The 72,089-nt window shown below is 43.1% G+C and overlaps 3 protein-coding genes and 1 long non-coding RNA gene across 4 annotated transcripts in view; 1 reads left to right on the forward strand and 3 right to left on the reverse strand.

Moving 5' to 3' along the window:
• On the forward strand, window positions 4,959-6,440 carry LOC8084735. The gene is made up of 2 exons (XM_002441905.2): window positions 4,959-5,598; window positions 5,669-6,440. Exons 1-2 carry the CDS (start codon window positions 5,067-5,069, stop codon window positions 5,851-5,853), a joined length of 717 nt encoding a protein of 238 aa, XP_002441950.1. The 5' UTR covers window positions 4,959-5,066; the 3' UTR covers window positions 5,854-6,440.
• On the reverse strand, window positions 27,072-31,635 carry LOC8082784 (probable LRR receptor-like serine/threonine-protein kinase At3g47570). The gene is made up of 2 exons (XM_002442908.2): window positions 27,806-31,635; window positions 27,072-27,701 (listed from the first exon to the last, which is right to left on the reverse strand). Exons 1-2 carry the CDS (start codon window positions 30,789-30,791, stop codon window positions 27,334-27,336), a joined length of 3,354 nt encoding a protein of 1,117 aa, XP_002442953.2. The 5' UTR covers window positions 30,792-31,635; the 3' UTR covers window positions 27,072-27,333.
• On the reverse strand, window positions 38,602-42,206 carry LOC8084736 (GDP-L-galactose phosphorylase 2). The gene is made up of 6 exons (XM_002442909.2): window positions 41,571-42,206; window positions 40,806-40,906; window positions 39,977-40,282; window positions 39,705-39,890; window positions 39,289-39,549; window positions 38,602-39,186 (listed from the first exon to the last, which is right to left on the reverse strand). The coding sequence occupies exons 1-6, from the start codon at window positions 41,686-41,688 to the stop codon at window positions 38,851-38,853; spliced, it is 1,308 nt and encodes a 435-aa protein (XP_002442954.1). The 5' UTR covers window positions 41,689-42,206; the 3' UTR covers window positions 38,602-38,850.
• Window positions 70,534-72,089, reverse strand: part of LOC110429904 — a 2,245-nt gene continuing 689 nt past the window's right edge. Inside the window, exon 3 of the long non-coding RNA XR_002447099.1 lies at window positions 70,534-71,252. This is a non-coding gene — a long non-coding RNA (uncharacterized LOC110429904). The remainder of the gene's footprint in view (window positions 71,253-72,089) is intronic.

Genomic DNA, 72,089 nt, shown 5'->3' on the forward strand with positions numbered 1-72,089 from the left:
AAAATAAAAACTAATTACGTAGTTTGCCTGTAAATCGTGAGACGAATCATTTAACTCTAATTAATTTATGATTAGATAATATTTATCACAAATAAATAAAATGTAAAATAGCAAAATCTAAAAAATTTTCACATCTAAACGAGACCTTGCAGATGCAGGTCTGGGCTCGCACGTCGACAGGTCCTGCCGGCCTGCTGTCGCTAGCACACGCCACGCTGCCCACACTACTGCTGCCAAAATAGCAGCACATCTTTGTGAATGAGGGGTATAAACGTCTTTTTACATTGGAGATAACTGTTGTTTCAGTACCTATAGACGGCAGTGCTACTCATGAAAAGTAAAAATAAATTTGATGGCACTCATATCTAAACTATTTATTCGTCGGTGGCTTTACCGGTATTGCTGAAACATTTAATGGCACACACAGAATTTTCTCATTGATATAAGCAACGTCCTTGGAAATAGCATTTTTACAGGCAATTCTCTTCACGAAATCACCTCTAAAAATGGAGATTTTTTTAGAGATGTAGTATTTCTTAATAGAATCGTCTCTAAAAATAGATCTTCAGCGACGATCACAGAGCTACAATGCTCCTCAGTGATGTTAGAGATGGCGTGCTAGTTGGTTGATCATTGCACTTGGTTGATCATGTAGTGTCGCGATCCATCATTGCACTTGGTTGATCATTAGCATCATGTGCATAATCATAATCCAAAATAGATATTACAAAACTACTCGAGTTATAGATGTATATTCTGGCTATGTGTATGGATGGACAATACATACAGACCTACAAGGCACTCTGGTAGCTAGGTCAGTTCAAGTCACTCAGATTGAAAGATCCTATCAGGACAGGTTGTCTATCAGAATAATGTGAAAATGCAAGAAGATTTGTTGTAATGTACGTCCATAGGAAGCAACAATAGAAACACGTGACATATTTGCAGAAATAAAAATTTTAGACGTGATAAAAAGGAATGTTGTCACCAGGGTGGGTGAACCCTCATAGATATCAGGTGACAACATATATAGAATCAAAAGAGAGATTGAGTTCGAGGGAGAGGGGGATTTTCTTGGGGCTCTAGAGATTGAATAAATAGGGCCCCATAAGTTGGTTAACTCGCCACTGGAGAGTTCACACAAAAGGGACTTATTCTCAACAGATAAAAGCGTTGTGCGTGAACCCTTCTTCACTGCCCATGTGACAGGCAAATGTAGCACATTCTATGTGACTTGGAACCTGAGATGCCTACTTGACTCACCCTTGCTCTACACTCTTAACCTTATCATAACAATCATGAGCATCATGTATAGGAGTTGAGGAACCCAAGGAGGTGACTCTCAAAACTAGGGATGAAAACGGATCGGATACGGACGGATATCATCGATACCACATTTGTTTTCATATTTCTAGTCAAATTTGGATTCGAATACGGATAATATCAACCCTATCAGATAAGATATGATTGGATGTCGACATCATAAATATACAATTTAAGTATTCGGATACGGATACGGTATCGGATGTTGAATATTCGGACTCGAATACGGACAGAACTAAACCCCTCTAAATGAATTCGGTCTCGAATACGGTCGGAAAATATCTTTACCATTTTCATCCCTACTCAAGACCAATGTTGACTTGTTCCTAAAAAACACCAAGCTCAAGACAAGCCCCTAAGCATATCACTAGTACAGAAAAGATTTTTAGAGATGTCTCCCTTTTCTATCATAGACGTTAAACAAGCATGCCGTGTCTAATGTTGTTGGGAAGCACTGTAGCTCATGATTGTCGCTAAAGATCCATTTTCAGGGGCAGTTCCATTAAGAAATTCACCTCTAAAAATGTATCGATTTTTAGGGGTGATTCCTTTAATAGAACCGTCTCTAAAAATGCTATTTTCAAGGACAATTGCTTATGTAAACTATCTTTGAAAATAAGTGATTTTTAGAGATGGTTTTATTAAGTCAACCACCTATGAAAATTAATTGTTAAGGGTGGTTGACTAAGTCAACCATCCTTAAAAACAGTGGCAGCACAAATAAATTCATAAATATTTTAGTAAAGTTGGATGAAGAAAAAATTATATCAAAATATAGAGCACGATGAGATCTAAAACTTTGTAGTTGATAAATTTTTTGTTCGGGATCATTTAAGGTTACAAATGTATAAATTAAGTCTTAGTTTTAAAATTTTGAATTTTTTAAATGACCTTGGATGGAAAAAATGTCCTATATGAAAGTTCTTGTTCTCGACGAGATCTAAAACTTTACAGTTAAAAGTTTTCTCATTTATGATTGTTTTTTAGTTAAAATATTAGTTAGATGATTCACACATATTAATACAAATAGACATCATCGTAGAACTAAACACAAGTAATTGTATGGTGTGGTGGCAAGGGATGAGTTGCACAAGGAAGAGATTGTGGGTTCAAATAGTGGTGTCTGCACTTAATCAAAACAAGCAAAAAATATATCTTGTGAGCTATGGCCAGTCTTTAGCCTGTTGGGCTACATTTAAAAGCTTTTTTCTTATTTTTATTAGACTCTAAATGATTTTTTAAAAAATCTGAAAATTATTTTTAGGGAAGATTAACTTAAGTCAACCTAATGAAAATCTCTTATTTTTAGAATTGGTGGCATTCTAACAATTTTTCAAACCACCTCTGAAAACTGATTTTAACTACCTCTAAGAATCTTTTCTGTACTAGTGTATATTTCTCTTTTATAATGGAATAACTTGATATGTGCTAGCTATTGCATCCTATGTATATACTATCACTAGAATCAAATAAGAACATAGTTGAGCTTTTACCTTGATGATTAAGATCATATACCTTGCAAGATTGCTCGTTTGCCTTCCTAGTATGTGTTCAATGCTTGCTTACTTAGATGTGATTGAAGTCAGACTCATGATGCGTTTCTCATGGTTCACACAACATATGAGCAAGCCCACACGGGTGTTGATGCGACTACCGAAGTGAGGGTGGGCCCCTATATGAGCACTGCTAGAGAAGTGTGCTACTAGGGAGAAGTGTTTTTTCTAAGAGAAAGAGAGAAGTGAGTGATGAGGAGGTGTTGTCAATATATATGATAATTATGGGTAGGGCTTGGCTCAACATATTTTTTTGGATACAGGCCTCTATGAAGCCCACCTCAGCAAATGCCTCTCATTTTTAGAGGTGGGCCTCTTTCCATCTCTGTTAATTGATTTTAGGAGACATTATCTTTTTTCGAGAATGTAGGCGTATTTTTTGGGTGTCTCCATAAGTTAGACATCGGCCTGCAAGAATTGTTATCTATTTTTTTGAGACACTCACATTTTTTGTTTGCGTCCATTAATTCAAATGGTTGTTTCTTTAGAATCATTTTTTGGTACGGTAGGATTTGAGAATCTCATTTATGCTTCTAGAATATTCCTTATCAACTATAGTAAATTTTAACGTTGTGTACAAGTGCTTGGTTTGGCAATTGATGACTGTATTTCTATCTAGTCTAGTAAATAAAAGGAAGAGACTCTCTATATTCTTCCTAAATGCTAGGAAAAGAGATTTTGATGAAAAATTACCCTCCAACAGCTTTTTCTAAATGGTCATCCAAATATAGCCATTATCTATTCCGGATTTTTTGTTAGCTAAATATAGAAGACAAGAATAATTCTCTAGAGTGCGCATGAGATTTAGCAAAACTGTTGGAGAGTAAAAAGATATAGAAAGCGATTTTTATGCAAATGATTCTCCAAATGATGATTTAGAGAATGAGATTTAGAAAGGCTCTTGGAGATACACTTATATATAGGAAAAATAAAGTTCAAAGCTAAAGTTATCTCTATTGCTACGACACTAACTAAACCTGGACAGAAATGGTGAAGGAGCAAGTAGGAGGAACAGGGTGAGATTTGGGTCTAGCGCCATGACGCTATGCCTGGCCTAAAAAAAAAAATCCAAATATCACTTTAATAATTTTGGCCGAATTCTATCTTGTCCTAGACATGGCCCAAATGCATTCTTCTCCGAGCCCAACAAACTTCTGCGTGCCAGCGAGGCCGAATGGAGCAGCAGTGCCCATGGCCGGAGGAGAGAACAAAAGACCAGCATGAATCTTGCAGCAGCCTCTTTGTAGGCTTGCAACAAGCTCAATCCCCTCCTTTCTCTATTTCAATCCTGAACTCCCTGATCTTACAAGAAGATAATGGACTCTATTTGAGCTACAGTCTCATTCACCGCCCCTAAATCGGTCACTGAACTAAATTAAATAAAAAAAAACCCTCAAACTTATAGCGGAAAACATACACATCACCTCAATTTTTAAAACTAGACAAAATATTCCTCTTAACCATTCCAAAGTGAATTCTCACGTGGTTTTGCTGTCGTGGCAGTTGGACCAATTCTCGTCTCTCTGTCTCTATGTAAAAAAAAAAGGTATACATTTTTCATATGAAGTCATATGAATACAAACTTTATATTAAAGTTGTAGAGCTTGATACAGTCTACAACTTTGTTGTTGATATTTTTTATCTAATATATTTTAGAGGCTCAAATATTCATTTTAAGTCACAATAGTTTGTAATTCAGTTTTCCTTCATATGAACTCCGATACATGTTGATAGTTTAGATAAGTTGTAATTCGCAGTAAAACTATACCTTTATAGTTGACATTCTTTTTATTTGACATCATTTAGAGACCTCAATATTCATTTTATGTTCTCTGACGTTGACGGGATGCTGACCTTGGAATTTTTTTTCTTTTCTGAAATTCAGCTACTAGATCGGTTTGTGCCGCTTAATTTGTTGGCTCATCTTGTGCCTCGAGCATTTGTCTGTCATGCTCAGCGCAACAGCAAACCCTGAACCGTCCATATTTCACCATCATTCGTGACCATTCCTTTCAACGACGACAAGCAGAGCAGACGAACAACCATTTATTTCAATTCTTCTCAACAAATATACATATATACATGTCCTCACTTTGAGCAGCCTCTCAAACCTTATCTCTCTCTCGCCTGCCACGAGACGAGGAAAACGTTGGCATGTGAGCGCCACGCACGTACACCTCCGCCGTACCCATGCAGCCTCCCGTCACGCCGCCGGCAGCCACCGGAGCAGCAGCAGCAGCAGCACCTTCTCCGCCACCAGCCATCGTCTCCTCCCAGTCGTCACCATCGCCATTATCAATCCCATCGGCAAAGACAGGGAGGCGGCAGCTGCTGCTGGTGTCATCGGGCCTGCTCCTCGCCGCCGGCGCGCGTGCTGCGGTTGCTGGTGCAGGAGAGGAGGGAGGAGCTTTGGCAGTGTACAATAATGGCCCGCCGCCGCCGCCGCCGGTGGTGACGGAGGCGGAGCGCGCGGCGAGCGCGGCAGTGTCGCGGCGCGTGGGCGAGGCCGTGGGGCTGCTGGAGCTGGGGCGGGAGCTGCAGGCGCGCGGGGAGTTCCCGCAGGCGCTGGCGTCGTTCACGCGCGTGGTGCGGGAGTACGCGGACCTGGCGCTGTCGGAGTACGCGCGGGTGGGGCGGGCGCTGGTGCTGTACGAGATCGGCGACCGCGACCAGTCCATCGCCGAGATGGAGGACGTCTCCATCGCGCTCAAGGGATACCCAGGTCGAGCGTCTATTTGCATGTTGTCAGCTCGTCGATCAGGTAACTGACGGAGATTAGGTTTATTTTGCAGAGATCCACGCGGCGCTGGCGGCGGCGCTGTACGCGGACAAGCACGCGGCGCTGCTGGCGGAGAACCAGTTCGCCATCGCGACGCTGCTGGACCCGCACTACACGGACCTCGCCTACGTCAGGGACACCAAGCACTGGCCGCCCAGCCTCGTTGCATCACTCCACCACTTCATCACACTCTCCTAGTAGCTATTACTTGTATTGTATATATACTTAGACTATCTCCAACAATCATCACCCAAAATACAAGACCCATTTATCCTTTGGGTAGCGCTACAGGTAAAAGATTCCATACCTATTTTTAGTCTTCTCCAGCAACGAGACCTAAAAGAAAACACTCTCTGCAAATGGGTCTCGAGGAGAGAGAATACCCAAATTTGGGTTATGCCTCTCCTGATACCTAAAATGGGTTTTCTGTATGGGTACTCTGTTGGAGGCTATAGGTATTGTGTTGGAGACCCATTTTGGGTTTGAGTTCCCAAATGGGTCTCCTATTGGAGACAGCCTATTGTATAATTTAGCTATTAACCACGTATAAGGTTCTCATCAATTAATATCTCTGAAGAAAAGTTAGAGCTCCTAGCAAGAACTTTCAGGTGTTCAAAGGGCTTCACCTATTTGGGTCTGCCTCTTAGAATCACCAGGCCAAGAGTTCAGCAGAATTTTTTACCCTTGGTAAACAAATGTGAGAGAAGGGTGGTGAGTGTTTTCTCATTTCTGTCCAAGGCCGAGAGATTGGAGATCACAAATGCAGCTTTTTCGTCTTTGTCAAACTTTTACTCGAGCCAAGTGCCCCAGGGGCGTCGAGTGACCCACAAAGGGGTCGGCGGACCCTAGCCTTGCCACCAAGGCGTCCCCACTTTGATCCAAGGTCCCTGGCTCCATGCAGACGTCTCACCAAACCAGCGTCTCAGGCGACAATGCCTAACATGGCCCACAATGGGCCAATTGGGGCTCAAGGCGAAGGGCACAGAGGTGCGCGTCTATAACAGGGTGGAGATCCCTGACTTCTTGCCCCTCAACAAGGATCAGGGCGAGTTACAACACGCCCCCATCACCAAGTCAGGCAATGTGTCAAGTGCAGAGTAAAAAACAACTCCTACACGCTGTCGATGACGACTTCGATGAAGAACCGCGCGCAAGATCGCAGGTGGTGGTCCGGGGCATGGCAAGGTGTTCATACACCCAATCACATCCGATGAGCGGAAGGCACTACGAGAGTCACTGGAGTCCGTGAGCTCCCCCAAGACGGTCAGCGGTCGTGTAATCCACCATCGATCAACAGACCATAAGGGCACTTTGAAGACTAAGATCGTCGCACCAAGAAGAATGATGTAGAGAGGCTCCTTCGTGTAGTTGCTACACTTTGGAACAACAATAGGGTGCTAGAGGAGCGGGTAGTGGAGTTGAGGATGGCTCACTTCTATATAGATGACAACTTCCACACCCTTCGCATTAGCAATTTAGAACCCCATGTGAGGATGAAGCACCTCGCAAAGGTCATAGGGATAGAGGACCTCCCCTCTCCACCCCCTTCATAGGCACGTCATGGCCTTTCAAAATAACTTAGACATTTAGGCTTATTTTGTTTTATTTATTTCTTCATCATCTATGTAACTTGTGCCTATGTTAAAAAATGAATGAAATGTTATGTGTTATTGGTGTTTTCCCACAAATAGAGCTCTACACTTGATGTCTCTTAGTTTCCAGAACACTATAGAAGCCAAGTGTGGGGGTCGGTCAACTCCCAACTTGACCTGCTGAATTTTCTGAACCTACTATAGCAAAAGGTTGGACGTGAAATTTGGGCCTCAACGGCTATATTTGGGTGTCATGCGATGGCCCAAAGAGCACATAAATGAAATAGTGTCAGTGCAGGAATATGTTTTGGAGGTAAGAACACATATGACAGGCACCGAAGTGACTAGAGGCTCCAAGGTGGGGTCGTCCAACCCCACGATAGACCCCTAGGCCCACCAATCAGCATCCACCTTGACTGGTTTGCCACGTCTCCTCTCTCTTTTAATTCCCTTCTAAAATAAAATAAAAATAAAACAAGAAGAGCCACATCTAAAAATAAAATTTGAAAAAAGTGACATGATTTATGATAATTTGAAAGATAGAAGCGTCATAAAGTTATTTCGTGCATCTGCTTATGCTTGTGGGAATAAAAGTCTTATCACCAAAGTGCAAGATCTAGAGAAAACCAAAACTTTTGCACTAGAAAATGGTACAACCAACAATAAATCAATGTTGTGAAGCACTAACTATGTGAGAATACCCAAATGGCCGAATCCATAGCACACAGATGATGCCCATCCGAGAGATTGCTCTTATTTGACAACTCACTGCTTGCATAGATATTGCAAGAACAGCCTTGTCCCATGTCTTACAAGCCAAACATACCAAGATTCAACGAACAAGCTTGTAACACCCTTGGTGTGTTAAGAATATGTATTTCATGACCATTATCCATTACTATGCATCACTTTGTGATCTTGCATTGGAAGCAATATTAAGAGATACAATAAATCGGCCACATCAGCAGCAATATTACTAATCATATGACTATGTGATGTGATCTTTCATTTAAAAGAATATTATGAGATAGAACGAATGGGCCACATCAAAACCAGCTCCCCTCGCCACCACTAGGTCACACCTTTCAGACCTAGTTGACGATAAAGCATATACCATTAACCAGGCCTACATGATACTACCACCATCCACTGGTTCCACTCTACCCCTGCCACGTGTCGCACCTAGGTCCTCTATTTCTATTTTCCAAAAGAGTTAAACGCGTCGGTTGCTCTCGAAATTTATAAGGATATGTCATTTAGGTTCACAAACTTTAAAATTTTCTTTCTAGGTCCCAAAACTTGTTAAAGTGTCACGCCACAAGTCCATACTAGCCACGTGAGCATCTTTTTTTACTAATGTGGCATTACCAACGTGGCATGTATTTTTACATTTAACACCTCATCATACCTCCTCGAAGAACTCTGAGAGGTCATGCGCACCAGCGCACCATGACACGCATGACCCTGCATCAAGCGAGCACCAGTGGCGATCGCACGTCCATGGGCACAAGATCACGGTGTGCCTCCGCAGCCTGTGCAACCCCAAGATCATGGTGCTCTATATGCACCTGGGTCTCCTACATCAGGTCACCGCTAATGTCACTTAGAACTCAAGGAAGAAAGAGGAGAGGAGGGAAGATGAGGAGTTAATTATAAAAATATGGCCCTGTTTGGATACTCTAACTAAGTTAGATGTTAGAGTTATTCTCTAGCTCATGACTCGCCCTCAACTAACTCTAACCAAAGAGGTGTTTGGATGCAAGGGTTAGATTGACAATAAATGTACTTTCCCATTCATTTGGCTCCTTCCTAGCTAGATTTGGTGTGGTCGGCTGTTGTGTGGCCTCCTCCCGCTCACAAATGACATTGCTCCACATAGTAACTTGCATGTCGTTTTGCCATTGCTAGCGGCGGGCCATTTTGCCATTGCTCCATATGGTACATTGCGGGCTGTTTTGCCATTGTTGGGAGGCGGCGACACGGTTGGGAGGCGGCGACGCAGCTTGGAGGTGGCGGCGCGGTTGAGAGGCGACGGCGAGGCGAGCTGGGAGGAGGCAGTGCTAGTAACCGGGCGGGGTCGTGGCTGGGAGGCATCGCGAGTAGGAATCCCGTGTGACACAGCCGATCCCTTTTCCTGTGGGCCCCGCCTCAAATAGCCCCAAATAACCCAAATAAGCACCTCTTTGGGGGATAGTTTTTTGGTGGGTTAGATGCAAATAACCTCAATCTAACCCTCATGTTTGGATATTTTAGGGCTATTTGAGTTTCAAATAACTAAATCTAACTCTAACCCATGATCCAAACAGGGCATAGTCCATGTTGACAAGCCATATGAGCAACAAAAACATCCGCATGACTAGCATTGATATGCGGTACACCACTTGTCCACTTAACATGTTTAGAGGGACCCGAAAATATATTTTCAAAGTTGGTAGACCAAAGTGACACATCTTACAAGTTTGAGGGCTGCTGAACATTTAGCTCTTTCCAAAAAATCTTCAAACCATCTTTAATCTTTGAAAGGTAATTAGGTGTACTTATAAAACAGTATGAAACTTGCAGTACCAATATTTTTCTAGATGTTGAAATATTTTTTGGTGCAATTTTTGGTTTTATTTGGATCTATTTTTTTTAGGTTTCTATTGAATTTTATTCTCAGCTATTCTCGAAATTCATTTCCGTAAACTTTATGTTGTGTCCGAGTAGACTCCGCGATACTCGACCCTGCTAATCGACTACACCTATGTAGAGAGCCTTACTTGCCTTTGAAAGTTTTTTTTTTACTCTGATCACCCCTAGCCCACTTGCTTGTACTCCCTCCGTCCCACAAATAATTGTATTTTTGGACTTCTATGATTTATGTTTGACCGTTCGTCTTATTAAAAAAAATTTAACAAATATTATTTATTTATTCATGACTTATTTTATTGTTAGATATATTTTTATAATGATTTATTTATTTTATTATTTGTACAAAATTTTAAATAAGACGAATGGTAAAATATGAATCGTAGCAGTCAAAGAAATATATTTATTTATAGGACCGAGGGAGTATATTACTATAACCATATACTTTATAGATGTGCCCCGAGGTGAACCCGCTTTAGGCCTTGTTTAGTTCAAAAAAAATTTAGGAAATCGACACTGTAGCACTTTCGTTTGTATTTGACAAATATTGTCTAATCATAGACTAACTAAGCTCAAAAGATTCGTCTCGTCAATTTCGACCAAATTGTGCAATTAGTTTTTATTTTCGTCTATATTTAATACGTCATGTATATGTCTATATTTAATACGTCATGTATATGTCTGAAAAATTTTGCAAAAATTGTTGGAAACTAAACAAGGCCTTAGGCCATATAGGCCCAGGAGGCCAGAACTATAACTTGGATTTTGGACCAAATTATTAGTAACGTTAGATTTGAATGTCTCAACTAAAAAAAGTTCAATATTTTTAAGCACTTGTCTCCGGAACATCCCTCATCCGCTTGCCTGATGCTCACTGCTTGCACTCTATCCTCGCTGGATTCAAATTACGTTTTGGATTATACCATACTAAATACTCTCTGCATTCTAAATTATAATTCATTTGACTTTTCTGACTTCAAATTTGACCACTCAGTTTATTAAAAAAATATGCAAATATAGTCAAATTTAAGTCATTCTCAGAGAAATTTATTAATAAAACAAGCCACAACAAAAGAAGTGATATTTTGTACAATTTTCTAAATAAGACGAGTGGTCAAACTTGGGAGATAGTACAAAATATTTTGCTAGGCACATCCTAAATTCCAGTCTACCACTCTTTGTGTGCCATCGATATGTACAGGGGCGGAGCTAGGATTTGAACATAGGAGGGCCGTGCAAACCAAGAACAATCATGTGTATCAAAATATTACATGATAAAGTTGTACATAGCACCAAAATAAACGTTTGCATTGCAATGAAAAAAAGCAGAAAAACTAAAAAAAATAAAAGAGAAATTTAACTAGTCTCAGGCCTCTAACCTTTACCTGATCATTCTATTTCTTTGCCTAGGAAAAGAATCACAATAAAAACAAGTAGTTAAACAGGGGCAAAATTAATTAGTACTAGATCCTAACATCAAATGACAAACAATCAGTTACATATCATTTAGTCTTAGACAAAACGATCACTTAAACAAGTAAAATGGTCATTTAAATAGAAGGTTAAACAGAAACACCATACTGAAAGAGCATCTAGGCCTCTAGTGATTTCGGTGATTAATGACATTGATGATTACTATGACTAACGTGTGTTTTGCAGAGGCAAAGTCATAGGTAAGGTCATGGTAAATAGGTACTCGATGGACAGGGACGTACATGCCTACTTAATAGTGGAAATCGTTTCGGTTTTCAAAGGATGGATGAACATCGTCAAGACTAGACTAGGTCTAAGTGCTATGGTGAAGAAGGGCACTTAGAGTAGTTTAGGTCTTTGTTTTCCTTTGACCGTACTATTAAGAGGGGCTTTGATCTAGTAGCTTGACTTAGGCAAGGCTTTAGGTTTAGGTGTGGTGCACACTTGGTAAACCTAGCACTAGGCAGCTCAGAGGTAGTCCTTAGATCGAGAGAAACCAACTTCGTTTTGGAGCGATCGCGTTTCGACGAAGTTTGGGTGCCCAAAGGGGCACCGGACGCTCTGTGAGTGCGTCTGGTGAGGTCCATAGCCGTTGGAACAGTGTCGTGCCTAGGGTTAGGCACCGGACGCTAGCACCGGACGCACCGGGTAGCGTCCGGTCCCATACCCAGGGAGGTTGCAAGCCTTCCCCGAGCACCGGACGCAACGGGTAGCGTCCGGTCCCATGCGCAGGGAGCTTGTAAAGTGTCCCCGAGCACCGGACGGTGCACCGGACGCTGTGGAGTTAGCGTCCGGTGCCGTGTCAGAAGCAAGTACAGTTAGCCGTTATGGTGCACCGGACGCTCGGTGCAGTGCGTCCGGTGCAACATAATGTGCGTCCGGTGACCCCATTTTCAGTGGAAAACGGTTGGCCGACCTTTGGACTTCGTGGATACTATTTATACTCCTCCACCTCGTCCATGAGAGGTCTCTTGCCCATTTGAACATCAGAGAAACCTGTTGTGGAGCAAGAGAGTAGCAAGAGCCTAGAGAGGATTGAAGTTTGAGTAATTTCTTGAGAAAATCCTTCTCTAGTGAGTTCCAAGAGTCAAGTGTGCATCCACCACTCTCTAGAGCCTTGTTTGGGTCAAGTGAGAGTTCTTTGCTTGTTACTCTTGGTGATCGCCATCACCTAGACGGTTCGGTGGTGATTGGAGGCACGAAGACCGCCCAGAGTTCCTGTCGGTGGCTCGTGTCAAGCTTGTGAGCGGTTTTGGGCGATTCACCGCGACGGAGTGTCAAAGAATCAGCTCGTAGAGAGCACTTGGTCCTTGCGCGGACCAAGGGGGAGCAAGACCTTTGCGCGGGTGCTCCAACGAGGACTAGTGGAGAGTGGCGACTCTCCGATACCTCGGCAAAACATCGCCGAGCACTTTCTTCCACTACTCCTTTACATTCTAGCATTTACTTTGTGTTTTTACATTCTTAGAATTGCCATGCTAGAATAGGATTGGAACTAGGTTGCAAAACTTTTATCCGGTAGCTCTCTAGGTCACACTAGGCACAAGGGGTTGAATTGGAGCTTATAGGTTGCTTAAATTTTAAGAGAAGCCCAATTCACCCCCCCTCTTGGGCATCTTGATCCTTTCAATTGGTATCGGAGCCTAGTGCTCATTATTTAGGCTTCACCGCCTAGAGAAATATGTCTAACGAGGATGGACCGCCACCCATGTTCGATGGGGATGACTTCCTGTATTGGAAGATACGGATGGAGTCATACCTTGAGGCATGCGATGTAAAGTGCCTAAAAGCCACGACCGAAGGGTTTACCCCTCCGGCAAAAGACGCCGCTCTTACTCCACAAGAGCAAGAAAACGAGAAGTGGAATGCGAAGGCCAAAAACCACATTTTTAGAGGCCTTTGCAAAGAGGTGTTCAACCACGTTCGGAGCCACAAAACCGCCCATGAACTTTGGAAGGAGCTTTGTGCGCTCCATGAGGGATCAAAGAGTGAACGCGAGAAACGCTATCACTTAGTGATGAACAAGCTTAATACATTTGAAATGCTTCCCAAAGAAAATGCTAATGAAATGTATTCTCGCTTGAATGTCATTGTAGAGGAGCTAAATGGACTTGGGCTCACTCAAATGAGTGCGGCGGATGTAGCAAGGAAGATACTATGTGTGCTCCCCATTGAGAAATATGGGCACATAGTAACGGTACTCCATCAAGGGGATCTTTCCACCGCTACACCAACCGCTATATTGGGGAAGATCAATGCTCATGAGATGTACATGCACATGAACCCCCAAGATGGCTCCTCATCGGCCAAGAAGTAGAAGAAGGACTTGGCTCTCAAGGCTTCTCACAAGGGCAAGGCCAAGAAAATTGAAGTTGAGTCATCAACTTCAAGTGATGATGATGCATCTATTGCCCTCTTGGTGAGAACCACCAAGATGTTGAAGAAGCTCAACAAGAATGGAGTCAACTTTGACTCCAAGAAGAAGAAGTTCTTCACAAGTAGCAAGAGAAAGCCCATCTCCGAGATGGATTGCTACAATTGTGGTGAACTTGGCCATCTTGCTCACCAATGTCCAAAGCCCAAGAAGGAAAAATACAAGAAGAAGAACAAAGAGCAAGATGACTCAAGTGATGATGACAAGAATGAGAAGAAGCAATATAAGAAGAAAGGTGGCAATAAGAAGGAGCACTACAAGAAGAAAAATGGCAAGGCTTACATTGTTGGTGATTGGCTCACCGACATTGAGAGCTCAAGTGGTGAATCTTCCGGCAATGAAAGTGATGATGAAAAGGTTGCCGCCATTGCCATCGATGCTCCATCACCATCATCTTCACCACCATCTACATCCTCTACACACCTATGCCTCATGGCTAAGGGTGACCGGAAGGTACAAAGTGAGGATGAGAGTAGTGATAGTGATAGTGAATACGAATCACCTACTTGTAAAATTGGTTAACAAGTACACAAAAGTCATAAGAAAAACTAGAAGTGAAAATGAAAAGCTTGAACTTGAAAATGAAACACTTCTAGCAAAGCTTAAGTCTAGTGATGAGCTTAGAGACCAAAATGAGATCATGACTACTAAGCTCAAGGAGCTCAAACTCTCTCTAAAAGAGCTCAAAGAAAAACATGATAAACTTGAGAGTGTTCATGATGAGCTTATCACTAGATATAGAGCAATGAAAGAAGAGCTAACAACTCTAAAAGCAAACTATGACAACCTTGAAATTGCTTATGAGCTTGCAATTGATGAAACACATGTTGCTACTAACAATGTTGCTAAGCTTGATGTAGCCACATCTTGTGATGACTTACTTGTGGAGAGCACAAGCAAATGTGTTGATTGCAAGGGCAAGAAAGTGGTAGTGGCCGAGAATTATGAGGACACTATCAAGCTCAAGGAAGAAATTGCCATGCTCAAGAAAGAGTTGCAAGAACAAGCCAAGCACAAGACCATTGTGATTGAGTCACTTGATCAAGACAAGAAGCTTGCATATGAGAACAAGTTGCTCAAGGAAGAAAATCAATATCTCAAGCTTGGTTTAATGTATGACAAGCAAGAAGAAGATGAGACATTCATCTTGGATGAGTTAGCTAGCAACAATGACCCAATCATCAAGAAGCTAACTCAAGAGAATAACAAGCTCAAGAAAGAGAAGGAACATCTAACCATGGGGTTAGCCAAGTTCACTAAAGGGAAAGACCTTCAAAGTGAGCTTTTCATGAACACCGTCATGAAGATGGACAAGAGTGGGATTGGCTACAAGGCTCATCAAACAAAGCTCATCAAGTCTCTAGCCACTCATGATCAACCAAGTAAGCCAAAGCCAAAGAAATGCTTTGAATGTGGTCAAGAAGGACACTTTGCTCATGAGTGTAAGGCACCACTACCACCACCCTTGCCCAAGCATGCAAGACCATTTGCTTTCAATGCTCACTACATTGTAAGGAAAGACAAGAGTGGCAAGGTCAAGGTTAGCTTCATGGGGCCGCCCAACAAGCAAAGGCCAAAGAAGATTTGGGTGCCAAAGCAACTAGTAGAGAAGGTCAAGGGCCCTAAGCAAATGTGGGTCCCTAAATCTCAAGCTTGATCTCTTGTGTGTAGGTGAACTACAAGACCGGTGGATCACATTGGGTAATTGATAGTGGTTGCACTCAACATATGACCGGAGATCCCCGGATGTTCACCTCTTTTGATGAAGATGTTGACAACCAAGAGAAGATCACATTTGGTGACAATTCAAAAGGAAAGGTCAAAGGATTAGGAAAGGTTGCTATATCAAATGACGACCCCATCACCAATGTGCTCTACGTGCAATCATTGAGTTTCAACTTGCTCTCGGTTGGACAACTTTGTGATCTTGGATTTGAATGCCTATTCAAGAAGAAGGAAGTAATTGTGACCAAGGAAGATGACAATGAAGTGATATTCAAAGGCTTCCGGCACAACAACTTATATGTAGTTGATTTCTCATCCGATGAAGTTGATGTCAAGACTTGCTTATTCACCAAGACTTCACTTGGGTGGTTGTGGCATAGAAGGTTAGCACATGTTGGAATGGGCACACTCAAGAAGTTGATGAAGAAAGAATTGATTAGAGGCTTGAAGGATGTGACATTCGAAAAGGACAAGCTTTGTAGTGCATGTCAAGCGGGCAAACAAGTTGCAAACACTCATCCAACCAAAGCCTATCTCTCTACTTCAAGAGTGCTTGAGCTACTTCACATGGACTTGTTTGGACCAACCACATATGCTAGTCTTGGAGGCAACAAATATTGCTTGGTCATAGTTGATGATTTCTCCCGGTACACTTGGACATTCTTCTTGCAAGACAAAGCCGAAGTTGCATCAATATTCAAGAAGTTTGCAAAGAATGCCCAAAATCAATTTGATGTGAAGATCAAGAAAATTAGAAGTGACAATGGCAAAGAGTTTGACAACACCAACATTGAAGAGTATTGTGATGAAGTGGGAATCAAGCATGAGTTCTCAACATACACACCACAACAAAATGGGGTTGTAGAAAGAAAGAACCGGACATTGATCACCTTGGCACGAACAATGCTAGATGAGTACAACACTTCGGAGAAGATGTGGGCCGAGGCAATCATCACCGCATGCTATGCATCAAACCGGCTCTTTCCTCAAAAGTTCCTAAAGAAGACACCATATGAGTTGCTCAATGGGAAGAAGCCCGATGTCTCATTCTTTAGAGTGTTTGGATGCAAATGCTACATCTACAAGAAGCGCCAACACTTGGGAAAGTTCCAAAGAAGATGTGACATTGGTTACTTGGTTGGCTATTCATCAAAGACTAAGGCATATAGAGTCTTTAACCATGCCACAAATATGGTTGAAGAAACATTTGATGTTGAATTTGATGAAACTAATGGCTCCCAAGGAGCAAATGATAATCTTGATGATGTAGGTGGTGAACCATTGAGGGATGCCATGAAGAACATGCCCGTGGGAGACATCAAGCCTAAAGAAGATGATGATGATGTGCAAGTCATTGAGCCACCATCCACCTCACAAGGTCCACAAGATGAAGACAAGGATGTGAGATATGCTCATGAAGACACTCAAGTCACTCATGAGCAAGTGGTGGCACAAGCACAAGATGTTGATGCTCCCCAACCAACCCCTCAAGTGGCACCAAGAAGAACATCACATCTCCTCCAAGATCACTCTCAAGATCTCATCATCGGGAGTCCATCACGTGGTGTAACTACTCGTTCTAGACATGCTTTATTTATTGAACATCACGCTTTTGTGTCTCTTGAAGATGAACCAAAGACTATAGAGGAAGCTCTTGGTGATGCGGATTGGATCATGGCCATGCAAGAGGAGTTGAACAACTTCTCTCGCAATCAAGTATGGACACTTGAAGAGCGACCCAAAGATGCAAGAGTGATTGGAACAAAGTGGGTCTTCCGGAACAAGAAGGATGATCAAGGCAAAGTGGTGCGCAACAAGGCAAGACTTGTGGCAAAAGGCTTTTCACAAGTGGAAGGTCTTGACTTCGGTGAAACTTTTGCACCGGTGGCAAGACTTGAAGCAATCCGTATCCTACTTGCATATGCATCTAGTCATGATATCAAGTTATTTCAAATGGATGTGAAAAGTGCTTTTTTAAATGGATATATTAATGAGCTTGTCTATGTTGAGCAACCCCCGGTTTTGAAGACCCTAGGTACCCCAAGCATGTCTATCGGTTGTCTAAGGTTCTCTATGGTCTCAAGCAAGCTCCTAGAGCTTGGTATGAGAGGCTTAGGGACTTCCTCATTGAGAAGGGCTTCAAGATTGGGAAAGTTGACACAACACTCTTCACCAAGAAAATGAATGGGGAAATCTTCATTTGCCAAGTTTATGTTGATGATATTATTTTTGGCTCTACTAATGAAGATTTTTGCAAAGAATTTGGTGATTTGATGTCCAAAGAGTTTGAGATGTCCATGATTGGCGAGCTATCCTTCTTCCTAGGATTTCAAGTCAAGCAAATGAAGGAAGGAGTCTTCATCTCTCAAGAGAAGTACACTCAAGATCTTCTCAAGAGGTTCAAGATGATGGATTGCAAGCCAATCAAGACTCCCATGGCATCAAATGGGCATCTCGACTTGGATGAGGGAGGTAACCCAATTGACAAGACTCTCTATCGCTCCATGATAGGAAGTCTACTCTACCTCACCGCATCTAGGCCCGATATCATGTTTAGTGTGTGTATGTGCGCTAGATATCAAGCAATGCCTATGGAATCTCACTTGATTGCGGTCAAGAGAATTCTTAGGTATCTAAAATACACACCTTGCCTAGGCTTGTGGTATCCCAAAGGTGCAAGATTCCAACTTGTAGGCTATTCCGATTCGGATTATGTCGGGTGCCGGATTGATAGAAAAAGCACATCCGGAGGGTGCCACTTCCTAGGTAGATCACTTGTCTCTTGGATGTCAAAGAAACAAAATAGTGTTGCTTTGTCAACGGCCGAGGCGGAATACATTGCCGCCGGTGCTTGTTGTGCACAAATACTCTACATGAAACAAACTTTGCTAGACTATGAAGTAGTACTAGACAAAGTACCTTTGTTGTGTGACAACGAAAGTGCCGTAAAACTTGCAAACAACCCGGTTCAACACACCCGCACAAAACATATTGACATCCGCCACCACTTTCTTAGGGATCATGTTGCTAAAGGTGACATATCTCTAGAGAATGTGGGAACGGAAAATCAATTGGCGGATATCTTCACAAAACCCCTAGATGAAGCTAGGTTTTGCTTGTTAAGAAACGAACTAAATGTGCTTGATCTCTCTAACTTCACTAAAAGATAAAAGTTGTGTGTTGAAACTTGTAAATAACCCCTGCTTTGCATATCATGCATACTAAAACTAAAATACAAAACTTGCATGTAGGACTTGTCTAACATGGTTAAGATAACCCCCTAGTGTGTGTGAAAAAGCTTAACCTTGGATCAAACTTGACAAGCATTAGTTTACCTTCAAGTATTGCATTACAACTCATATCATGTGCATGCTTGTTAATTGACCGTTTCTTTTCGGTTATTCGTTAAGCATCCACTGTGTTCGTCCATAGATAGGGGGAGCATTCAAAGCTCATTGTGATTCAAACCCCTAGCTTTATGGCCATATGATGCTCCTTGGCGATTTCTCGGATTATTTTCATAAAATCTACTAAGCCTATGGCCTAATATCTGTGAAAATCTGAGGGTTTGAGAGAAGTCACTCATACCAGTTCCATTTGGTGTTCTTTTGTGTGCTTTATAAGATGGAACTTGGTTGGGTCAAAGTCGGGCGTCGTGCTTCGTTGAAAAAGTGCTCAGAGGAGCACCGGACGCTGCCTCCGTGCGTCCGGTGCGGTGAGTGTGCCAGACTGCACTCACCGGACGCAGAAACAGTGACCCTGCAGCGTCCAGTGAGGAGCGTCCGGTGCTCACCTGGCGTGACCTGAAGCACCAGACGCTAAAGCCAGCGTCCGGTGGCCATCGTCCGGTGCGATGCCAAAATGCAACCTTCTCTGCGCATGAGTCCGGTGGTCACCGGACGCGTCCGGTGCCACATAAAGAGCGTCCGGTGACCCCGCGGCGGACGCATAAAGCCCGCGCCTAGGGGGTTTCGCGGCTGGTTTTTTCTTTTCCTCTCTCGATCTCGCCCGAGCCGCGCTCTCCTCCTCCGTGCCCTAGCGCCGCCACCACCGTCCGTTCGTCGATCTCCGGCGACCTCGGCTGTCTCCCCGCGCACAGATCCTCTCCCAAGCCTCCTCTCTTCCCTCTCCACAAGCAGAAACTTTTTTTTGCAAAGTGGTTAGGGTTTGGGTAAGATCCTTGAACCTTGCCCTCAAGGTGTTTGATCTTTTGTGCAAAAGGATTCAATTGAGGTTTTGATCTTGATCTCGATCATCTCACCAGTGCAGCACTTTGAGGAGTTGATTCGTGTTCTCCGGAGGTTTCCGATCGCGACATCTCTTCCGGAACGCGTCCCGTCTTTGGATCGTAAGCCGTTCGCGCCCGTCCCTTATCTATTCTTGCGATCTATAGGGTTTTCTCACCTCTAGTTGTTATGGTTTCCTATATAAACCCTATCTTGTCTATTTTCTGCAGCGTGTTGATCCCCATTGTCAGTTAGTTGCTAGCTGGCCGTTCGTTCAAGGCGTCTGTTCTTGCGATGGCTCGTTGCAAGAATGTCAGTGGTCCGGCAGCTGGCACTGGAGGTTCCTCAGGAGGTGATGGTGGAGGTGATCCTCCTCGTCGCCTATCAGCGGCAGAGAAAGGCAAGGGCAAGAAGCTGGCCACCAAGAAGCGCAAGGCCAGTGACAGAGATGCAGAGGTCGCAGAGGCAGTTGCAGCAGCGGCCGAGGCAGCTGAGAGAGGTGGTCGCTCTGGTGCTCTGAGGATTGGGGATGACCTCACGCCACAGCAGCGGCATGCAGTTCTTCAGGCAGAGGCTCTTCATGGATCTCCTCCAGGCACCGTGACGATTGGAGGACAGCGAATTAGACTTGTGGTCAGAGATCCGGCTCAGGAGGACCCGGACACTCAGACAGAGGCCCAGGCAGAGGGCACAGCAGAGAGACAGGAGCAGGAGCAGCCTCTCAGGAGGTCGACTCGCGCTCGTACCAGACCACTCCTCGGACTGGTACGCAGGGTCAGTCCACCTCCACTGCTCGTGCCACACCAGCCAGAGGCACTCCAGCTTCACGACAGAGACCAGTCAGGATCCACAGGGATCTCACTCTCGTGTTAGCCAGAGAGATCCAGCAGCTGCGGTTCGTTCCGTTTCCCACCTGGTTTCCAGCTACCAGGGATCCCAGAGCCGGTGCCAGGTTCTACACAGTCGTCCAGGAGGACATCCACGAGGCGCTGGTTCACTCTCAGTCACAGTTCAGGGAGCACAGAGTGATTGACCTTGAGATACTGGGGAACGTGGTTGGAGCAGACATCCGTCAGTATTTCACCTACCTCCACGATCTCCCAGAGTTGCTAGCACTCCCTGGTACTTATTGCGAGCAGTGGGTCAGAGAGTTCTACGCGTCAGTGTGGGTTTCTCCAGATCACAGTTATATCCACTACGCACTGGCCGGGACAGACTACAGAGTGACAGCACAGAGGGCTAGAGAGGTGCTGGGGTTGAGAGCCTACTCCACCAGGATTCACCAGCTCTGCTACGGAAACGTTGAGCCTCCCCGACGTCCTCACGGTGGTGAGATACCACCAGTTGACTTCGTGGCTCCGTGTTTTCGTCCACCGTTTGGATAGGGCTCCAGCAGGACAGTGGGAGACCTGACACGACCAGCTAGGATCCTTGACTTTGTGTTGAGGAAGACTCTTCTCCCCAGGACAGGCTATAGAGATGGATTCACCCGCATCCAGCAGTGGCTCGTCGCTCACCTCATCTCCCAGACGCAGTTTGACTTGTGGGATCTGATCGTCTCAGAGATAGAGGACACCATCTCAGAGAGCTTAAGGGGACGGCGTCAGTTGCCGTATGCACATTGGATTACCCTTCTTATTCTTCGTGCCAGGCCACTACCCCTGCCAGCTCACTTGCAGAGGGAGTTGACAGAGTCCGACACCGTCTTCCCCCACTATGACCCTAGGCAGATGTTGAGAGCGCATCACGACCTCAGAGCTACACCTCCTCCTCGGGCACCACGTGGACCGGTGCCCCCACCTTCTCCTAGGGGCACTCGCAGTACAGCAGCTGTACCAGAGACAGAGGAGCAGCAGGACATAGCGATTGGAGCTTTCGCTGATGCAGAGGCAGAGGGAGAGTTTGACTTCGCCTCAGACAGCTCGGATGATGATTATCACCCGCCAGTGTCCGACCTCCCTTCTAGAGCACACGACCACGAGGCAGGGGGCTCTTCTAGTGCTTCAGACCCAGCTCTTCTTGCTATACTAGAGGGTATGAGGGCAGATCAGCGCCGTGCAGCTGAGGAGCAAGCGAGGAGAGACAGGGATCAGGCTGCCATCAATGCAGTCATGCAGGCTAGGCAGGATGAGCTCCAGCGTCAGTTTCTCACCTTTTAGAAGCAGCAGCTTGCGTTCCAGGCCCAGCAGACAGCGATGATGGCCGCTCTCATGGCCGCCTTAGGGATTCAGCTACCGCAGATCCAGCTCCCAGGCACTTCGACTGTCAGGCCACCCACTCCTGCGTCTCAGACTCAGAGCCAGTCACAGCAGCCTCTTCAGCTACCAGCTCAGAGTCAGCCGTTCTCGACGCCACAGCACCAGGTCTCCCAGGGTGCTATCTCTTCAGGCTTTGAGCAGGTACCTCAGTTTACTCCTCTCCGCTCCGGCTTCACTCCTCAGTCAGCGTCAGCGTCACAGCTTGTGTGGGACTCGTCGACAGATCCGCACCTCAGCTTCACCTACAGTGCTCTGACTGGTGACCCTACGCCTCCTCCTCTGCAGGCCCCTACAGTCTTTACGGTGCCAGTCACCACTACAGAGCTTCTGTCGTCGTCTGTAGCGTCGTTCGAGCAGCTTGCACCGTCTTCCACCGTGCCAGAGACGATAGCTACAGTGACTGAGAACCCTCCTCGTCAGCCGGACTCGAGCAGCCAGCACAGCCCGTGACAGCTCCAGCACCCACACAGCCGACCCGGACTGCTTCGCCAGCACCTGCAGCTTCAGAGGGTCACTCCACCTCTTCTACCTCGACGGCCGACAGTTCAGACGATGCAGCTCGCTTCGAGGCCGTGCCGAGGGACTCCACTGCTTCGCCTCCTCCACCGGCTTCTTAGGTTTTTGGCGCTTGATGCCAAAGGGGGAGAGAGTGCATTTGAGAGTTAGGAGTTAGGGGGAGCTAGAGAGGGTTTTATTCTTTTGAGATACTTTTTATGTGTGCTACTTTATCATACATCACGTTTACTTTTATGCATTGCACTTATGTGAGATACTATGGTTGTGAGACATGACGTGTGCTTATTGTGATATCTTAATGTCATGTGTTTTGGCTCATATTACCTTTGCTTCCGCGTTTTACTCCAATGTACTTATGAGCCTTATGTTTATATCCTGTCATATACCACTCACATATTTGGATGCAGGGTATTGGACTTGGTTGATATAAGCATGACTAATCCCTTTACTCTTATTGTAACATGCTTATTGAAATCAAGTCACTTTAAAAATCTCAACTCTTTTCATACTCGAGGTTGTCATCAATCACCAAAAAGGGGGAGATTGAAAGAGCATCTAGGCCCCTAGTGATTTCGGTGATTAATGACATTGATGATTACTATGACTAACGTGTGTTTTGCAGAGGCAAAGTCATAGGTAAGGTCATGGTAAATAGGTACTCGATGGATAGGGACGTACATGCCTACTTAATAGTGGAAATCGTTTCGGTTTTCAAAGGATGGATGAACATCGTCAAGACTAGACTAGGTCTAAGTGCTATGGTGAAGAAGGGCACTTAGAGTAGTTTAGGTCTTTGTTTTCCTTTGACCGTACTATTAAGAGGGGCTTTGATCTAGTAGCTTGACTTAGGCAAGGCTTTAGGTTTAGGTGTGGTGCACACTTGGTAAACCTAGCACTAGGCAGCTCAGAGGTAGTCCTTAGATCGAGAGAAACCAACTTCGTTTTGGAGCGATCGCGTTTCGACGAAGTTTGGGTGCCCAAAGGGGCACCGGACACTCTGTGAGTGCGTCCGGTGAGGTCCTTAGCCGTTGGAACAGTGCCGTGCCTAGGGTTAGGCACCGGACGCACCGGGTAGCGTCCGGTCCCATACCCAGGGAGGTTGCAAGCCTTCCCCTAGCACCGGACGCACCGGGTAGCGTCCGGTCCCATGCGCAGGGAGCTTGTAAAGTGTCCCCGAGCACCGGACGGTGCACCGGACGCTGTGGAGTTAGTGTCCGGTGCCGTGTCAGAAGCAAGTACAGTTAGTCGTTATGGTGCACTGGACGCTCGGTCAGTGCGTCCGGTGCAACATAATGTGCGTCCGGTGACCCCGTTTTCAGTGGAAAACGGTTGGCCGACCTTTGGACTTCGTGGATAGTATTTATACTCCACCTCATCCATGAGAGGTCTCTTGCCCATTTGAACATCAGAGAAACCTGTTGTGGAGCAAGAGCCTAGAGAGGATTGAAGTTTGAGTAATTTCTTGAGAGAATCCTTCTCTAGTGAGTTCCAAGAGTCAAGTGTGCATCCACCACTCTCTAGAGCCTTGTTTGGGTCAAGTGAGAGTTCTTTGCTTGTTACTCTTGGTGATCGCCATCACCTAGACGGTTCGGTGGTGATTGGAGGCACGAAGACCGCCCGGAGTTCCTGTGGGTGGCTCGTGTCAAGCTTGTGAGCGGTTTTGGGTGATTCACTGCGACGGAGTGTCAAAGAATCAGCCCGTAGAGAGCACTTGGTCCTTGCGCGGACCAAGGGGGAGCAAGACCCTTGCGCGGGTGCTCCAACGAGGACTAGTGGAGAGTGGCGACTCTCCGATACCTCGGCAAAACATCGCCGAGCACTTTCTTCCACTACTCCTTTACATTTTAGCATTTACTTTGTGTTTTTACATTCTTAGAATTGCCATGGTAGAATAGGATTGGAACTAGGTTGCAAAACTTTTATCCGGTAGCTCTCTAGGTCACACTAGGCACAAGGGGTTGAATTGGAGCTTATAGGTTGCTTAAATTTTAAGAGAAGCCCAATTCACCCCCCCCCTCTTGGGCATCTTGATCCTTTCACATACCACTATTAGTGTTTAAAAGTTGAGTACAACGGGCTAAATGACCGTTTAGAGTTTAGATAAATAATGATAGAAGCATAGAGATAAGAAAGATAATAGAAAGACTAATGCTAAATAATATAGATTCCATTGTTGGAGATCAATTCAGAAGGATTAAACAAGGAAAACGCTGATTTTCAATTAACTAGCTAATTAGAGTGTGTGGTAGGGGACAAACTGATGTTTGATAGGCAATAATAAAAATAAAAGATATGAAGAAAATATTAGAAAGATCTAGATTCTATTTTTATAAGAAACTATTAGAGATTAATATGAAATAAGAATAAAAATCTTAGTACAGATAATATCATTAACTAGCAAATTAGATAATTAAACATCTAATCTATGAGGTGTATTAAGAGAGTTATGGGAAGATTGGGGGTGCCAGGCCCCCCTCGGCCCCCCCTTCCCTCCGCCACTGGATATGTATATGATGACGTTATATGGTTGATTTGAGATGTGATATGACTAACGTGGCCAGCCATGAGGCAAGACATAGGCCTTGTTTAGATGCAAAAAGTTTTGGGATTCTGACACTGTAGCATTTTCGTTTTTATTTGACAAATATTGTCTAATTATGGAGTAACTAGGCTTAAAAGATTCATCTCGTGATTTACAAGTAAACTGTGTAATTAGTTATTCTTTTTATATATATTTAATACTTCATGCATGTGCCGTAAGATTCGATGTGATGGGGAATCTTGTAAAGTTTTGGATTTTTGGGTGTATCTAAACAAGGCCATAGATGGTAGGATGTCCTGAAGTGGTTGGCGCTGATGTTAGAATTTTGGAGATATTTCTTTTCCTCAACATTTTCTTAGGTACTACTTCCTAGAGTGAGAGGATACCGAACGACAGAGTGCCCTTAGGGCACTCACAATGCAGACTCTATCATGGAGTCTAAAGTTATTTATTACCTCAAACAATGTGGACTTGGAGTCTAAATAAGACTTGGAGTCTTATTTTTTTCTACCTCTTTCTTCAATAAATACGGTGCCACATCAGCAAACTACCATAAATAATATGTAATTAATTGTCTTGGACTCTGTGATAGAGTCTTGCATTGGGAGTACCCTTAGACCATCCTCAATGGAAGTTTCATGACACAGTTTCCAATACATCCATATTTTGGAAACAGTGCATAGGAGTTTCATGGGGATGAAACTCTCTCTACTCCCATAAAACTCTTATCATCTCTCTTCATTAATATAGCGCCACATCAGCATATTTAATGTGCATGAAACTCCAATAAAACTCCATTGAGACTGGCCTTAGTGTGGCTTATGTGGGGGAAACGCTTTACCTTCAGGTGCATGAATAGGAGTGCGGAGATAGTTTAGGGCCCACGGTTTATTTCACAGCATGTTTGATAAGGGCACTCACAATGCAAGACTCTATCACAGAGTCCAAGACAATTAACTACATATTATTTATGGTTTTTTGCTGATGTGGCAACATATTTATTGAAGAAAAAGGTAGAAAAAATAAGACTCCAAGTCTTATTTAGACTCTAAGTCCACATTGTTCGAGGTAATAAATAACTTTAGACTCTATGATAGAGTCTGCATTGTGATTGCCCTAACCCAGCTCCTCGGCTCATGTTTGCCTTTGTCATATTGGAATTTATGGTTGGGGGAGTGGGTGGTTTGGATGAGGTTGGAGTGTATTTTATATTATTTTAAAACATGAAAAGTCCAAATTATTCTCTCCACATTTGGCATATGTCCAGTTAACCCTCTAAACTAACATTTAATTTTATTTACTCTCTCCAACTATTTTAGTTTGGTCTAGTTTCTTTCTTTAACATGATTCGTCACTTTTGTTTCTCCACGTCAGTTTTAATATCGAACTTTTTGAGGTCCTAGAGGACATCATAATAAGTTATGTTAGGAAAATATATCTTAATGTTGTGTCACTATTCTTTTGCAAGTATTTTTGTCACTATTTTGATAGCTTAGGGAATATAACACTAAAGATGCAATATTGTGCAAAACATAATGAGGAAAAGTTCATATTGTATTTTCTAATACACAATGCGATGTCCTCTATCACCTCACAAATTTTGAAACTAAAGCATAATTTGTAAATAGAGAAACAAAATAGGAAAAACTTCTTAAGGTGTAAATTGGACCAACTTAAATAGATGGAGGGAGTAAATTGTACCATGTATGATAATTCATGGCTTATATAAACATAGACCTCCCAAGCCTGTTCGCTTCAGCTTATCCGCTAAATCTTTCAGTCATTCAACAGTATTTTCTCTCACAACAAGTCAGTGAATAATACTTTCAGCTATCCCTTTTTAGACAAGCAAAAAGGGGAGTAATTTGGAATCTTTTCTTTAAAATAAAGAGGCCCGAGAGTGCTCCTTGGCTGCACTTTATTAGAGACAACTTGCTAAATTCAGACAGTACTTAAGGGTCTCACGCTCACAAATCCGTCAGGTTATTTGACAGGTACAAAGTAAACAAGCTACACACACTCTAGGATCGACTCTCCATAGGGAGCATCATTGTTAATCGGCGTCTTGCATTTTGTTGCAAGCTAGCTTTTAGGAATTTAGTTCAATATAAGCAAATCGAAGCAGCACATTAATTCACCCTCAGTTTACATTGTCCAGAAGTCGTTTCGCGCACAGGCGAAAACTAGGTGGCAAAGTAGATGTTGCTACAGCTGATGTTTTTCTCAGTTTAGATTATAAGCAGAACAGGAACATAGATATACTATGTTGATCGATCATGCATGATCACTGTGCTGCTGTGTTGAGCGCAGCTGCAACCGATTTGTTGCACTGTGCTAGGATCTTCTTCAGCCTCATTACCACATCACGCATTGCCATCCTTTGGTCAGGTGAGTCACTGGAGCACAGCAAACCTAACTCGAATACCGGCACAAGAAAGGCTTCCAGATTGAAGCTAGACAACCAATGTAGTAGCTGATCATCAACAACACGGACAAGGTCTGCCGGAAACGCCTCAAAAACCCACTGCCTCAGGGTTAGATTTCCAGCAAAAACAGCGTCCGTCGGTCTCTTTCTAGTGAAGACTTCCAAGAGCATAACTCCAAAGCTGTACACGTCACTTTCCCGTGATGCTTTTCCTTGTGCCCCATACTCTGGTTAAGAAAAAAAAAGACAAGAAAAATAAGCCATGATTGATACATTAATCTAAGTTAATCAATGGTCCAATGAGAAGTAGATCTGAGCAAGCAGAAAATACCCGGTGCAATGTATCCAATAGTTCCAGGCATGCTCACAGAGATGGTAGAGCTGTCATCACCTGCTAGCAACCTTGCAATGCCGAAGTCAGCCACATGTGCTGTCATGTCCTGATCGAACAATACATTGCTAGGTTTCAAATCACAGTGCAAGACCACATTGCAGTGCTCATAGTGCAGATACTCCATTGCCAATGCCACATCGAGCATGACGCCTAGTCTCTCAAGGAATCCCAGCTGATGTGTTGTCTCTTGAGAGCAGTGCAGAAGTGTCTCTAAACTTCCATTCGCCATGTAGGGAAGAACTAGTGCCCGAAAGTCCAAGTTGGAGCATGTATTGAGTATCCTGATTAGGTTGCGGTGTCGTGCCATGCGTAGTGCACTGCACTCGGCATCGAAGCTTCTTATGGCCTGCTCTTGTTGCATGTCTAGAACTTTTATGGCAACAATCAAACCACTGCTTAGTTGACCCTTGTAAACTTTTCCAAAGCTCCCAGATCCAAGTAAGTTGCTCTCACTAAAATTATTGGTGGCACGAACAAGCTCATGGTAGGAAACCAACTGATGGCTGATCATGTCAACGGAACCAGCAGAAACTGTCATACCTTGCTGCTTCTGATTTCTCTTTCTGATTACTACATATATGCAGAAAGCTACAACTCCAGTTACTACAACGATGGTAATAGGTACGAGAACTTTCAGCATGTGACCATTGTTTCTTCTAGAGCCTCTTGGACGTAGACATTGTGAAAACCCTAGACGTGGAGCACCACAAAGCCCTGCATTCCCTATCAAGGATTGCAGGGTGATGTTTGAGAATACACCACCTTCAGGTATCTGTCCTTGTAGCTCATTGTAAGACAGGTTCAAGCTAGCGAGGATGGAAAAGTTGGCCAGATAATTTGGTATTGTACCAGAAAGATGATTATATGACAAGTCCAGAAATTGCAAACTGGTTAGATTTATGAAAGACATTGGGATTGAACCGTGGAATGAATTGTGCGATAGGTTCAAGTAGGCCATCATTTGCAGCTGTGCAATCGAATCTGGGAGACTACCGACCAAGAGGTTTGCAGAGAGATCCATGCCATTAATTTGCTTCATATAGCCTATATCAACTGGTAATTCTCCTTCCAAGAGGTTTTCAGAAAGATCTAGGAAGATAAGGCTATCAATATGAAATAAACTTGGTGGTATAGTCCAGGTTATCCTATTATTAGACAGCCTAAGGTCTTCTAACACTGTCAGGTTACCAATGTCCCTTGGAATGGAGCCGGAGAATTCGTTATTATGAAGATATAGTTTTACCATATTCTTCAGCATGGCAAGATTTGATGGGATGGAGGCAAACATGCTATTTCTTTGAAGACCAAGCCACTGGAGGTCCTCCAGCATAGCCATAGACTCTGGAATTGCGCTGCGCAGCTGGGTATCTGAAAGTTCTAGGCTAATGAGACCAGTGAGATTTGAGATTGCAGCTGGAAGTTCACCAACTATCTTGTTTCCATTCGCACGGAATGTCTGCAGTTCATTGGACCAATTCCCTATATGGTTTTCAGTGAGGCTCCCAACGAAACGATTCATCGAGATGTCAAGGTAAGAAAGTTGCCGGCAGTTGGAAAGAGCTGACAGGAAGCTGAAATCCCCCTGTAGCCTGTTTTCTGAAACACTGATCAAAAACAGGGAGTTCATGTCACAGAGTGCTGACGGTATTGTACCAACTAATTGGTTGCCATCCAGTGCCATGTATCCGAATTCAGACAGGTTTCCAAGAGAAGCCGGAATGGATCCACTGAGCTGATTGGCAGAGAGCAGCAGCAACGAGAGCTGGCTCATGTGTCCGAGCCCCACAGGAATGGATCCCGTCAGGTTGCAGACCGAGAGGTCCAGGCTGCTCAGCATAGTCAGGTTGCCAAGCTCAGCAGGAATCGGTCCAACAAAGCTATTGCCACCCAGTGAAAGGAAAGTGAGACGTACTAAACTTCCCAGCCATGTTGGCAGAATGCCCTCAAGCAGATTTTCAGTCATGTCAACACTTTCCAGGAACCTGCACGCCACGAGCCCTGACGGAATCTGTCCAGAAAAACTATTCAACCCGATGGAGAACACCTGCAGCATCGGGAGACTGAAACTTGCGTTTCCAAGAATCGGACCGGTTAATCCGTGGTTGTAGGTGAGTGCTAGAATCTGAAGAGTGGACATGTTGAAGATGGCTGGAGGCACTGCGCCGGCAAGATGATTCACCTGCAGCTTTAGGTACTCGAGCGATGGCAAGGAGCCAATGCAAGATGGTATCGATCCTGACAAGCTGTTGTTACCAAAGTTGAGGTAGGTTAACAAGGGTGTGTTGTTGAATAGATTGTCTGGGATCGATCCGGTTAGGAAATTTCTCTGGAGGTTTATGTGGTTAAGGCTATGCAGGTTGTGCAGCTCTGCCGGAATTGGACCAGATAGGTGGTTGAACTTTAGGGCAAGGACCTCCAGGCTGGTAAGGTTACCTATTGCGGGAGGGATGCTTCCTGATAGGCCATTAAACGTGAAGTCCATGGCTTTGAGGCGATGCAGCCTTCCCAGATCGTCTGGGAGTGCTCCTGTAAGGCTGGTGTTGGTGAGGTTGAGTACGGTAAGGAAAGAGAGGTTACCGAGCTGGGGAGCGACGACGCCATAGAGGGGAAGGTGCTGCAGCTGCACGGCAGTGACGCGGTTCCTGTGCCGGGTGCTGCAGGAGATGCCGACCCAGTGGCAGAAGGACACAGCGGTGGTCCAGTTGCCGGAAAGGATGACGAGAGGGTCGGAGAGCTGGGCTTTGAAAGCCAGCAGCGCGGCAAGGTCAGTGTCGCTGCTGCTGCTGTTGCCATTGCCGACGATCGGGATAGGAGATGAAGCTACGGCAGCCGCTGATAGAGCTAGTAGTAGGGCAATTGAAATGCATGTAGTGGTGGCCATGGAGTGGAGCTGCTCCCCGCCCATCTTCCAATGGAATTTCATAGTAGGAACAAAGCTGTACAAAGTGGGGACGACAAGGAAACTAGCTACGTATTTGCCATTGTCAAGTGGCCACCTTGCAGCTTGTACTGCACCCGCGTGGTCCTGAGGATGCTATCTGATAATTCAAAGTATGGTCGTGACTCTGATTAAATTTATGGGATAGTGACGTATTATCTACCACCATGGTCAACTAGTCAACCGTGATGGCACAACGAATTATAATTCCAGGTCTCTGCGTTTCAAGATTGGATCCAACTGACCATGGTTTGCGTGGCCTCCGGGAAGGCGACGAGAATCGTATATACAAATAAATCAACCAACATGTGCAGGCATTTAAAAAGAAAAAGGCAAGAGAGTTGCTGAATTATTTTTTAAAAAAGGGGAATCGCCGGGGAGCCGAGGGGCACCACCTGCATTTATCATGGATTGTTAACCTGTTGTCCTCCGGAACAGCTAAGAGCAGCTAAGCCTGTTTAGCGGTTTTGCAAAGAAAAAAAATACAGTACCCGTAACCATTACTAACTGATTGATAATAACCAATTCGCAAGAGTACATCACCAGCAGATCAGACTTCAATTTCACCATCAGACCATCGACAAAATCAGAGAAGAAACTTGCCTCGCAGCCGTCGCCATTGCCTCGTAGGCACCTCCTCCTCGCAATCGCCGCCACCACTGCTCGGGAGAGAAGAAGAGGAATGGGGCGCCACGCCGCTGCTTCGGGAAGACGAGGAGCGCCGCCATCTCCAGTCCGCCGCCGCTTTTGGCGCTCCCGGTACCGAGCGCAGCCGCCGCCGCCGCCGCCGCTCGGGGGGAGGAGAGGAATGGGGAGCCGCGCCGATGCTTTGCGGAGAGAAATAAGGCCTTGTTTAGTTCTTATAAATTTTGCAAAATTTTTCAGATTCCCGTCGCATCAAATCTTTAGACATATGCATGAAGTATTAAATATAGATGAAAATAAAAACTAATTATACAGTTTGATCGAAATTGACGAGACGAATCTTTTGAGCCTACTTAGTCTACGATACTGTTCACATTTTGTAAAATTTTTTGGAACTAAACAAGGCAAGGGGGTGTTTAGTTTTTTTTTCTAAAAAAATTGGATTTTGGTCTATTATTTTAGACAATAAAACTAAACATTATGTAAAATTTTTTGCAAAAAAAGTGGTTATTCTCCGTTTTGAATTTTGAGCCTTGTTTGGTCTTGTTTAGTTCCAAAGTTTTGCAAAATAGACACTAGCATTTTTGTTTGTATTTGACAAATATCATCTAATCATAAACTAACTAGGATTAAAAAATTCATTTAGCAAATTACAGTTAAACTGTATAATTAGTTATTTCTTTTATTTATATTTAATACTTTATATATGTGCCGTAAGATTTGATGTGACGGAGAATTTTTGGAAACTAAACAAGGCCTTCACCTAAAAGACCAAAAACTTTTCAAGATTTTCCGTCACATAGAATATTACAACACATGCATAGTTTACAACACATGCATAGAATATTACAACACATACATAGAATATTACAACACTTTTCAAGCTGGTCGGCAGTCTATCTTGGGGTATACCCACGGTAGTAGTTTATCGGTAGACGGTGCGCAAACTACGAACTCGATGGTGACGCAAGACACGGACAAGCTTTTTATCCAGGTTCGGCCGCCGAGTTGGCGTAATACCTACGTCCTGCGTCTGGTTGTATTGATTTGTGTTGAGAGAATATGATGTATGACTTGTCCTCTAGGGGACCCCTGCCCCTCCTTATATATCCTGAAGGGACAGAGTTACAAGCAAAGTATCCTATTTGGTACAAAATCTTATAGCCTTGCGGTGCACGCCGACCAGTCGTGCGCCGCACGTCTTCATCTTGTGGGCCGAGCCACCTCTGATGGTGCGGCCCATATAGGCCCATGAGGGTATAGGGGTTTATACCCCCACAGCTAGTCCCCGAGCACCATGTATTATGATGTAACACGCCGTCTTGAGCTTCTTCGATCAGTGAGGCTTGATGTCTTCAATAAGCAGGAAAGTCGCTCAAACAGTTGCAACAGTATTTTGACCAACTCAAAAGACAGTTGATCAACATTGACATCGAAGAAGCAGGTTGTTCGAAGAATACATGGTGCTCTAAATTAAAAAAGATTTCTTTCCTGATGAAGTGTGCCCACTTTACTTTTCTGAAAAATATAGACCTAAAAAAAGCAAGCATATTCACCGCAAGGTGAAGTGTGCCCACTTAGTCCCCGAGCCTGGTAGTAGGTGACGTAGGCACGTGGTGCCAGGGTCAAAAGAAAAGTCCTCAAAGAAATTCTGAAACTGAGATGCATCGCCAGATGCATCGTACCGATGTAGTCCCCGAGCTTGCTGGAAGGCGAAGTATGAGCCTTGTAGCAAGGTCTAAAAAATTGAATTTATCAGTCCGTCTGCAATTAAATAGACTAATCGACCAGTCCCCGAGCATATAACGCTCGGTGGTCGGTACAGTCACCGAATTCTCAAATTGGTGGGCTGGTCGACCAGTCCCCGAGCGTATAGTGCTCGGTGGTCGGTACAGTCCCAAAACTCTCAAATTGGTGAGCTGGTCGAACAGTCCCCGAGCGTATAGTGCTCCGTGGTCGGCACAGTCCCCGAGCACGGCGTAGGGACCGGTGGACAAGTCCCCGAGCGTGGTTGGAAACGTAAACGTGCTCGGTGGTCGGCACAGTCTTCGAGCACAGCATAGAGAGTAGTCGACAAGTCCCCGAGCGTGGTGGGGAACGTAAACGTGCTCGGTGGTCGGAGCAGTCCCCGGACACAGCGTAGGGAGTAGTTGACGAGTCTCCGAGCGTAGCTTGTCGACTGGACCAAACTTCTGAAAAATAAATATAAAGAATTGGTAGTACATGATGTATAAATAACCTTTAGATAAAAAATCAGTACTAAGATAAGTTTTAGATTTGTTATAAAATTAGCACGAGTAGTTAATTCGTCCTAGAGCTTGTACCAGCTCTGGTCTAGCCAACAATCAGCATGAGGTGCGGAACCTAGGCACGCGTAGGATTGTCAGCCACGTCAGAGAGCTACTGCCGACCACCCGGAACGCAGAGGGCGGATCTCGTGCACGTGTAGGGGGGAGTCGGAGACAGTACCGGCTCTGGAAAGCTCGTGTAGGAGAAAAAACTAGTCGGCTAAAATAGTTGTTTTGAAGAGTAATAATATCAAGGATATTATGCCAAAAATAAATAAAATATTAGAATTGTACTTATCTTTGGACGAAAGTCTGGTCGGGAGAGTTGCTTGACTTGTTGTCATGATGGTGGTCGCGGTTGTCGTAGCGCCGTTCTTCGCGGCGATTATTATTGCGACTAGTGATCAGAGCAAGTAGGCCAAACAATTTGGTCGATGGCCCGAGCAGGTCGGTGTTGTCGATCTGCCTCCCTTTGTAGCAGGGAAGCGGGTGACGCGTTGTCGGCGTGGTCGGAGACGTTGCTGGAGTAGTCGGAGTCGTAGCCAGCGTGGTTGAAGCCGCCGCCGACGTCAATGAAGAAGTGGTTGGCACAGATCGGATCTACACCTCCTCCGTGATCATGGCGGTGAAGTTGTTGAAGCTGACGGTGAACGTGAAGTCGCCCGCCATGGCCGCGAAGTCGAGGATGATGGCCATCTTGTTCGTCGGGAGAGCTGTACGCACACCCCCTACCTGGCGCGCCACTGTCGACAAAAGCTGGTCGGCAGTCTACCTTGGGGTATACCCACGGTAGTAGTTTATCGGTAGACGGTGCGCAAACTACGAACTCGATGGTGACGCAAGACACGGACAAGCTTTTTATCCAGATTCGGCCGCCGAGTTGGCGTAATACCTACGTCCTGCGTCTGGTTGTATTGATTTGTGTTGAGAGAATATGATGTATGACTTGTCCTCTAGGGGACCCCTGCCCCTCCTTATATATCCTGAAGGGACAGAGTTACAAGCAAAGTATCCTATTTGGTACAAAATCTTGTAGCCTTGCGGTGCACGCCGACCAGTCGTGCGCCGCACGTCTTCATCTTGTGGGCCGAGCCACCTCTGATGGTGCGGTCCATATAGGCCCATGAGGGTATAGGGGTTTATACCCCCACAATAGACGAAAACAAAAAACTAATTACATAATTTATCTGTAAATCGCAAAATAAATCTTTTGAGTCTAGTTAATCCACGATTAGATAATAATTGTCAAATAAAAACAAAAGTGTTACAGTACTTATAAAAAAAATTGGAACTAAACAAGGCCTTGGCGTCAAGAGACAAAAAAAAATCCAAAAAAACCTCAAGAGACTTTATAAGAATAATAAATTCTGCATTTTAGATAGAACTAAATATAACTCTAAAAATTTTGGTATTTTACATTTCATGACTCTAAAATAATTAATATTTTGTATTTTATGAGCCGTCGTCTCCCGGGAAGGAGCGCAGTTAAACAGAGAATGCTACTTATCTCATGGGCCCACATTTCCTGTGGTCCAATCTCCATTGACGACGCAAGCAAGGGCAAAAAGTCTACTTTTCTTTCTCTAATTTTCACTAAAATCTGTTTTCATCCTTAACTTCAAAATTAAATAAACTATCTTTTTCAACTTTTTAAATTATGTCAAACTAATTAGAATGCTCCAATGCAAAAATCACCTTAGTTTTATAGATATTAATTATATTATCATCTAAACGTTTTGCTAATGTAACAAGATAATTGTTGAAGCATAGAATCCAAGTTTAAATTAGAAACCATATCTGCACTAGAACCTAGACATGAAGAGATCTAGTTGATAGAGAATGGAGAGAGAATGTATGTGATTAAATAAAAAATTATTCTCTAGAAACTATCTATTAGGACCATGGTTTCTATATGTAGTGTTTATGAAAATTAATGCTTATAGAAACTACGTTCTGTTCATTTAGCTGATAAGTCATGGCAGAAAGTATTGTTCACTGATTTGTTGTCACAGAAAAACACTATTAAATGGTTGACAGAAAGTATTGTTCACTGTGTAATTATTTTAAAAAAACATTTTAAATTATGCATTTTACCTCCTTGGAGTGATTTTGAATGCGGTTTTGCTACAGTGAATTGTGATTTTGCTACAGTGACTGTGTTTTTGTCTTTTTAACAAATTATTTCGATTGAATCTTTAAAAATCATAACAAATCACAGAAAAATTAGAAAATATATAATCTAATTTTATTGGACTCCACATGAGTATATCTACATAGTAAACATATAATATGGTATGCTTTAGTATAAAGTATTTGCTACGAAGGTTTGTCTTTTTCTTTTTCTATTTATTTGGCTGAATCTTTGAAAAATTATGGTAAATCACAGAAAAATTATAAAATAGAAAATCTAATTTTGTTGGACTTCACATGAGTATATATACACAGTAAATATATAATATCGTATGTTTTAGTTCAACAAAATAATAATAGAAGCTGCAGCTATGAATTATTTCAATTAATTACACAAAAGCATAAATCTAAAGCTACAACAAAAAATATACTAAAGCATATTATATTATATGTTCACTCTGTAGATTTGCTTATATGGAGTCTAACAAAATTAGATTTCTCATTTTATAATTTTTTTGTAATTTACTATGATTTTTCAAAGATTTAGCTGAAATAAATAAAAAACAAAAAACAAAATCTTCGTAGCAAAACTTACTAAAGCATACCATAAATATACTCACTGTGTAGATCTACTCATGTCGAGTCCAAAAAATAAATTTTCTATTTTATGATTTTTCTATGATTTATTATAATTTTTCAAAAATTCAGCCGAAACAAAAAAGAAAATGACAAAACCACCGTCATTGTAGCAAAACCACATTCAAAACCACTCCAGAGAAGTAAAATGCATGGTTTGAAAAGTTTAGGAAGGTGATTTGCCCGATTTGGGAATTGAGGGAGAAAAGGCAGACTATCATAAAAGTCACTCTAGAGAGTCATTCTCATCTTCTATATTTGACTGGCGAAAAATCTGGAATAAACAATGGCTATATTTAGATGACTATTTAGAGAAGCTGTTAGAGGATAATTTTTCATCGAAATCTCTATTTCTAGCATTTAGGAAGAATAGCTTAGAGACTTTTTCCCACACAAGCGCACCCAAATCCTAGCAATCCGCCCATTTAAGAGCCTGTTTAGATTATCAACAAGCCACAACTAAAATATTTAGGACCGGGGGTAGGATTAGGGCTGGTGGGCTGGATCACATCAGTTTCCAGGCCTGGCTGCACCTGCAAAAGCCATTTCAGCAAGGCAATGGTTCTGGCCACAGGTCTGCTGCTCCTGATTCCATCCAATTAAGAGGAACCAAAACAACGCAGAAAAACAAGAGTTATGCCACTCACCCTGATCCACACAGATTGTTCATCCCATCCGCATCCATCCCAGCAACATAAGTGAACCACACAAAGGAATCAGAGGCCAACGATACATGATCATGTTGGATTTGGTACACTAATCTAACATCTCGGAAAAAGTTTATCTGAAGAAGCAACATGTTCGCTTGAGCTGCAAACTAAATCGTCCCTAAAATGTATTGAAGTGATTCCAAAATCCGTATAGAAATTTAGGATGGAGATACACTGTTCCTTGAATAAAGGCAATCAGATTCACTGTTCCCTACATCTACATTACAGGCTAGGCCCTGTTTAGTTTCAAATCCAAAATTTTTTCATCCATCCCATCGAATCTTTGGACACATGTATAAAACATTAAATGTACATAAAAAAATAAACTAATTACACAGTTTGGTTAAAAATCACGAGACGAATCTTTAAGCCTAGTTACTCCATGATTAGCCTTAAGTGCTATAGTAACCCACATGTGCTAATGATAGATTAATTATACTTAATAGATTTGTCTTGCAGTTTCCTGACGAGCTATGTAATTTGTTTTTTTATTAGTTTCTAAAAACTCCTCCCGACATCCTTCCGACACATCCGATGTGACATCCAAAAAAATTTTCAGACAGCATGCTTCGCATTTACAACTATGATTAGTCTTATCACCAACCCTTTCATTTGATACGCCTTGCAAGTAGCAAGTTGTATGTCCTTTTACCTCTGCAGCAGGAAGGAAAATCATACAGAGAAGGTATGGTAAGTAACTTTTACCTGAAGTTCTGAATAAAGCAACAAAGAAAATATAAAGTTTATTTCCTGCTACCAATCTCGGTCCTCATCTTGTTTTCGTATTTGTGATAACCCGATTAAATTAAAAGTTCATACTTGCAACTCTGATATGGAGGAACTAGCAATCGGTAATTCTAAGTGTAGGTAGTAAACACATACACATGATACACCCATCCCAAATTTTATGTGCTCTGGTTAAACTGAAGCCTGGAAGTAAGGCAGTTTGGCTCCTGTTAGTTCACCATAGCTTCCTTAAGGCTTCAGCTTACCTACAGTCGGTCCCCATGTTGTAATGCAGCCTGACGAAAACTCAAGACACAAAAAAAATCGAAAAAGCTTAACAAATTTCATTCTTCCTCACTCAACCATTGAATACAGGTGAGTTATGCACAAAGCAGCACAAACTGTTATCAAGTTTGTACCTACATTTGCAAGAGCCAACCAGTAAAGATGGACTGACCAGCTCCACAAAGCCACAACTGATTTTCTAGTAAATTTCAAATCCTCTAGGAAAGTTTCATTGTATCACCGTGCCTGATTTTCTAGTAGGACCATCAAGAATCCGTTTCATGTAATGTTACATCATGAACATGAGTAAGCGATGACAGAGTCGACGCAAATGCAGCACATAACAAAGAGAGCCACAAGGTAGAAACAGAGAGCGGATCTAGTAATGTTTATCACATTTCATTTAGTTCTAGTAATAATTAACAAACGACCCAAACAATACAATAGCCTCTGCTTAATATTGCAGAGCACTGAATTACCGAGTTCACCACGAGAGCAGCAGGACACAAACGAGAGCAAAGTAGCAGCAGAGCACAAGGGCTCGCAAGCATATACCGTGCCAACGGACCTTTATTACGGCACAGCTATAGGAGACCGGGAACACACAACAGCCAGTCCACGGACTCACTGGTGGACGAGGCAGCCTTCAGCGACAGGCATTGGGGAAACTGGGACAGGAGCAAAGGTGGTGGTGCCCTTGCCCTCACTGGCTTCCTCCTCTTCCTCGTCAGACAGAACCAGGCCAGCAGCGCTGAAGATGTACGCCTTCACTTCCTCGAAGCGCTCCTCAGAGAGGGAGACCTCAGCGAGGAGCTTCCACGCAGAGGTTTCAGATGCCTCCTCATAGTCGCTCCTCCGCTTCAGCACGATGTGGCCACTTATCTCCCACACGGCTGGGTTCACCTGAGTGTCCAGCAGCTCCTGGCTCACTTCACCCAGAGCCTGCTTCTCTGCATAACACTGCATTATTGAAGAGATAAAAGTTTGTTAGAACATCACAAAGAGAGTTCCACCAATTCAGTCCAGATTCTACAAAACCCAGAAATTGTGTAATGATTTTACCTGGGGGAACAGGAAGACCCTCTTTCCACAGTCAGAAATGAGCACGTTGTAAGGCACATTGTTGTCCTGCAGCCAAATGCAAGCATTGGAAACCACATTTGCCAGGTCCTCCAGTGTGTTCCCTCCCTCAAATACCAGGCCTCTCACAGGATAATTTATCAGCTTGGACACGGTCACTCCATTCTTCATTGTGTCCTCAGAAAGAGGGATCTTGAGGGTAGCTGCCTTCTCGACAGGGAAAGGCACTGACAAGTAGTATGCCTGTAAAGAAAACAAGATATTATCATTCAGTTAAACAACATTTTCGAAAAAAGAAGTTACCACAATAACACTATCTTCACAATACTGAATATGCTCCTATTTGATTAGGATTTTGTAGTAAGAAGTAAATTTAGATACCATCAGAAGTTTAATACCTGAAAGTGGAGGTGATTGATGGTGGCAAAGGCACCCAAGCTATTGTAACCAAGCCTGAAGTAAGGGCTAGCTGCCTCAGCTGCCATTTGCAGTGCAAGCAAGAAGCTCTCTGGATCAATCTTCTGAGGCAGGCGGTCCAGAACACGAGGAATGAGAAGCACATGTCCATATTCAATTGGGCTCACCTGCAAACCATCACAAACAGTCATTGGAAACAAGAATAGGCGAGATAGAATGGAAGTTGGATTGCAAGTGTGAATGAGAGATGTACATTGATAGCAACAACATTTGGAGCACGATCAACAGCAATGATTGGAGCGTCATTCAGGAAATAGCTGTCATCACCATCACCATTCTCAAATTGGAAGAGAACCTCTTCCTGGCCAACTTTGGTGAAATTGAACTTGGCAGGGTCAAATGGCTGGAGCACACGGTCCACACGAAACTCAGTAGGGCGCTTCTTAAGGTGGCGCCCTTCATTGAGTTGTGCAACAAACCCAAGGTTGCCAGGGATGACCTTGGTCTCACAGGCAGTGACATCATAGCGGAATAAGCCTCGGGCCATCCTGTCTTCCCACTGCCAGAATACAAAGCAAAATACTAAACTCAGAATCTGAATCCCGAAAAGAGAAATATGAGAAGTAGACTTCACTATTCACCTATTTCAGCGAACTTTCACAATAAAGTATTTTCTACTTTTATAGAATGTGTTACAGAACAAAACGTAAAACTGTCCATATATCATTCAAAACCAGAGCAGTGCCAGTTCTAGTGCCATTGTAAGGTATATATTAATCAAAATAAGAATGGTCCATATTTGAAGATCTTAGACACTATTCTGGCAGCAACTATCATCATCTTACAAGTTGTACATGCATGCATTTGCTACTGCTCAAGTGCACTTAAGGACCGTTCGGTTTGTGCCTGGCAGATTTTTCCACTGCTCAACACTGCACTTACAAGAATGGTCCAAATATGTTTACCCAACTTTTTAAGAGATTTGCATATTTCTTACTAGACTAGATGTAGATAAATTGATTCCTAATATCCTAAAACTAGCACAGTTGAAGTCCCAACAAAAATCACAAGCTTTTATTTACCTCGCTAAGGAGGATATCAACAAGCAGCTTGGTTGAAGCAGCACCCTCCTGCGAGCGCTTTGCCGGATTCAACTTGAACGCGTAGAGGGGAAGCTTGGAAGCTGCTCAAAGAAAGATGGAAATGTTAATACAATAAAAGTGCAGCATGATTTGCTACTTTCATGTCAAGTGAAGCAAATAATACTACTACTTTTTTTTTGGTACATGCAGAGCTGATGTCTCAGTGAGTTTCAAACTGAGAGTTGAAAGAAACCATATTTTCCAGTGAGGCATACAATAGGCACATAATAATACAAAAGGCTCTCTGTTTTGCTTGCGTTAGTTATGATATGATGGCCGGGGGTCCCGACTGAGAATTTATGATAAATATCTACAGTTGGCTAAGATGTTTGTTCATTACTATATCCTCATTTAATCCAACCCAATTCGAGGAGGGGTAACAGTCAGTTGTTACCCGAAAACTACTGGCGGTAGCAATTTTTAACCGGAGGGAGGATTAAAAATAGTGCAGATAAAAAAAGCAACACCCTGTTGCGACTGTTGAGGTGCAAAGGCCCCCCAACTTTCTGGAGCACAAACGACACCTTTTGCTGTACAAAGTTTGGGAATTTTGTGAACGAAGCATGCACGAATCTTCCGGGCACGATTTAAAATGGGACAGGATCCAATACAAACCCCTGATTTTTTTTTCAACCGGATTCCGGACGAAAACGACGTCAGATTTGAGAGTAAAAAATAAGGAATTGCGTGGGGTAGGTGGCTCACCAGGCAGGCAGCAGTCGCCGAGGCAGTTCCTCCCGCAGCCGGCGCGCGGCTTGTCGGCGTCGTCCTGGTAGTTGGAGACGACGGTGGGCACCCTCTTGATGGTGAGCTTCATCTCCATGCCGGCGGGTGGGTGGGTGGGTTTACTCTCGGGGTGAGAACTCGTCGGGGGTCGGGGGGGGGTTAGCTAAGAGAGAGGGGCTATTCGCTAGACAAGGAGGAAGGGGTGGGGGTGAGAGAGAGAGAGAGAGAAAGGAGCGGCTGCGGCGGCTCAGAGGGTCCGACCGCCGCCGGCGAGGAAGAGTAGATCGGACGGGCTTCCTCCGGCCGAGGGCAGCGCCCCGCGGCCGCCGTGCGGGGCGGGGCTTGCCGCGACGGCGGAGGCGATGGTCCCCGTTGGCTCCACCTGCGCAGCTGGGGGGCCGCGCCGGGGGGCTGCAACGCTAGCCGTGATTGCCTACAACTCGGCCACGCCCCGAGGGGAGGGAGGAGGAAGGGGGCAGGCTGCTGCGCGGTTGCGGAATCTGTTGCCGAGGCGGCCCTGCGCCCCGGGGTCGGTTCTCCTGTTCTCTCCGGCGAGGCGGGAGGCGGCAGCGGCGGTGCGTTGGGGGTTGCGCTGGGTTTGGTCTGGGAGGGGGAGGAGGAGGCGGGGTGGCATTAAATAGGGGGGAGGAGGTGGGGGAGGCGGATTTGTGGTGCCGCTGGTGCGTGAGCTGCTGTGTGGTGGATCTCAACGGACGGACACGACACGACCCCGATCCTCTCTGCAGCAGCGCCAGATGGCCAGAACCACGGCGCTCTATGCGTGCTGTTATTTTTTCTTTGTCTTCTTTCTGTTATTACTACTGTACTCGTTGTGTTGTGTTCTGTGTTCGGTTTTTTTCCTCCGGTGGTTCACGGTTCGCGTTCTGGGGTTCCTGGACCAGGAGCATCTGCTTTCTCTCAGCAAAAGGGCCCGTTTGTTTTCTTTTCAAAAAAAAAAGAACACGCTATGTACACAGACATTCACATGTACATATATTTATTTGATATATATATATATATATATATATATATATATATATATATATATATATATATATATATACACGGCAGCGCTATTCTACACCGCAAGTCAAATTTGAGCAGAAAAAATACTGAGCAGTACTGAACCACGTTCAGTATCGATACTACACTCAGGACCGCGAAATACTGAACAATACTGAAATGCGAATACTGAACGATACTGAATTCCGTTCAGTATAACACTTTGGTGTAGAAGAATAGCACTTATCTCTTACAACTAAAAAGACTAAAGAGTGGACATTTTTTGGTGCAGCTATTGTCTTCGTCCGTCTGCCATCTACTCCTGCGAACATGACCCTCGCCGCCTCGCGTGCCGCGGATGGGACTGCGTAGATCAAGGAAAGATTAAAGCTTTATCCAAGGAAAGATTGAAGCCGTATGCTGTATACCTCGATCATTAGTTCATTATTAGGAAACACAAATTCCATCCCGCAATCGCGTCGGTCTCCTCCCTGCTTCTCGCTATCCTTGTGACCGCGACATTGCTCCCCACGGTGCTGGCTGTTGCGTGCACAGAGACGGCCCTACTCCGCCGCCCAGAACAAGAGCAGCGGCAGCGCCTCCGTTACCATGCGGCGTGCTTCCAGAACGCCAAGACGGATGCGTGCGTTGACGACATCTGCTAATAGGACTAGCTAATCTATCTGCTGGTTTCCCTTCACCTGCTGATCGGAGAAAGCTCTCGGCGAGATCAACTCGCTGAGTCGCTGTCTGAAATCCTGAATGAGCTTTGTGGCCGGCAGCTCCGAGGCTCATCAACTCTGTTTCTTGATCCCGTCGGAGCAAGCACCAGCTCCCGCGGTACAGCCTCATCATCCGTTCGCCATGAACCGGAGGTCGTCGGCGAGGAGGAGAGGCGATCCTCACCCTCACCGCCGGGGCGCAATGCACGGTGCCGTCGAGCCAGCAGAAGCAGCAACACCGTGGCCGGCCGCAGGGAACGCGGGCAGCGGCAGCGGCGGCGGCGCCGCCCGTGCCGCCGGGCTACTTCACGGCGGAGCTGGTGCTGGCGTTCCTGTTCGTGGCCGTGTCGCTGGCATTCCTCCCGCTGGTCCTGCCGCCGCTGTCGCCGCCGCCGTTCCTGCTGCTGCACGGAGGAATCCGTCGGCTCTAGGTCCATCTCCGGCCTCGACTTCGTGGTCCACCCATTAGACGACAGCTGTTGGCTGGTGTTCTCCGATGACACTGCGTTCGCATTCCCGGCCTCCCGCGGCGCCGCGGTGGTGCAGCTCTGCGACTTCAAGGTTGAGTTTTCCATCTGTCGGTGCAGCTCTGCCACTTCAAGGTTGAGTTTCCATCGATGACATCGCCGAGTTCCTGGTGTTCCCAACTGATAACTTGCTGCTGCTCCGGCTCTCGGCAGCATCACGGCGGCGCAGTTGGTCAACCAGGGTATGCCCACCCCTTCCCTGCTCTCCTTCTGTGCAAAAGCAGACACCTAAGCATCATATGTAATGCGGGCAACATCTTTGACAAAATGTCTCTGTTCTTTTTTTCCTTGCGTGACAGAACATGACAGGTTAAGTAAAACTTTATACTAAAACTGAGAACATGACAAAATGTCTTCCCATGCATAGCATAAGTGAGTCTGTTCCTCTTTGCTGTCTTGATCAATACACCAGCAGTGAAGGAGCCTGAGGAATAAAGATTAATAAACTGAAAATTCCAAGTACAACCCCTACAGTAGGTATGCAATTTGAACAAAGGTAATAGAGTAATATGTGCTTGACTGATAGTTCCATATTTAAGTTTAGTAAGAAGCCTGTTGAAGAATCTCCAAACATCAAAACATGCATTAGGTGGAGTTCACTGCAATAAGAAACAAATCACACTCAGATTAGCAATGCACATAAGAGTTTCACGGATGTACGATTTAGCATTCTATGACAACATGTGCAACAAGCTTGTTATGAGTCATTCAAAACCATACTTGGGTTAAAAAAAGAAGTACGATACTTAGTAATTTATCATGTGTGTGAGTTGAATGAGGTCTCGATCATACTAAAGAGTTATTGTTTTAGCCCTCATCTGATGCTAGCCACAGCATATCTGAGAGAGCCTGCATGTTTAGTATCTTGTGAAACAACAGTTGTAGCTCTTTGACCATCGGCAAGGCTTCTTTGTTCTTTCTCATAGTTCAGAGGTTGCATTATGTCCAGAACATGTCATTTTCAGATATAGCAAGCTACTGCTCCATTTTCAGAAAACTGCTCCATGGTAGTTGTTGGAAGATGAAGGCCTATCATACACGATGTAATACCGTAGTGAAGTCTCGACTATTCTATGGTCAGATCATTTAGATGCCACATCTCCTTCCCAAATATGGACTACCAAGGTACAACTCTCACCAAAGCCAAGAGGCAAAGAAGTGTTTAGGCAGATACATGTGTCGTGTGATAGCTTTTTTTCCTAAACAATGTGTTATCAAAAGTGTATTAATACTAATTTAATGACCAAATTAGGATTTGAACTACTAAGAATGCCCTGGAATTGTACAACACTATTGGTCAAACAATATTTTTTTTATTTATGTGTCTAAAATTCCTTTTCTCGTATCGGTGTATATTTCATAAAATCCAATTGTACTTTTTTTTGGAAATTAGGATACATTTATTTGTTCCAGAGATTAGTTTTGCTTCAAGTTAACTTATAGTTGGATTCTATATATGTCCACTTCTTTTTGTGTTCATATCAGAGTTCTCAATGCATGATTGCTTGCAGGGTAAATCAAAGTTAGAAAGGAGCCATCATATCAGGGTTCTGGAAGGTGTGTCCCTCCTACTTCTTAGGGCTATTGAGGCCTTGTTTAGTTCTCTGAGTGAAAAGTTTTCGGGGGATTGTAGCATTTTCAATTGTATACATTTGATAATTATTGTCTAACCATGGACTAATTAGGTTCAAAAAATTCGTATCACAAATTATAGGATAGGTTCAAAAGATTTGTATCACAAAATATAGGCAAACTATACAATTAGTTATTTTTTATCTATATTTAATGCTCCATGCATGTGCCACAAATTCGATGTGACATAAAATCTTGAATTTTTTTTGAATTTTGGGTCAAATTAAACAAGGCCAGAGCATTCTAAGAAGCTAAACCCTTCGAGAACACTGCTAGATGGAAAGTAGTTTTTCACATGTCATGTTTTATACACAAGCACTTTGTGTCTGTATTAATTTTATGAACTCTGTTTTTTTATTAAATATCACTTTAATGTTGATTTTTAATTTCGTAGTATTATTATCTTATCATGCGATACATATGGATTTAGTACAAAAGTCTAACTGTCCCGTAGCAACGCACGGGTATGCTACCTAGTGTATATATATATATATATATATATATATATATATATATATATATATATGGAGACTCAGAGGTTTTTCTCGACTCGTGTGTAGGGTTGTCTTACGTCGCAAATCAAATTTTATACACACACGTCACAATTATTATTTTAGGTCATATTGGCATAACTCCGCTTCACAAATAGAGTTGTTTTAGCTTCAACTCCACGAGCAGATCTACTGATGAAGGTGAAGTTAGGTAAACTTTTTGAAACCATGCTCTTTCAACTTAGACCTCTGCCTCCATGCAGCAGAGCAAGTTGAAGCACGGAGAAGCAGCCCTTGTTAGTAGCTATCCTACGGTGTTTTACTTTCAAAATGCAGCAAGAGCTGAGTTAAAGTGCAGCCAAATGGGGCCTAACAATTCTCGATTTTATCCCAAACCAATCCCTTGGGGGAGCATGTTTTAAGAAGTTTTTTTACATGTGAAGATGTTTCAAAAATACACGTTTTGCATAAAATAGTTCTAAACAGCTCATAAACCTATTGAAGAAGTTCTTAAACAGTGGTAGAGAAACGAGGAGGCTAAGGCTAAGCGTAGATTGAAAACTTTATTCTCGGAGTTTTCTAGGGACTAGATGACGTTTCTAGTGGAGATTATTGTAAGGCCTTGTTTAGTTCTAAAAAATTTTGGAAAATCGACACTATAACACTTTCGTTTGTATTTGACAAATATCATTTAATCATGGACTAACTAGGCTCAAAAGTTTCGTTTCGTCAATTCCGACCAAATTGTGCAATTAGTTTTTATTTTCGTCTATATTTAATACTCTATGCATGTGTCTAAAGATTCGATGTGACGGGGAATCTGAAAAATTTTGTAAAATTTTTTAGGAACTAAACAAGGCCTAAGAATGCTCCTAATGGTTAGGTTCTGTTTTTTTTTGGCAACTATAAACATCCCATCATAGTGCCCAACAAGCCTTGACGATAGCCTTGATCGCCCGAGGTGGAAGGTCTATGGCCATAGCCAAGTACGTATACCAGCATAGACTTTGCATATATTGACCAATATCCTTCTGCTAGCCCCTTTTAACAAATCCACTTTTTCTAGCTTGAGAGTTGATCGACAATCCTACAAATAATAGGGTGATGAAATTGGGTTTCTACCACTCTAATGTCCCATGACTAAAAATTTGGTGTTTCGCTTATTTCAACAAGTCGTGGATCAATCTAATTAATAACTCAAACAAATAGAACTCAGCTTGCAAGCCTGTTTATTTAGCTGATAAACCATGACTTAAAGTACTGTTCACTGATTTATTATTATTGTTCACTGATTTATTGTGAGAGAAAAATACTGTTGAATAATTGATAGATTCGACGAACAAGAGAACAGGAGATTGCTCGTACAAAATCTATCGAGCCACTGGCGGCAGGTGGTGGGGCTCCTCCTGCTGCCTGCTGCTGACACATTAGATGCTACCGCGCAGGAGCATGAGCATGCAAAAAAGCATGAGCATGAGCTAGCTGCTGGCTGCTGCTGACACATTAACGAACGAGCATGAGCATGTGAAGCGATCTAGCTAGGATAATATGATTTTATTTTAGCACGATCAAGTAGCCCAGACTCTATAAAATTACTTGCTCCGCCACTGTATCGAGCCATGCATCAAACGGCTAAAACCTCCACAAGTTTCACCTGATAAACATTTTTTTCTATATATTTTCGATGGGGTGGGCTTTTGAATGGCTGAGATAACTAGAGGTAGTGTCTAGTTGGATGATGACAACGAAAAAGCAACCCTGTAGCACACAGACAGAAACCTCATATATTATGGTACGTACGGCTAATATGCGGCAACGGAGTAGGTTGGGATGTGGTCGAGAGATCAAACACAACACCGGAGTAATTAAGCAAAATGGTTGGAGGTGGCAATGAAAGCGGTACACATCCAGTACTGATCCAACTGCCAAGAAAGAAAGAACAATATATATACGTACGTGTCGACTGAGGTTTAAGGAAACCATAATCGACTCGCATCTAGTCCTCAAGTACTTCTATATGCTACGTATACTGAATCAGGTCAAGTCCGTTTACTTGTCTGAAAAGTCATATCTAAAAGTATTATTCACTAATTTATTGAGAAATTATAAAACAAGTGAACGGACTCGGCCCATGGAGTTGCTATGCTAGTCAGCTAATGAGGTTGTCGACCTCGCGCTGCTGGTACTACGGACGAAGCGCGCAGCACGCACAAGTGGGTCTCTCGAGGATGAGCCGCGCGCGCTAATTTCAATCGTTCACACGATCGATCTGATCCATCGTACGTTGTCGTCTATACGTAGGGGTACACACGTGTAATTGAACACGGTAACCTTGACGGCGATCGATCGATGCCCACGGGGCCGCGCGCCGCCGCCGGGGACGCCGGCCGGGTGGACGACGGAGAAGCAGCGGTGCATGTGAACCACGTAAAAACGAGAGCTCAGCTCTCGGCGGGTGACCCGACGACGTACGACGTGGTGAGGCCGGCAGCCCCGTGGTTTCGTGTGGCTGGCAGCCTCCCATATATCGTCTTCCCCGGCCCCATCGGTGGTTTTGGGCCGCACAGGCATGGTGCACTGCCACGGGACCACGTTGCCGCCTTTCTTGCACCGCGCAAAGGCTAGCTTTCAGCACCTTGCTGCTGCTGCCGTCGACGTCGCCACGTACTGATAGATAGCTAGTGCTAGTACGACTGGTACGTACTTGGCTGCTTGCCGGTAATTAAGAAATTTGTTGCTTCTCTTTGTCTTTCATATGTACTGATACTACTCTATTATCTAGTGCCACGCTGGCACTAAAAAAGCCGAAACGCATGCATATGTATACGTGCATGAGCTGAGGCCGTACATATCAACAAAAATATATATGGACGATGAGATATATACGCGTCTCCACGGATCACGGATCACTGATTGGCTGCGATGGATTAATGCTTCGTTCCACTAGGGCCTTGTTTAGTTCACTCCGAAATCCAAAAAGTTTCAAGATTCCCTGTCACATCGAATCTTGCGGCACATGCATGAAGCATTAAATATAGACAAAAACAAAAACTAATCACACAGTTTGACTGTAAATCACGAGACGAATCTTCTCATTCTCACTGTTAGGAAGAGCGAAGCAGTGGTTCTACGCTACAAAGGAGAAGAATACTACGTGGGCACTCTGCTCTATGAACTTTCTGGCTAAGTTCTTTCCCATGGGCAAGACCAATGCTCTCCGTGGGAAGATTACAAGTTTTCAGCAACAACATGATGAATCCGTTCCAGAAGCTTGGGAGCGCTTCCAAGACTACATCCTAGAATGTCCCCATCATGGAATGGAGAATTGGCTATTAATGCAGACGTTTTATCATGGGCTCGGCAATAGTGCCCGAGAAACCATGGATGCTGCAGCTGGAGGAGCATTTCTATCACTTACCATATCACAAGCCACAACTCTTGTGGAGAAGATGGTGTCCAACCAAGGCTGGAATGAAGAGAGGACCCAGACACGCAAGAGAGGTGGAGGTATGCATCAGCTCAAGGAGGTAGACATGCTGTCTGCAAAGCTAGACCTGCTCATGAAGAAGCTCGACGATAGAGCTAGAGATAAGAAGGAAGTTATGCACATCTACGACTCTCACATGACTTGTGAGGAGTGTGGAGATACGGAACACTCAGGCAATCACTGCCTTGAGATGCTTGAGGATGTGAACTACATCATCAACAACAACAACAACTACTACTACAACCGTCCTCAACAAAATCAAGGTTGGAATCAACAGAGGCCTAACTACTCAGGTAATTATCAAGGTAACAATTCTTACAACAATAATAATAATTTTTCACCTCTGAGAGAGTTAATGTCTAATCAAGGAAAGCTAATGGATAACCTATCTAAGAAATTGGCATTAAATGATAAAATGCTAGAAAATATAAATAATAGAATGGATAATTTCTCTACTGCCATCAAGAATCAAATTAGCTTTAATAAAACGATTGAATCCCAGTTAAATTAAATAGCTGCTGCTGTTCCTACTACTAACCCCGATATACCATCACAACCGGAAGGATTAGAATCTGCAAATCTTGTAGACATGTTTGATGCAGGGAATTGGAGTAACCCCGTCACTGAAGTTACTACTGATCTTCTGCCGGTCAAGAGAGGTGATCCAGGACGCCCCGTCATCCCGATCGCCATCGGCATGGTGGACATCCCAGAAGCACTCTGCGACTTTGGCTCTAGTGTCAACATTATGCCCAGGGTACTCTATGAAAATTTTTTTACATATCCTTTATTAGAAACAACCATGTGTTTGCAGTTTGCAGATTAGGCATTAAGTTTCGCTAAGGGAATATTGAAGAACCTCTGTGTCCGAGTTGGTACCTTGTATGCCCTAGCAGACTTCGTGGTGATAGAGACCGGTAATGATGAGAGGGCACCCATTATCTTAGGGAGGCTATTCTTAAACACCTCGGGAGCTGTCATCTACGTTAGTGCTGCCAAGATCAGTTTGTACATCAAAGGGAGAAAGGAGACATTTTTCTTCAAGAACAAGACTACACAAATCCCAGATCAATCCAGACATGAACCAAGGAAGAGGACCAACAGGAGGAACAGGAACAAGCAAGTGTGGACCGAGTCAGCTAAGATGGTCACTGCAGTGCATGGAGGCCAAGATCATCAACTTAAGTCACCGTGTCTGACCAAGAAGGATGACCCAGGAATGTCAAGCATCTATTGCTCCATAAATGGATATAACTTCTACAAGACGACTTGCGACACCGGATGAGGCATCAACATAATGGCCGCAGTCACCTATCGACTCTTGTTCGGAGCCATGCCCCTAAAACCAACATACATTCAGCTCCAGATGGCAGATCAGACATTTCGAGAAGTTAAAGGAATAGTAATTGATGTCCCTATCAAAATAGACGATCATTTCGTCTACACAGACTTTCAGGTTATTGACATGGGAGAAGACGAATACAATCCACCCATTATCCTTGGTAGACCGTTCCTCAGCACCGTTAAAGCAATCATCTACATTGGAACTGGAGAAGTCCATATGCACTTCCTCTCAGAGAAGGTACGCCGCTATTTTACTGACCCTAACTATATCGTTGAAGACTCTAAGCAGGTCACGAAACGACGCAACCGCAACCAGAGGAGGGAGATCATCAAGGATGGATGGGCAGACTATGAAGGAGAAGTAGTAAGGTCAGAAGACGTACAGTTTAAACACAATTATCCAGAGGAGACTGTAGCACCGAGTCATGTGTGGAAAGAGAAAATAACTATACATGAAGAAGAGGCGCCGCCAGAAGTACCGACTCCGCCATCCAATGAATCCCAGGACAACTGAAGAAAACGGAGAGTCCCGTTCGGAGGACTTAAAAAACACCGAACGCCTTGCCAAGAGGTAAACTTGGTAGTTATCCTTTCTCTTTCTATTATCTAAAATAGTTCACTTAGTTAATTATGTTCATACTATCCTAAAAAGAAAATAAAAATGTTAAAAAACAGTAAGCCCCATGTGAGTATACGAGTGGCATAAAACCCATAAGTACATTCACTGTGGTGGCATAAAAATAAAATAAATATTTTTTATGCTTTATAAAATGAAAATATAAAAATAGAGAGTAACATTTATTGAGGAGTCTCAACATGATGAAGGCTAGATATTTATGCTAACACTTAATCAGTTCCACAAAGCTTTGTTGTCTATTTGAGCTCCACAGAATTCAAGAATCAAGAAGACTAGCAGACGGAGGACATTTTAATCGCTGTCAGAATGCTGCTGACTTTCAAATACACCTCTGCCACCTGCTAGCTACATCAAGATAAATCACGTCAAAATTCAGCTTGGGGGAGAGCAACCCCATTTATCCCGATAAGTATTTCTATCTATCTTTATATTTATACTATATTAAAATATAAATATACATAACTATGAAAAAAACCAAATAAAGAGTTTTTGCCTATATATATATATATATATCTTTTGCTTAGTGTGTTTAATAAATAAATAAAGTGGCTATGCTAAACTGTATCTAAATAAAACTCTAGCATGGATATGATGAATAGTTGCTCTGCCTAATTTTTAAAATTTGAGTTCTCTCTCAAGTTTAGACATAACTGTTATAATTTAAAGCTTGCTCTAAACCTAAACTTGTGGGAAGAAAACTTGATCTGAAGTCTAAGTTGTTAACGGATATGATATGGGAAGGTTGAGCTCTTGTTTATCTGTTCCTAGAGATGCTAGAATTCTGGAGAATTTTATCTTTGAAAATCTTTAAAATAGCACATGATGAGTTCCTGTATGATGAGAGTTTAAATTCCTACCACAATCATATATACATGCTTGCTAGATTTTGAGCCACACATTTACTTTTTATGAGCATTGAGTGTGGTCAAGCTGTGTAGACCCTTAGGAGCTTGTCATGTGGTTAAATCAAGATTCACTTGCACGTTCATTCACACATGCTGCTTCTACTCCGGAAGTACCATCCACATATATCCACCCATTTCCATCTCCAGAACCACCCAAAAATATTCTACTCCTAATCCGGGAGAGAATGGCCAAAAATATTTATGTTTCCCCTGTGAAATAAATGCTCAAGTTATCTTGTTACTACCACTTGCTACATTATCTCAAGAGATGAGTGCTCTAAAAAAAGAATACGAGAAAATAAAAAGGGGCAAGTGCCCGGAACCTCGAAAGAAAAGAAAAAGTGAGACGAGAGGTAAAAATAGACAAGTGTCCGACAGCAGAATTAGGGGTACAAAATACCCACCTGAGAGAAAAGAAAAAGAAGAGCATCTCATTCTCCTCAAAAAGTTTCAAAAGAGCAAGAAAGGTATGTATCCCCTCAAAGAGCAAAAGTAGAATTAGACTTCCACCATTGTTATCACCATACACCATTCATTCGCCACACATGCACATCTTGATTTGACTTATTGGCTTGTTTCTTTAGATCCATGGTTTGACTATACAATAAATGTCTTGTGAGTATGTATATTTTATCTCCCACCTATGAGCTCCAGATATCAAAGCCTTATTAGAGTAGGGTGAGAGAGAAGGTAATGTCACTATGCCTTATACCATAAATACCACATATCTTGAGAGAAGGCATATACCATCACTGCCTTGGTAAGGATCCAGAAATACCACAAAAGAGAGATATGAGAGAGTCATACAAGGAATCTCTGAGTTTTATTTGAAAATCTGCAAAAACTCCAGAGCTATAGCTGATCAAGAATAAGAGACATGGCACTTGACTAGACTGTTCTATCTTTTAACTACTCAAGACAGAAGTGACGGTTACAAGTCCCATGGTGAAAGGTAAAATGAATAAGTTTTAAGTCTTGGCAGTTTACTCTAACTTAGAGATGAGATCTTATTTAAAAAGCATGTGTACCGTCAACTTTTAAAGGTATTGCAACAACTTCTAATCCATCACAGAGTCTATCCTTGCTCAGGGACGAGCAAGAGGTAAGCTTGGGGGAGTTTGTTGACGGTCCTTAAGTATTAAATTTAATTAACAAATAAACAAAGAAAAGGATCCAAATGAAATCAACATCTAGACTTAGGGTTTTATCTCACAGAATTCCACGAGTTTTGGTGTTTGTCTATTTCTGCAAGGGGTTATCAGGAAATAAGGAAGAAAGGCCCACACGTTGGGATTACATAGAGATATTAACGTATCGCGCAATTATCTTACATCTAGAAGACTCCAGAAGCCACAGAAAGGAAGCGGAGGCCGAACAGGGCCAGACACTAGGCGCCCGCCCAGTTGACCGAGGCGCCCGCCCCCTCCTGGAGTCCAAACAGGACTCTCTTTCGGGAAAGATCTCCACCGACCTAAAGGATCAAGGATAACCGTTCAATCAATGTCGGTTTGATCCAACGGCCCATATTCACTTGAAGGGACTATAAAACCACACCCCCTGGTCCCTGGAGGAGAGAGCCTCTCAACCCTAATTCATTATTCCTCAAGGGAGAAGAAGCCTCTGATCAAGCCTAGAGCCACCACATCAATTAGACATCTAGATTAGCATAGCTACATAGGATTAGAACTAGAAGGAGTCAATCTTCGATTGGTTTCCGGATCTGTCAAGAGGATTCTTGGTAATTCTCTAATTGTTCTTCTAATTGTTCTCTAATCATCTTTGTTCTTCAATATTATGAATATGACTTTGTTCTACTTCAATGTATTGCTTATGACTTTGCTCTACTTGCTTATATTCAAGATTATATTGTTCTTAGTTTATCATAGTTATATACTTGGCTTAGTTAGATTGGATCTATATATATGTTTTGGATCGTATAGCGTTTATCCAACGGATCCATGGGTAAATGATAGATATTGTGTAGGCGTGGTGCTTACACCTTATTTATCTGCAATTGTACCCAATATACCAGATCGTGGGGTGGTTCGTGATAGTGACAGCTTCATTGATTCTTATATAGTCCCCCTCTCGTGTATTGGGCTGACAGAGCAATATTATTATAGGGGAGTGATTGCTATGTTTCTCATTTACCTTGCTAATATCACTATGCATGGGCGTAGTATTGTCTCACAATGATTGCTAAGTATGCTTGCACTAACTATGATAATGCTAGACTATATGTTGAGAATAACTTAGGAAATATTCTTGTATTTCGTTCTAATTCCATGCTAATGACTTTCTAGAATATCTAATTGAGGTGCTTATCATATTTATTATGTGGCTAGTTATGCTGATCAGATTAATTATCTTTGTCACTATTCATTACATCATATATCTTTTATGTGACACTTACCCCTATATGAGAGAGTTAGATAAATGTTCTCAATTATACATGCAATGATAGATACTCAATTCTCTATTCTATTCTATAATCAACATTGATGGTTACTAATCCCTTCCCAGTGGTAAAAATATAAATAACGATACCTGGAATACTTCCGGTTAAAATGCTACATCGGTATTAATCTGTGCGCTTGCAGATCCCATTCATTATTTATTTAGAAGAGCAATTGCATATTTCAATACCGCGTCTCTCATGTCATGCTAGGGATGACAACTTGGCTTAAGTGGTATGAGGGATAGGTTTGGCATTTTTGGCACCGTTATCAGAATTAGAAAACTAAGTCTACTTTTGGTAATGATGTTAAGAATACCCAACAGTCGTTAACGAATATGATATGGAAAGGTTGAGCTGCTGTTTATTTGTTCCTAGAGATGCTAGAATTCTGAAGAATTTTATCTTTGAAAAATCTTTAAAATAAGACATGATGAGTTCCTGTATGATGAGAGTTTAAATTCCTACCACAGCCATACATACATGCTTATTAGACTTTGAGCCATATATTTACTTTTACTGCTTATGAGCATTGAGTGTGGTCAAGCTGTGTAGACTCTTAGGAGCTTGTCATGCGGTTAAAATCAAGATTCACTTGCACGTTCACTCACAAATGCTGCTTCTACTCCGAAAGTACGCATCCACATATATCCACTCATTTCCATCTCCAGAGCCACCTAAAAGTATTCTTCTCCTAATCCGGGAGAGAATAGCCAAAAACATTCTCTTATTTCTATTTTTCCATGTGAAATAAATGCTCGAGTTATCTTGGTTACTACCACTTGCTATATTATTTCAGGAGATGAGTGCTCTCTAAAAAGAAAAAAAGAAAAAAAGAAAAATATACGAGGAAATAAAAAGGGGCAAGTGCTCGAAACATCGAAAGAAAAGAAAAAGTGAGACGAGAGGTAAAAATGTACAAGTGTCCGATAGTAGAATTAGGGGAACAAGATACCCACCTGAGAGAAAAAAAATATATAGAGCATCTCATTCTCCTCAAAAAGCTTTATAGTGCAAGAAAGGTAAGTATCCCATTAAAAGAGCAAAAGTAGAATTAGACTTTCACCATTGTTATCACCATCATCACCATACACCATTCACTCGCCACACATGCACATCTTGATTTGACTTATTGACTTGTTCTTCTGGATCTATGGTTTGACTATGCAATAAATGTCTTGTAAGTATGTATTATCTGTCTCCCACCTATGAGCTCCAGATATCAAAACCTTATTAGAGTAGGGTGAGAGAGAGGGCAATATCACTATGCCTCATACCAAAAATACCGCATACTTTGAGAGAAGGCATATACCATTACTGCCTTAGAAAGGATCCAGAAATACCACAAAAGAGAGATTTGAGAGAGTCATACAAGGAATCTCTGAGTTTTATTTGAAAATCTGCAAAAACTCCAGAGCTATAGCTGATCAAAGAACAAGAGACATGGCGCTTGACTTGACCGTTCAATCTTTTAACTGCTCAAGACACAAGTGACGGTTGCAAGCCCCATGGTGAAAGGTAAAATGAGTAAGTTTTAAGTCTTAACGGTTGCAAGCCCCGGGAGGTTATCCAGAGTATTGTATTTATATTTTTACCACTGGGAGAAAGTGTGCATCTGACTAACTAAATCTATTCCTACTACCCTTTAGGCTACAAAGAATGTTTCTCGATGTGAGCGATGTATAGAGAAGACTGCAGCTGTAGTCTCGTTCTAACCTTGGTAAGGATGATCTACTGTTCTATTGGGGAAGCTTACGGAATCTAGACACCACAAAAGGATGTTCGACCTGCACCTATAAACCCTATCCTTCCTGCTAACGAGATATGGGCTTCAAAGGTAACTCGGAAATGTCACGTTCCTCGCTACTACCACGGTCCAGCTAGTCAGGGGATATCTATGAGTACCCTAGCCCAAACACCACGTTTACGCTAGAAATGATTACTCTAAACTCAACCGGAAGAGATTAAAGTAAACTCATAAACCAAAGAACAATAAGAACAAGAACTTACTAGAATTTAGAAGTCGAAATACTGAAGAATCCTAGGAGCAAGCCTCGGGTTAGGAGACTTGATCCCGCAGGTACAACCTCGGAGTAGACACCGACAGGCTGGGCTTTCTCCGATCTACACCTCCACTCTATCTCTCTCAATCTAGTAGAAACTAAAATATCTAATTCTACTCATATTAGATGCAAAGCCTAAAAGAAATTTTATTTAGAGGAGAGGAATTCCTTCGAGGGCACCTCTCAACTCTATGATGAACTTGTTCTCCTCCAGGGGCCAAGGGGTCTGCTTATATATTCCTCCTCCTTTGTGCCTTTTTGGTTCAGCAGGCAATGTGGTACTAAACTTTCCACCATATCTCATTAAAATGCACATAGGCCTTAATGGACCAAAATCTGATTTGGGCCCAATTAATCCCGTAGCTCTTTTATGTGCAGTTCTTCTTATTAATATCTCTTGATTCCGAACTCCAAATATAGCAAATAATATATGCATTTCGATCAGCTCGCCGAGATCTTTGTAATGGTGTACTCCATTCTGTGATTGGTGCTTGTACCAGGGCGGGCGCCCAAGGGGGGAGGGCGGGCGTTCCGGTGGCTTCTGGAGTCTTCGAGATGATAGAAAATTGCGCGGCACGTTAATATCTCTATGTAAATCTAACGCGTGGGCCTTTCTTCCATATTTCCTGATAACCCCCTGCAGAAATAGACAAACACCAAAACTCATGGAATTCTGTCAGATAAAACCCTAAGTCTGGGTGTTGGTTGCATTTGGATCCTTTTCTTTATTTATTTGATGATTATATTTGGTACTTAAGGACCATCAACAAACTCCCCCAAGCTTACCTCTTGCTCGTCCCTGAGCAAGGATGGACTCAAGAGTTTCTGCAGTGGTTTCATGCCATAAAGGTGCACATGCGTTCAAACAAGATCTCGTCTCTGAGTTAGAGTAAACTGTTAAGACTTAAAACTTACTCATTTTACCTTTCACCATGGGGCTTGTAACCGTCACTTGTGTCTTGAGCAGTTAAAAGATAGAACGGTCAAGTCAAGCGCCATGTCTCTTATTCTTGATCAGCTATAGCTCTGGAGTTTTTACAGATTTTTAAATAAAACTTAGATTCCTTGTATGACTCTCTCAAATCTTTCTTTTGTGGTATTTCTGGATCCTTACCAAGGCAGTGATGGTATATGCCTTCTGTGGGGGTATAAACCCCTATACCCTTACGGCTAGACTTGGGCCAGGAGGCTTGGCCCATCATGAGACACTTCGAGGCTTGATCCAACTGTTCGGAGTCTCGCACAAGGAAACAAAACGTAGAGATCAAGCAGAATTCTAGTCGGTTAGAATAGGAATTGATATCATGCTATCTATGACAATTGTAACCGACTAGGATTAGTTTCCTGATTTGTAACCCTACCCTCTGGACTATATAAGGAGAGGCAAGGGACCCCCTAGACAATTCATCTCATCTCAACACAATCCAATACAATCAGACGCAGGACGTAGGTATTACGCCCACACGGCGGCCGAACCTGGATAAAAACCTTGTTCGTGTCTTGCGTCACCATCAAGTTCGTAGCTTGCGCACCGTCTACCAATAAACTACTACCGTGGGTATACCCCAAGGTAGACTGCCGACTAGCTTTCGTCGACACCTTCTCTCAAAGTATGTGGTATTTGTGGTACGAGGCATAGTGACATTGCTTTCTCTCTCATCCTACTCTAATAAGGTTTTGATATCTGGAGCTCATAGGTGGGAGACAGATAATACATACTTACAAGACATTTATTGCATAGTCAAACCATGGATCTAGAAGAACAAGTCAATAAGTCAAATCAAGATGTGCATGTGTGGCGAGTGAATGGTGTATGGTGATGATGGTGATAACAATGGTGGAAGTCTAATTCTACTTTTGCTCTTTTTAGGGGATACATACCTTTCTTGCACTTTGAAGCTTTTTGAGGAGAATGAGATGCTCTATATTTTTTTCTTTTCTCTCAGGTGGGTATCTTGTACCCCTAATTCTACTGTCGGACACTTGTCCATTTTTACCTCTCGTCTCACTTTTTCTTTTCTTTGAGGTTCCGGGCACTTGCCCCTTTTTATTTCCTCGTATTCACTTTTTTTTCTTCTCTCTCTTTTTTTAGAGTACTCATCTCAAATAATATAGCAAGCAGTAGTAACCAAAATATCTCGAGCATTTATTCCACAGGGAATAACAGGGATAGGATAATGTTTTCGGCTATTCTCTCCCGGATTAGGAGTAGAATACTTTTGGGTGGCTCTAGAGATGGAAATGAGTGGATATATGTGGATGCGTACTTCTGGAGTAGAAGTAGCATGTGTGAGTGAACGTGCATATGAATTTTGATTTTAACCGCATGACAAGCTCCTAAGGGTCTACACAGCTTGACCACACTCAATGCTCATAAGCAGTAAAAAGTAAATGTATGGTTCATAGTCTAATAAGCTTGTATATATGGCTGTGGTAGGATTTTAAACTCTCATCATACAGGAACTCATCATGCAACATTTAAAGATTTTCAAAGATAAAATTCTCCAGAATTCTAGCATCTCTAGAAACAGATAAATAACAGCTCAACCTTCCCATATCATATCTGTTAACGACTTAGACTTTTGATCAGGTACTCTTCCCGCAATTTCATGTTTAGAGCAAGCTTTAAATTATAACAGTTATGCCTAAACTTGAGAGAGAGCTCAAATTTGAAAACTAGGTACTTGGCAGAGCAACTATTCATCATATCCATGTAAGAGTTTATCATTGAAGTTCAGTTTGGCATAGACACTTTATTTATTTATTTAGCAAACTAAGCAAAGATATATATAAGCACAAAAATCTTTATTTGGGTTTTTATGATTATGCATCTTTTTATTATTTGAGTAAAGTATAAACGCGAGTAGAAACACTTAGCTGGATAAATGGGGGTGCTCTCCCCCAAGCTGGATTTTGACATAATTTCTTCTGATATAGCTAGCAGGTGACGGAGGTGTATTTGAATGTTGGCAGCACCCTGACAGCGATTAGGATGTCCTCCGTCTGCTAGTCTTCTTTGATCCTTGAATTCTGTAGAGCTCAAATAGACAACAAAGCTTTGTGGAATTGGTTAAGTGTTAGCATAAAATCTCTTAGCCGTAATCATGTTGAGCTTCCTCTAAGAAATATTACTCTCTTTGGTAGGATCATAAATTTATTTTTATATTTTTATTTTTATAGGACATGAATATATTTATTTTATTTTTATGCCACCACAGTGAATGTACTTATGGGTTTTATGCCATGAGCATACTCATATGGGGCTTACTATTTTTAATATTTTTATTTTCTTTTCAAGATAGCATGAACCTGATTAACTAAGCAAACTATTTTAAATAATTGAAAGGAAAAGGATAACTACCAAGTTTACCGCTTGGCAAGGCGTTCGGTGTTTTTAAGTCCTCTGAACGGCACTCTCCGTTTTCTCAGTCGTCCTGTGATTCGCTAGATGGGGTAGTCGGTGGTTCCGGCGGCACCTCCTCTTCGTGTATAACTATCTTCTCTTTCTGATTCGGTGCTACGGTCTCCTCAGGACAGTTCTGTTCAAGCTGTATGTCTTCAGACCTTACCACTTCTCCTTTGTAGTCTGCCCATCCGTCCTTGATGATTTGCCTTCTCTGGTTGCGGTTGCATCGTCTTCTTCTTGTCCTGACCTGCTTAGAGTCTTCAACTATATAGTTAGGGTCAGTAAAATAGCGGTGTACCTTTTTAGAGGGAAGTGCATGTGGACTTCTCCAGTTCCAATGTAGATGATTGCTTTAACGGTGCCGAGGAACGGTCTCTCAAGGATGATGGGTGGATCATACTTGTCTTCTCCTATGTCAATAACCTTCAACCTTTCGGAATATCTGATCTGCCATCTGGAGCTGGGTCATCCTTTTTGGTCAAAAACGGTGACTTAAGTCGACGATCTTGACCTCTTTGAACTGCAGTGACCATCTTAGCTGACTCGGTCCACATTTGCTTGTTCCTATTCCTCCTGTTGGTCCTCTTCCTTGGTTCATGTCGGGATTACTCTAAGATTTGTGTAGTCTTGTTCTTGAAGGAAAACGTCTCCTTCCTCCCCTTGTTGTAGAGACTAATCTTGGCAGTACTTGGGCGTACAAGTTACCAACTCGGACGCAGAGGTTCTTCAATATTCCCTTTTGGGAAACTTAGTGTCCGATCTGCAACCCTGGGCATAATGTTGATGCTAGAGCCAAAGTCGCAGAGTGCTTCTGGGAAGTCCACCATGCCGATGGAGATCGGGATGACGGAGCGTCCTGGATTGCCTCTCTGAGTAGTTAGGCCTCTGTTGATTCCAACCTTGATTTTGTTGAGGACGGTTGTAGTAGTTGTTTTTGTTGTTGTTGATGTAGTTTACGTCCTCAAGCATCTTAGGGCAGTGATTGCCTGAGTGTCTAGTATCTCCAGTGTGTTTGTGCTCGTAGATCCAAGCCCTTCACTTGGTGGAGTCTGGGAGTTGTAAAACTCCTTCAGATTTTGCTCAAAGTGTACCTGCTCATAGAGACAAGGCAGAGATCAAGTGCATGGGCCCTGTTGGTGAAAAATACCAACAGAACCAAAAGTGTATTTGTTCTTCTCTAACCTTAAACATAGTGAGCAAGACAAAGTTGATGGATAATAAGATCATGAGTGTAGCATTTAAAACATTTGTAGATCAGATTGCTTGACCTAATGGAAAGATAATCTATCTATATTTATGTTTTGCTTATATCTTCCAAAGATTGAATGTGCAACATTTTAGCTTATATGATTAGGAGTGTGGGATCACGAAGGTAGTACTATAAACAAAGATTAAAGGACTAAACATGCTGAATTAATTGGGTTGGTTAATTTGGAGTTAAATCATACATGTTTGTCTCTTTATTTTATGTGAACGCCAGAACCAAGGAGAAGCTTATAAAAGCGATAGTCAAGTACCTTAAGATGTTACGTTACTTGAAGAGTGATGGTACAGTATCACCTTGTGGAAGCTTTCCTTTCTTGGCGGTTGTGCATCATGTTTGTGGCACCCTCCATGGATCATCTCTTGTGAGCTATGCCTTCCTTGTGTAAATTGTTAACCTTCATGTGTCTCTCTTTTTGTCTCCCGTGTGAGTTTATTTCTTAGGACTTCCTAGGTTGATATTGAAAGTTTTCCTGTAGGGGTTAGTCCGACAAAATATAAGAATGTCTACTCAAGCAGTTTTTAGTTTAGTAACCAAACTAGACTCCATGTCTAATTAGATTAAGGAAGGCCGTTTAACCTAAGCCCCATGCTTAATTTAAATGCCAATGGAAGTATGTCGAGTACTTCCAAACCAACACTTACTAGGATAAACAAAGGTAGCGTGATGGCATCTATAGAGATCTACTCAAGTGGAGATGAAGTAGTGTGATTAGTATTTAACGAATTGAGCATGTCTCAAAGGTAGAGACAACCAACATAGCAACTTGGAAAAGGATGTTTTTATGTGAAGTACTCCCCCAAGCTTGAATTTTGCAAAATTCAAGATTGGATGAATTTAATTTAATGTTGCATGATGATTGGTTGGGCATACCTTGCGCTTGTCATTCCTCGGATCTTCTTGCTCCAATCCTAGAAAGGTTAGTGACACGAATACCCGAAGGAATATTTCTATAATTATCTTTATATGCTTAATACACAAGGCAATCTTGCAAATAATTAGAAGTTCATGTTACGATCTGATAAGTGCTTGTTTTTAGGACACTAAGCTTGTCCTTGGGAAACCATCAATTTATGTCGGCGAAGTGGTTTCCCCTCCAACGCTGACCTATATCAAGATCAGCGAGATCTGCAATATTTATTATAGACATATGCATCGACAACCGCCCTTTTAAAGTTTTTATAAATAAAAAGGAAGATGGGGTTGGAGATCTCAAATGTGGTGATGTTGGAGAGACCAATAGATTGGGAAGGTGTTGCATATGAGCATGGAGTAAACGAAGTGGCTATGAAATAAATTCCATGCTCATTAATGTTATCTTCATCTCTAATCTGAATGTTCGGAGTTTCTCCTAGATTGGTCTCGCCTATGTGAAAGGTCCTAATATGGCTAGAGGGGGGTGAATAGCCTATTTAAAAATTCTACAAACTCAGTAGAGCAAGAGGTTAGTAAATAACAAACAAAGCTTTTTGCTCTAGCTCTAAAGGGGTGTTTGCAAGCCACCTATCCAACAATTCTAGTTGAAATAATCACTAGGCACACAAGAGCTAGGTCTCTACTTACACTAGAGAGCTACCTAAAGTTACTATACAAGTATGTAAGCTACTCTAGTTTGCAAGAAAGTAAGAGAGAAGGTTTGAACTTTATACCACCGCGTAGAGGGGATGAACCAATCAATAATATGAAGTCCAAACACCGGGAGAAATCCAAAGTACAATCACAATGGAGACACACGATTTTCTCCCGAGGTTCACGTGCTTGCCGGCACGCTACGTCCCCGTTGTGTTGACCAACACTTGGTGGTTCGGTGGCTAAGAGGTGTAGCACGAACCTCGTCCTCACTAGGACACCACAAGAACCTACCCACAAGTGAGGTAGCTCAATGACACGAGCAATCCACTAATGTTGCCTTTGGCTCTCCGCCGAGGTGGGCACAAACCTCTCACAATCATCGGGAGATGGCCACGAACAATCACCAACTCGTGCCAATCCTCCTCCGCTGCTCCAAGCCATCTAGGTGGCGGCAACCACCAAGAGTAACAAGAAAACCGCAGCCAAATCGATCCCCAAGTGCCACTAGATGCAATCACTCAAGCAAATGCACTTGTAATCACTCCCAATCTCACAAAGATGTATAATCTATGAAGGAGATGAGTGGGAGGTGTTTGCTTAGGCTCACAAGGATGTCAAGTATGTTAGAATGACAAGAGAGTAAGCCCCAAGCCGGCCAAACACGTATTTATAGCCCCTTAAATAAATAGAGTCGTTGGCTCTTTCACTGGGCAAACTGCGGGGTCACCGGACGCTCTTAAAGGGGCACCGGACGCTCAGCCCTTGCGTCCGGTGCTCCAACGTCAGCCACGTGTCGCCTTTTGAACTTCTCGTGTCAGAGTCTAACGGTCACCTGCAGTGCACCGGACGCTGAGCAAGCAAGCACCGGACGCGTCCGGTGCACACCGGACTCATGCGCAGAGAGTTCCGCAAACCTGTGGGTCACCGGACGCTAAGCACCGGTAGCGTCCGGTGCTCACCGGACCCATGCGCAGAGAGGGTCGCAAAAACGCCCGCACACCGGATGCTAACTAGCACCGGACGCATGAACAGGAGCTCCCCAGCGTCCGGTGTTCACCGTCCGGTGCTTAACCCTAGCACCACAGCACACCGGACGCTCAGCCATAGCGTCCGGTGCCTCAAAGGCGAGCGTCCGGTGAGTGTTTCTCTGCAAGGAACACTCCCGCAATTTCTCCAAATTTCCCACCCATCCTCTCTCTACCCTTCAAACTCCACCTCCTTCTCAAAGTGTGCCAACACCACAATGTGTAAACCAACATGTGCACGTGTGTTAGCATTTTCACAAACATTTTCTTTGAAGGAGTTAAGTTAGCTCACTAGGTTCTAAATGCATGCACAAGAACAATGACACCTAGTGGCACTTGATAACTGCTTAGCCAAAGAAATCCCCTCTTTATAGTACGCCTATCTATCCTAAATGTGATCACACCCTCTATGGTGTCTTGATCACCAAAACCAAAACCCTAAGCAATACCTTTTCCTTGATCTCCATAGGGTTTTGTTTTTCTCTTTCTTCTTTTCCAAGTTGAGCGCTTGATCATCTTGTGGTCATCACCATCATCACCATGATCATCACTTGCTCCATCACTTGGCATGTACCAACCTCATTAAGTCTACACACACTTAGTAAAGAGGTTAGTACTAGGGTTTCATCAATTATCCAAAACCAAACTAGGGCTTTCACTATGTCCTCTTCTGTAGTAGGATAAATCTCATCTTCAAAGGGAGTCAAGAACTCACCATTTGAAATTGAGCCAAAGTCAGAATCCATTAAGGCTTCTTCCTTGTCCATCCACTCAATGGTGATAGCACATGGATTTTTAATGCCCTCTAGCCAGTGATGTTGCTCTTCTCGATCCTCCTTATGGTCTTGGTGACTCTTATGCATGGGATGTCTAGATAGATTCATAGGATCATCGGGAGGTTCAAGAGAAAGAGCATAGTAGAAATTATTAGGCTCAAGGATGGGTTTAAAGATAGGTTCGAACGAGTCATCAAAAGTGGGCGTAGAAGGGGAGAAGATGAGATTGTCTTCTAAATGGTTTTGCTCTCCTTCTATTTCATGACTTAAGACGCCATCCTTGAGTCTTTCTAGATGTCCATCAAAGGGATTGGATTTGAGATGCTTTCTAAGAGATCCCTTCTTAGGAAGGTTCAGACTGTATGCACTCAAAGGTCTCTTATGAAGCAGGAAGTTTAAGCTCATCCCAAAATGAATTTCCAAAGGTAGAATTTATTCTTCCCTTAGATGATTTTGGAGCACTACTAGTTTGGGTTGGATAGCCGAATCATGGGATTGAAACGTTTGGAAATCGGCTATTGAAACTTCCTTTCCTCGTCTGGGAGATGATTCCTACTCTATCTATAGGATTTTTCTATGAAGACTAGTGCAAGAAGGATGTCCACGAATGAAGACATACCTTGCTTTACTAACAGATAAAGAAAGAAAAACTCTACCAAAGGTTATATAATTAAGACCAATGTGAAAATATCGAGAAAAAACATGGTCTTGTAGGGCTAGGTTTAAACCAGAATTTATAGAAAGATTAAAAGATTCCCTAGGTGTAGCTAAAAGTTCATTATCTTCTTGATTAAAAGATAGGACCTCAGCTATAGAAAAGGGTTGGTTTTGACCTATTGCAATCAACTCCGGACACAGATCATAATTAGGGGCAAAGAAAGGACTTGTTGACTCCCATGGTCTATGGCTGGTCTCCGAAGGTGCAAAGAATTCAATAATAGCTGTGGAATTTGAGTTATCCATAAATATGGAAAAAATAAAAAGATAAAAGAATAAAAGTATAAAAGTATAATACAAGATAATAGCAAGACTCAAAGTTATCTCAGCAAACCGTCTTTCTCCCCGGCAACGGCGCCAGAAATGCTTGTTGATATTTGGAAACGCCATCAGGAAATGATCCGCAAGCGCACGGATATCGGTGAGCACTTCACCCGGGAGGTTATCTAGAGTATCGTATTTATATTTTTACCACTGGGAGAAAGCGTGCATCTGACTAACCAAATCTATTGCTACTACCCTTTAGGCTACAAAGAATGTGACTCGATGTGAGCGATGTATAGAGAAGACTACGACCGTAGTCTCGTTCTAACCTTGGTAAGGATGATCTACTGTTTTATTGAGGAGGCTCACAGAATCTAGACACCACAGAGGATGTTCGACCCGCACCTATAAACCCTACCCGTCCTGCTAACGAGATGTGGGATGCAAAGGTAACTCGGAAATGTCATGTTCCTCGCTACTACCACGGTCCAGCTAGTCAGGGGATATCTATGAGTACCCTAGCCCAAACACCACGTTTACGCTAGCAATGATTACTCTAAACTCAACCGGAAGAGATTAAAGTAAACTCATAAACCAAAGAACAAATAAAACAAGAACTTACTAGAATTTAGAATTCGAATTACTGAAGAATCCTAAGAGCAAGCCTCGGGTTAGGAGAACTTGATCCCGTAGGTACAACCTCGGAGTAGACACCGACAGGCCGGGCTTCCTTCGATCTACACCTCCACTTTATCTCTCTCAATCTAGTAGAACTTAGAAGAACTAATTCTACTCTCACATTGGATGCTAAGCCCTAATTCTCTATGGAGGAAAGGTTATCCTTCGAGGGCACCTCTCAACTCTATATTGATATGTTCTCCTCCAGGAGCCAGGGGCCTTGCTTATATAGCCTCCTCCTTTTGTGCCTTTTTGGTTCAGCAGGCGATGTGGTACTAAACTTTCCACCATATCTCATTAAAATGCACATAGGCCTTAATGGACCAAAATCTCATTTGGGCCCAATTAATCCCGCAGCTCTTTTATGTGGAGTCCTTCTTTTATTAATATCTCTTGATTCCGAACTCCAAATATAGCAAATAATATATGCATGTCGATCAGCTCGACGAGATCTTTGTAATGGTGTACTCCATTCTGTGATTGGTGCTTGTACCAGGGCGGGTGCCCAAGGGGGGAGGGCGGGCGCCTTGCCCCTGGGCCCGTTCGGCCTCCCGTTCGTTCCCGTGGCTTCTGGACTCTTCTAGATGATAGAAAATTACGCGGCATATTAATATCTCTATGTAAACCCGACGTGTGGGCCTTTCCTCCATATTTCCCGATAACCCCCTGTAGAAATAGACAAACACCAAAACTCATGGAATTCTATCAGATAAAACCCTAAGTCTGGGTGTTGGTTGCATTTGGATCCTTTTCTTTATTTATTTGATGATTATATTTGGTACTTAAGGACCGTCAACAGGAACCTCCTTACCTCCCACCTCTCTAAAGCAAGGTCACCCAAAGTCAGCTTCCCAAACATAGTTTTCAGGGTAATCATCCGACTGGCCCCAAAACTCTGGTGGTGTTTTTGGCCTACAACACATACCGAGCTTAAGATGTTAGCGAGTCGAAAATCATATAAGTGACTATGTTTAGGGTACCAAACCTTTCAAACATAGTTGAGTATGGGTGCTTGTTGGCTATTTTATAGGCCGTCCAACTTGTCTTTGTGTGGTTCCAAGGTATGGCCTCCTCTTCCTGTTCATCTGCAGGCTTCCTTGGCAAGGGAGGACATTCGCTTGAGCCCTTGTTTGAACCACTTGTAGATGGTGGTGTCACATCACTCAGTGTTGCCCCTGTGCTTCCATGTGGACTTGTGTTGTCGGTAGGTAGATTATCTCAAGGACTGCTGCTTGGGCCGCTAGCATTGTCATTGTCATCATTGTTGTTGTCATCGTCATCACCGTCACCCGAGTCATCACCCGGTGGAGAGGACGATGGGTGCGAGGGCTGTGACAATGGTGTGGGCATCTTGAACAAGAGATTTGCCTTGTTCCATAGCACCAGTGTGTCGAGAGCAGCGCCGATCATTATGTAGTCTTCTTTAGTTGGAACGTCAAGTTCTTCCTGCTCATATTCTGGGTTCGTCCATGCCACACCCACCATGCAATAATCAGGCGGGATGGGCTTGCCATTGTACAAGGTGTCGCTTTCTAGCGGCACTGCTGCTCCTTAGGCCACTTCCTTCTTCTTCTTAGCCCTGCCAAAGGGCACTTGAAGCATGCACAACGTAGGTTCTGTGATATCATCGACCGGGTACCTTGAGAGTTGTCTAGTACCTAGCACCATCTACCCTTGTATCATGGATGGACCCTCTTATGGTAGAACACCAGCCTAGGAAAACATGTCTCCTAAGCTCTACTATCCTAAGTTGCTTGTGAAAGCGTCTTGTATGGACTTGTTGATCATCTCCTTTACTGCCTCATCTCTTCCTTTCTAGACAAGGCCTTCCTTGTATCTTTGCCTCGTGTGGTAAGTGCTGGCGTTAGATTGCCAATAATCCACGGTCTTCTAGCTTTCCTTGAGGATATGACCTGATAAAGGATACAGTGGTTAGGGCAGGCATCAAACTTCCTAAGTTTCATTATCACTAGTCAGATCAGCTTGTTCACCCGATAGGTATTAGCGGGAACCTTGTTATCATCTTCGTATGTCAGCAAGGACACTCATGATGTCATTGAAGCTAGTGTCAGACCAGTCATGCCAAGCCTTCAACATTAGCATCTGTAGGTTAAAACGCAGCACCATCCAATGCTTCAGACAACCCTTGTAGAGAGGGTCAATTGCAACCTACTTTATCTCTCTGAAATTCTCTAGCCACCTTGAGTTACCAAATAGAATGTGATCTTCATTAAGGCAAATAGCTATTTTCGCCATAAACTCTGCACCTTCACAGCAACATCCTCATCACCATCCCCACCACCATCATCTAGCCATATCTTGAAGTAAGTCCTCCATCGTGATACAATCATGAACATTGTGTGTGTTAGTAGGGCAGCAACAGCACGGATCAGTGATTCGCTATGCATCATTCCAATGGCCCATCTTTAAGTTTCTAAACGGATTTTTAAGGTCCTGTTTAGAACACATTTTTTCTAATTCCTGTGTTTTTTATGATATTAAATTGATTCCTATAACATTCTTGTGCAAATCATGTGAAGTTCTTGCGTTCTAAATAGGACCTAAAGTTATCCGTAATCAAAATCTAAAAAATGCGACTCAAACCTTGTCCAAATGGCAATTTTTTACAACCAGAGATAGTATGGCATTTCACTTAAGATATATAAGGGTGTGATCGGCCCTGGGTCATTATTGTTGTTGTAACACATACTCTTATTTGCAGAGCAATGGTCTTGATTGAAATGTCATATCAGTCAATTGCAGTTAAAAGTACCATTACATAATCGGTGGGCTCATCGTCACGACTCATTTAGCTTTTTTTATTTGAAAAATCATAATCAACGATGGGTGGTAACACGAGTTTGTTGTGTCGGTTGGAACCATGGTGATGACTTTGGTTATCGCTGCTCACTTTCACCATAGAGTGACAAAATCGGTGGTGATGAGGTCTTTAGAGCTGATGATGATGAGCATTCTGTAGTAGTGATAGCTGATCTCTAACTAAAATTAACTAATAAAATATTATTTTCATACTCGAGTTAATTCTTCCAACCTGACTAGACATAATCCTTGCCTTGGGCAAAGGAATTGAAATCAAAAGGTCTATCTGAACAATGAAAAAAATTCAAGAGCTCATCACTACCAACGTTGTTGTGGTTGTGAAAGTGGGTAGTGATATCACTATCAGTTGCGGTGATAATACTTCATTACCTCTTGTCGGTCGTACTATCTACTGGTGATGAAGAGCTCATCACTAGCGGTGTGGTGTTTATCCGACAGTGATGAAGAGCACATCACTGTTGGTGTGGCATTTGATCTGGTGGTGATGAGGAACACATCAACGGTAGTGCAACATTTGATTTGACAACAAGGAAGAAAAGGAGGAAAGTGGGGTTTAGTATCAGGCTCTTTCAACACCGGTTCAAACCTCGAACCGGCGGTAACCTCTTTTTTGTGCCGACTGTTTAGTAGATGGTGTAGTGGGGCAAAAATAACAGCAGTGAACATTGTTTTCACCGGCTCGCATGATCATTCAATAGTGAAAATCACCATGGTTTTCGCCACCTAAACATCTGGTGAGCCAGTGGTGACCCTGCTTTTGAACCATCATTGAGGTGTTACCATCGCCTGTTTTAGCAAAACCAGCGGTAAATATCCTCGAAGAAACTAAGATCTATAGTAGTGACCACTTCTAGGTTAAACAAAATTAACTAAGTGCTATATGTCATCTCTCAAGCAAGCAAAATATATGTTGTGACAAAGTTTGAAACAGAAAATAGTTAACTAGGAATGCAAGTGCCTAATATTTGTTATTGTTCGTAACATATATAATTTACATAGCACACCAATACGTCATAAATAAGTTGATCACAGACTAGTCTACAACCACTCAACCAGGCAACCAGCCTGTCCTTAGCCCAATTTTGGATACCGTACCAGTAGCATGAAGAGAAATTAAACCCTCCGGTTCTCTGATATGAAATTATATGTAATTACGAGTATGAGGACCCAAATAATAAGGAGGTATGTATTAACAAATCAAATTAATTTAAAGAAGATAGGAAAATATAATGAAAAAAAGTGAGCATGCAATTTACTAACGTCAAGAATTACAGGTGTTGTGGGAACATGGAATCGGACGATATTCAGGTGATCACTGGCTTGAGAAACAATCCCAGTCCTTGATTTCGTCGTGGGTTCAGAAAGTTACTAGTGTATATGTAGCCGAGATTGGCATGCACTATCTTGACAACGAGGTTCAGTTCCTTTGTTGGAGATGCACGGTTGTGTGGACACAGTTGAAATTCCATGGAAAGATCTTTGTTTTACTATAGACTAATGACGTTAATGAACAACTAAAACTAGAGAGAGAAAAAAAACATATCAAAGAAGAATGGTCAAATCAATAGCCGCCTGTGCTATGCAAATTCATATATAAGGGGAGAAATTGCCTCAAATATATCTTAGGCAGAGCATGCGGACAAGAACCAACCGTCCAAGCAACAGCGGCAGCATCCATGGGATGGAAGATGATTTGGTCATTTTCCCTCTCAGTGGCACACAAGTGGCCTGCACAGGGCGGACTGGACGACTGGTGCTTCCAAACCGCCGGTCGCCTCGGCATGGGCGTGACTAGGGCCGGCGTCGTCTCTACTGACCTTTCTAGCTTGGATGGCACAGTAATTCCTGGATATCTGTGTGTCAACAAAATATATTATCAGTATTGCTAGCGTCCGGACGTCCGATCTAGATGCTAGCGTCGTACGCCAGATCTTCTTACACATCCTGCCCCCACCCGTCTTGTATGAAGAAAGAAAAGGAGAATAAGTAGAGATGGGAACATGACTCCGCCCGCCCTAGCACGGATGAGAAAGGAACCACTTCCGCTCTCCACGTAAGGAACCTGCCCCTGCCCTTGCCCCCAAGTGTGATCCGCTCGCCCCCCACACCTCGTCGGCTACCACTCTATCCGGCTAGCCCCCAGCACCTACATCCCACGCCAAGTCGCCCCCAGCCCGCCCTCAGCCCTCCCCTCCCCTGCTTTCCGCTACAACAATAAGATGAAACGATTGAAACGCCATGAACATGTTATTCCAACAACACCGAACAAACTGCTGAAACAAAATAAGTTGAACTAGTTGCAACACCATAAACATGTTATTGCAAAACAACACAAAACAGACTGCTATAACAAATAAGTTAAACCAGTTCAAACACTACACAGGAGACGGGAACCGTCCTTTCTCCGCTTCCCAACGCGCCCTTGTCTCCCGTTCGCTTCCATCGGCATGCCCCGCACCTCATCCCGATCTCCATCCCCATCCGGTTCGCCTCGCCCCCACCCCAAGAGCACCCCCACCCCTGTCATGCCACCACCGATGGCTCTGCTCCCCAACGCACTTCTATCCCCTTTCCCAAAACTGCAACATCGATAAACATACATTGAAACATCGAAAAATATCTACTACAACAACGAAAAAAACTACTGCAATAGACGAAAAATATATACTGCAACATTAAAAAAATATTTA

Source organism: Sorghum bicolor, chromosome 8 (genome assembly GCF_000003195.3).
Source record: "Sorghum bicolor cultivar BTx623 chromosome 8, Sorghum_bicolor_NCBIv3, whole genome shotgun sequence".
Classification (NCBI taxonomy): Eukaryota; Viridiplantae; Streptophyta; class Magnoliopsida; order Poales; family Poaceae; genus Sorghum; species Sorghum bicolor.

Coding starts and splice junctions, on each gene's coding strand:
- LOC8084735 (XM_002441905.2), top strand. CDS start 5,067: ATGCAGCCTCCCGTCACGCCGCCGGCAGCCACCGGAGCAGCAGCAGCA. Junction 5,599..5,668: donor CGCGCTCAAGGGATACCCAG/GTCGAGCGTCTA, acceptor TTTATTTTGCAG/AGATCCACGCGGCGCTGGCG.
- LOC8082784 (XM_002442908.2), bottom strand. CDS start 30,791: ATGAAATTCCATTGGAAGATGGGCGGGGAGCAGCTCCACTCCATGGCC. Junction 27,702..27,805: donor TATTGGATACATTGCACCGG/GTATTTTCTGCT, acceptor TTTCTTAACCAG/AGTATGGGGCACAAGGAAAA.
- LOC8084736 (XM_002442909.2), bottom strand. CDS start 41,688: ATGGAGATGAAGCTCACCATCAAGAGGGTGCCCACCGTCGTCTCCAAC. Junction 40,283..40,805: donor TTGATATCCTCCTTAGCGAG/GTAAATAAAAGC, acceptor GTATTCTGGCAG/TGGGAAGACAGGATGGCCCG. Junction 39,550..39,704: donor TCAATCACCTCCACTTTCAG/GTATTAAACTTC, acceptor TTTTCTTTACAG/GCATACTACTTGTCAGTGCC.